This window comes from Salvia hispanica, chromosome 6 (assembly GCF_023119035.1).
Source record: "Salvia hispanica cultivar TCC Black 2014 chromosome 6, UniMelb_Shisp_WGS_1.0, whole genome shotgun sequence".
NCBI classification, from domain to species: Eukaryota; Viridiplantae; Streptophyta; class Magnoliopsida; order Lamiales; family Lamiaceae; genus Salvia; species Salvia hispanica.
The window spans coordinates 3,887,166-3,948,033 of record NC_062970.1 but is presented as its reverse complement, the minus strand read 5'-3'; the positions used below and the strand labels follow the sequence as shown (position 1 = coordinate 3,948,033).

General features: G+C 37.0%; 8 protein-coding genes and 1 long non-coding RNA gene across 11 annotated transcripts; 4 read left to right on the top strand and 5 right to left on the bottom strand.

Annotated features, from left to right (window-relative positions):
- Positions 1-11,628: 11,628 nt before the first annotated feature.
- Positions 11,629-12,596, top strand: LOC125197149 (tubulin gamma chain-like). The gene is made up of 2 exons (XM_048095859.1): positions 11,629-11,849; positions 12,257-12,596. Exons 1-2 carry the CDS (start codon positions 11,751-11,753, stop codon positions 12,479-12,481), a joined length of 324 nt encoding a protein of 107 aa, XP_047951816.1. The 5' UTR covers positions 11,629-11,750; the 3' UTR covers positions 12,482-12,596.
- Positions 12,597-14,460: 1,864 nt separating this feature from the next.
- On the top strand, positions 14,461-15,695 carry LOC125197150. 2 transcript variants are annotated; one of them, XR_007172001.1, is made up of 3 exons: positions 14,461-14,503; positions 14,702-14,968; positions 15,054-15,695. It is a non-coding gene; the product is annotated as an uncharacterized LOC125197150 (long non-coding RNA). The 2 variants fall into 2 exon arrangements; XR_007172000.1 differs by having other exon boundaries at positions 14,465-14,968.
- A 730-nt stretch (positions 15,696-16,425) lies between these two features.
- Positions 16,426-19,562, top strand: LOC125195840 (chaperone protein dnaJ 49-like). Of its 2 annotated transcripts, XR_007171789.1 has the most exons (3): positions 16,426-17,748; positions 18,695-18,970; positions 19,281-19,562. XR_007171789.1 is itself a non-coding variant. In XM_048094097.1 (2 exons), exon 1 carries the CDS (start codon positions 16,612-16,614, stop codon positions 17,707-17,709), a length of 1,098 nt encoding a protein of 365 aa, XP_047950054.1. In that variant the 5' UTR covers positions 16,427-16,611; the 3' UTR covers positions 17,710-17,748; positions 19,281-19,562. The 2 variants fall into 2 exon arrangements, 1 of the variants encoding a protein (XP_047950054.1); XM_048094097.1 differs by lacking the exon at positions 18,695-18,970 and having other exon boundaries at positions 16,427-17,748.
- A 1,145-nt stretch (positions 19,563-20,707) lies between these two features.
- Positions 20,708-23,737, bottom strand: LOC125193764 (receptor-like protein EIX2). The gene has a single exon (XM_048091636.1). It carries the CDS (start codon positions 23,735-23,737, stop codon positions 20,708-20,710), a length of 3,030 nt encoding a protein of 1,009 aa, XP_047947593.1.
- A 3,360-nt stretch (positions 23,738-27,097) lies between these two features.
- LOC125192533 (signal peptidase complex catalytic subunit SEC11A-like) lies at positions 27,098-31,393 on the bottom strand. Its single transcript, XM_048090137.1, has 8 exons — positions 31,202-31,393; positions 30,434-30,546; positions 29,833-29,904; positions 29,382-29,417; positions 28,711-28,756; positions 28,370-28,457; positions 27,503-27,560; positions 27,098-27,360 (listed from the first exon to the last, which is right to left on the bottom strand). The coding sequence occupies exons 1-8, from the start codon at positions 31,278-31,280 to the stop codon at positions 27,310-27,312; spliced, it is 543 nt and encodes a 180-aa protein (XP_047946094.1). The 5' UTR covers positions 31,281-31,393; the 3' UTR covers positions 27,098-27,309.
- A 4,826-nt stretch (positions 31,394-36,219) lies between these two features.
- Positions 36,220-37,397, top strand: LOC125193761 (putative late blight resistance protein homolog R1A-10). Its single transcript, XM_048091632.1, has 2 exons — positions 36,220-36,990; positions 37,032-37,397. Exons 1-2 carry the CDS (start codon positions 36,220-36,222, stop codon positions 37,395-37,397), a joined length of 1,137 nt encoding a protein of 378 aa, XP_047947589.1.
- Positions 37,398-37,962: 565 nt separating this feature from the next.
- Positions 37,963-39,997, bottom strand: LOC125193580 (pentatricopeptide repeat-containing protein At4g14050, mitochondrial). The gene has a single exon (XM_048091406.1). The coding sequence runs from the start codon at positions 39,950-39,952 to the stop codon at positions 38,114-38,116; it is 1,839 nt and encodes a 612-aa protein (XP_047947363.1). The 5' UTR covers positions 39,953-39,997; the 3' UTR covers positions 37,963-38,113.
- A 653-nt stretch (positions 39,998-40,650) lies between these two features.
- LOC125192203 (protein S-acyltransferase 11-like) lies at positions 40,651-44,464 on the bottom strand. The gene is made up of 5 exons (XM_048089716.1): positions 44,284-44,464; positions 43,158-43,407; positions 42,230-42,528; positions 41,273-41,767; positions 40,651-41,101 (listed from the first exon to the last, which is right to left on the bottom strand). The coding sequence occupies exons 1-4, from the start codon at positions 44,299-44,301 to the stop codon at positions 41,282-41,284; spliced, it is 1,053 nt and encodes a 350-aa protein (XP_047945673.1). The 5' UTR covers positions 44,302-44,464; the 3' UTR covers positions 40,651-41,101; positions 41,273-41,281.
- A 1,108-nt stretch (positions 44,465-45,572) lies between these two features.
- LOC125196167 (probable acyl-activating enzyme 16, chloroplastic) lies at positions 45,573-59,171 on the bottom strand. Its single transcript, XM_048094566.1, has 18 exons — positions 58,860-59,171; positions 57,113-57,304; positions 55,682-55,796; positions 55,296-55,383; positions 52,720-52,931; positions 51,954-52,072; positions 50,709-50,858; positions 50,516-50,583; positions 49,913-50,018; positions 48,730-48,888; positions 48,577-48,630; positions 48,417-48,497; positions 47,838-47,975; positions 47,246-47,405; positions 46,825-46,904; positions 46,516-46,661; positions 46,025-46,082; positions 45,573-45,940 (listed from the first exon to the last, which is right to left on the bottom strand). Exons 1-18 carry the CDS (start codon positions 59,016-59,018, stop codon positions 45,839-45,841), a joined length of 2,187 nt encoding a protein of 728 aa, XP_047950523.1. The 5' UTR covers positions 59,019-59,171; the 3' UTR covers positions 45,573-45,838.
- Between the last annotated feature and the right edge of the window lie 1,697 nt (positions 59,172-60,868).

The following is a 60,868-nucleotide window of genomic DNA, read 5'->3' as shown; positions in this document are numbered from 1 at the left end:
TCGAAAATTTTAGCAAATAAAATTGTGTTATTTCTGTCTCCTTTATTCTCCTATTTATATTAAGTTCCTTTTGGGCCCAGACAGGGATCTATGGAAGGTTTTGGATATGGGCTCATCCAATTTACTTTTTACTAATTAAATTGAACCCACAATTTAATATAAGTTATAATTGGAATATTACGAGCAGCCACTACAGAAGTAATATTGAACTCTCCCCATCCAAATCCGAAATTACAAGTAATCCGGGTTTCCGTTTAACTTTCATTTCCCGTGCTTAAGATTAAAATGTCCATTAATTAATTAATGTCTGCTATTGACTTAATTAATTAACTTCTTATTAATTCCAAGAGTGGACTTAGCATGAAACGCTTATTTATTATTCATAGAGTAATCACACTCCAACTAGCTAGGTTCCGAATAATAAAACCTTGTTTCGCGCTCCTCTTGAGGACATTATCAAACGAGACTCAGCTCGCGCACGATTCAATATAATAGCAATCCTAGCACCGCTAGATATCGATCACCACTACCCAATATATCAGGATAATTGGGTTACGAAAAACCCGCACCATTTGATAAGTCAAAGTAGTGCATAATCAATACCGTATGCTCAATGCTAACCTACATTGATTAAGAAATAAATATTTATCAAGACCTCGCCTTTCAGTAGATAGCCTAAGGCAAGTCTTGCTGTTAGATCCGTTCAGTGCTATACCACACCAATGTCATCTTATTTCAGTAAGGCTTAGAAATATGCGGACTGACATTGCAACCTTTCTCGATGGATAGTCAAATTCCATCTAGGTTGTGAAATTCATCTTTTTCTTTGTTTAGAACTGACCGTATTACCTTAAAGTGGACGACGCCCACAACCGGTCTACTAAAACAAAGACTTAGACTTTGTTAAGTTAACTTATACATTTAAACATGCATTAACATCCATTAAATGTAAAACATAACAACATTATGACAAAAATAATCTGTTTTATTTATTGGAAAATAAAATAAGAGTTTTACAGTATTCAATCACTCGAAACGTGATTTCTAGTATACAAACTCTAACAATCTCCCACTTATACTCAAAACACTTTCGAGTATACAAAAAAAATGTGCTAACGTCTAAATCTCCCACTTATACTGAAAGCGGATTGAGGTCTTGAATTAGTCGAACTCCCATTCCTTCAACATGGCTTTCATACGGCTTTACCGCTAATGCCTTCGTGAAAGGATCTGCCAGGTTGTTCTCTGACTCAATCTTGACCACTTGTATGTCTCCTCTCTGCACTATATCTCGAATGATATGATACTTCCTCTCTATGTGCTTGCTCGCCTTATGAGCCCGTGGTTCCCTCGAATTTGCCACAGCACCAGAATTATCACAATAAATGGTGATGCTCTTGGGCATATTCGTAACCACACCTAAGTCCAGAAGGAAGTTCTTAAGCCATACAGCCTCTTTTGCAGCCTCCGAAGCGGCCACATATTCGGCTTCCATGGTAGAGTCTGCAATGCATTTCTGCTTTACACTCTTCCAAATTACGGCTCCACCTCCTAAGGTAAACACATATCCGGAAGTTGATTTCCTCGAATCTACATCAGATTGAAAATCTGAATCTGTATATCCTAAAGGACAGAGCTCGGCTGCATTGTAAACTAGAACATAGTCCTTAGTCCGATTAAGGTACTTGAGTATGTTCTTTACGGCAGTCCAATGTCCTTGGCCGGGATTTGATTGATATCTTGCTACCATGCCAACAGCAAAGCAGATATCGGGTCTAGTACAAAGCATAGCATACATGAGACTACCAACTGCCGAGGCATATGGTATTCTTCTCATCTCTGCTATCTCAGATGCTGTCTTAGGACACATCTCTTGAGATAAATGGATGCCATGTCTAAAAGGTAGAAAACCTTTCTTGGCATCTTGCATGCTAAAGCGTCTAAGTACTGTTTCGATGTAAGATTCTTGGGATAAGCACAACATTCTCTTACCTCGGTTCCTAAGAACCTTGATACCGAGAATGTGTCCCGCATCACCCATATCTTTCATCTCGAACTGGCTGGACAACCAAGTTCGCACTGATGACAACATCTTTTTATTGTTTCCAATTAGAAGAATGTCATCTACATACAAAACTAAGAACACAACATTTCCTTTTTCAACCTTCTTATACACACAGCTTTCATTAGGGCATTTTTCGAATCCAAACTTTTGAACAGTTTGATCGAAACACTGGTTCCATGATCTAGATGCTTGCTTGAGGCCATAAATGGCCTTCTTAAGCTTCCAAACCATGTGTTCCTTGCCCTTTACCACATAGCCTTCGGGTTGTTCCATGTAGATGGTCTCCTCAAGACTCCCGTTTAAAAACGCAGTCTTAACGTCCATCTGCCATACTTCCCAATCCATGTAAGCTGCTATAGACAAAAGTATACGGATCGATTTGAGCATGGCCACTGGGGAGAAGGTCTCATCGTAATCGATGCCTTCCTTTTGGGTATACCCCTTAGCCACTAGTCTTGCCTTGAAGACTTTAACTCGTCCATCGGGTCCACGTTTACGTTTGTATATCCACTTGCTCCCAATGGCAGTACAGCCTTCGGGTAGGACAGACAAATCGTAGACGTCTTTGTCTACCATTGATTGTAGTTCCGAATCCATTGCTTTCACCCATTCGCAATGATCGACATCTGCCTGCGCCTCTGCAAAATTCCAGGGATCAAGTACATTGCTGTCCGAGGAGTGATCCATGCACTCACCCAAACCAATGTATCTATCGGGCTCATGAGAGACCCTCCCACTGCGGCGCGGCACTACAATATCTGGAGTATTAGTTGAAATTTCTGGAATTGTTGTTACACTAGGTGATTGTTCTTGGTTAATGGAAGTTGTGACTTGAGTTAGCTCTTCAAGAGCTATCTCACTGCTGGACTTATGATTCATTACATAGTCTTCCTCTAAGAATGTGGCATGAGTGCTCACAATCACTTTCTGATCTCTGAGACTATAGAATTCATAAGCTTTCGTTCCTCTAGGGTATCCTATAAACACACAAACCTCAGTCCTAGATTCCAGCTTAGTTGGATCCTTTTCCAATACATGAGCCGGACACCCCCATACTCTGAGATGTTCTAGATTGGGCTTACGCCCATTCCACAACTCATATGGGGTAGTAGGAACTGATTTAGAAGGTAAGTTGTCTAAGAGATAGTTTGCTGAAAGCAAAGCATGACCCCAAAACGAAACAGGTAACCGTGCATAACTCATCATCGATCGGACCATATTCAATAAGGTCCTATTCCTTCTTTCAGCCACGCCATTCTGCTGGGGTGTGCCCGGCGCAGTCGTTTGGGATTCAATCCCAGCTACCGATAAATAGTCCAAAAACTCGGCACTTAGGTATTCGCCTCCGCGATCAGATCGCAGGCATTTGATACTCTTACCATGATGCGTCTCTACTTTAGACTTAAACTCCTTGAACTTGTCAAAAGTTTCAGACTTGTAGCGCATCAAATAGATGTATCCGATTTTCGAGTAGTCATCTGTAAAGGTGACGAAATATCGAAAACCGCCCCTTGCCTCGGTTGACATTGGTCCACACACATCAGTATGAATGAGCTCAAGTACTTCCTTGGCCCTATTCCCCTTTGACCTAAAAGGTCTCTTAGTCATCTTGCCTTCGAGACAGGACTCACACTTCGAAAACGGTTCCTTCTCAAGACCTTTAATAAGATCTTGATCAACCATCGCATGAATCCTTCTTTCGTTGGCATGACCAAGTCTAAGGTGCCATAAGTACGTTTCATTCATTGAAGTTGAAGGTTCTTTTCTTTTCTTAGAAATTTTCGATGTAGCATTGAGTTCTGATTTACGTTGATTAAATTGTGTAGAAGTGATTGTGTACAGATTGTTTTCCATGATACCACGACAGATATAAGAACCATCTTTCTTAATAACGCAATTGTCATTAAAAGAAATCGAATATCCATCAAAAGACAATTTAGAAACTGAAATTAAATTTCTTCTAAAAGAAGGTATCAACAAAACATTCTTCAAAATCAAAAATCTATCACTAGAAAAACGTAAATAAACGTCTCCCACTGCAACGGCCGCCACTTTCGTAGCGTCGCCCAGCTGGACTTCGATCTCACGATCATGTAGCCGTCTTGTCACCTGCATTAAGTCAGGATCAAAACATATATGATCAGTTGCTCCAGTATCAATAACCCAAGTATGAGTAGATGTCGAAGCCAAACATGACTCGACTACTAGAGCATGGTGCATACCTGTAGCCTTGCCCTTTTTAGGACAATCTGGCTTCCAATGACCTTTCTCTCCACACTTGAAGCATTTTCCAGTTTGCTTCTTGTCACCCCGCTGTTTCTTCTTTCCCTTAGCATTCTTAGCTGCCACTGGGTTCGGTGCCTTTTTCTTTCCTCTTCTAGCCTTAGAGCCAGAGGAATTAGGCGCCAAACTCAACATAGCTACCTTAGCTTGAACCATAAGGTCCTCCGCCGACTGAAGTTCAGTCAGCAGCTCTGCCAAAGTGTAATTCCGCTTGTTCATCTCAAAGTTGAGCTTGAACTGCTGGAAGCTAGGGGGAAGACTCTGAAGGATTATAGTAACCTGGGACTCGGGATCGATCGTCCCTCCCAATACCTCAATCTGGTTGAGGTGACTCATCATCTCGAGGACGTGTTGCCTCACAGACGAGCCTTCCTTCATAGACTTCGTCATGATACTCCGAAAGGCTTGAGACTTAGCCGTTCGATTCTGAGTACCAAAAAGATTTGCGAGATTTGTCATGATCTCGGCGGCAGTTTCCATGGCAGAATGCTGATGCTTGAGTACTGATGACATAGAAGCCAACATATAGCACTTAGCCATCTCATTCGCCTTATGCCACCGTCTATGCGCATCTCGCAATGCTTGCGCGGCATTAGCTGCCGGCACAGCTGGGCGTGGAGTAGTGAGCACAAACTTGTACTCTTCGGCTGTGAGAACGATATCCAAGTTTTGTTTCCATTCGATGTAATTTTGGCCTTCGAGTTTGTTTTCTTTGAGAATGGCAGAAAGAGGATTAAAAGACATCTTGACGGATTTTATTGCACTGCAAACAGAAGATTTTACTATTTGTCATAAACTTATGTAAGGAAATTGAGTAGATTAACCATAAAACTTTTCAAAATCTTACAACAGCAAAATTAATAAATTGTATCCTCCTCTGGAGGTTAATACGCATTAAAATTTTGACAATTTACTGGTCACAACACCGACATATCAATAGCTTCCTCCTCTGGAGGTCGACATATCTAATGCTGCCTAAGCACGACCATCAGGTTTAGCATTACAGAATTTTATTTCTACAACACACTCCCATAACAATGTTCATGTGTTGATAACAAAACCAAGCTATCTCATAAATTCTGATTGAACCCTGAAACTCGCAGTTCCTTAGGATTATTGTCCCTACTCTGTAGGTGGCGATAATATTAGGAACCACTTTCTAGTTCATTCTATTTATTATTTGAGAAGTCCGCCCTTATGAACTTACTGTTTTCGTAGGATTATTGTCCCTACTCTGTAGGTGGCGATAATATTAGAAAATCAGCTTCACAAAATTTGGCAGTCCAACCGATGGAGACCATATATAAACTATTAGTTCATAATTATCGCTTAGATATTTGGGTTATGGTTTTAATTAATTATCCTTTAGCCTTAAGGCAGATTAAGACTAATTAAATTCTGTTGGTATTTAATTTACTGGATAATTAAATCTTTTATAATCTTTAAAGTCTTAGTATAGAAATTATTAATCTAGAATTTAATTCTTATTCATGTCATACTATAAGATATATCTAAAATAAAGTACATTATTTATAATCTTAATTAGACATGAAAAATTAAATTCATATAATTTCCAAGTTCAAGATTAGGAAGAATATTAATTATATTATTTAATGTAATCTTACATATATCTTATCTTATTATAGATTCTAGATATATTATATTTAGGAAACTATTAAATTATTCTTATCTATATCATCTAGGATATAAAATATTCATAGATATAGAAAATAATCCAAATATTCCTAAAATCTAGGGAAATCTTCCCAAAATATTTTATTTCATTAAATAATATTATTTTTAATGATATCTATTAATTTAGGAATTAAATAATCATCAAAATAATCTTCAGACAGGGATCTATGGAAGGTTTTGGATATGGGCTCATCCAATTTACTTTTTACTAATTAAATTGAACACACAATTTAATATAAGTTATAATTGGAATATTACGAGCAGCCACTACAGAAGTAATATTGAACTCTCCCCATCCAAATCCGAAATTACAAGTAATCCGGGTTTCCGTTTAACTTTCATTTCCCGTGCTTAAGATTAAAATGTCCATTAATTAATTAATGTCTGCTATTGACTTAATTAATTAACTTCTTATTAATTTCAAGAGTGGACTTAGCATGAAACGCTTATTTATTATTCATAGAGTAATCACACTCCAACTAGCTAGGTTCCGAATAATAAAACCTTGTTTCGCGCTCCTCTTGAGGACATTATCAAACGAGATTCAGCTCGCGCACGATTCAATATTATAGTGATGAGTCTCGTTCTAAGCCTTGGTTACTGGTCAGTATAACATGCTTTATTGGATAATATCTGCAAAATAGTTGTTAAAGTGTGCAGGTTGAGGTACTAAATCAGGAGGAAAGGATCGGAAGAAATTCGAGTGAAAAAGCAGCAAAAAGTGCAAACTGGCAATTATGGGCAGAAAAGGTGCAAACTGGCCAGGATGGATGCTACGGAACTGGACACGAGAAGGAAGGACTTGCTTGGAACAATCAACTACTAAAGAGGGGCAAAATTGTCATTTCGCATGAAGAGGCAGCCCTAGAAATTAGGGCAAACCACCCTATAAATAGGAGTTGAACATAAGGAGGAATCACTTTTTGACTCATCACTTTATGATCACTTGGGACTTATCACTTATCACTTTGAGAACACTTTTTGGGAGAATAGCTCCACTAGCTCTAAGTTCCACTCTCTAAATCCAGCAGCCTGCCATGAAGATTCCGGCCACCAGCCGGCGGGGAGTCATCATGCCTGAATCATTCCAGCCGCCGTAGTCCAGTTCCAGTTTCAGAAGAAGCCATCAGCCATTTACATGCTTTCTTTTAATGCTTTCTTAGTTTAAGAACTTATTTTACTTGCATTTGTCTCGGATTTCAGTAGTTAATCTGTTTAAAGCATCTTTTGGTTTGAATGTGTGAATGAAGTTAAGTTTTTATGGTTTTATTTGAGTTTCAGCTTTGTTATTGCTTTAAATCTCTCTAGTTAGCTAAATCTGATAGTTTTATGTTGTTTAAGTGCTTGAATCTGCCTACCTTAGTTAGATCTAATCTTTCCTTATTGTGTTTACATGTTTTAATCGGTTTAAGTTTCTAAAAAATGCATGGAATTCGTTTCTGTTTGTTTCTGTCACTCTGTCCTGTTGACCAGTATGCGTAAATCTCAGGTTTTCTTGCTTTCGTTCTCAATTTCAAGTTAAATATTGCATTTACGAATTTTTGAGCTTGAGCATTCATCAATGGAGTTTGTTAGATCTGGTTAGTTTAGCTTGGTGAAGAAGAAAATGTCACAATCAAAGATATGTTGCTTTTGTTACTTTTTGCTTTTGTACTTGCACTTTTTTCAGCTTTTCTACAAACCCAGCAGCCAGTCTGCCAGCATATCCTTTGATTCCCTTTACCTTTTGTCTAGGCATTTTTAGTAAGTTTCGTCTAGTAGCTTCTCATATGCATAACTAGGTGTCCAACTTTCACATTCACGTACACATCCAGTAGCATTAAACATTTAGTTACTTACTGGTCAGTATAGGTAGAGTCTCATTTTAATTTTACGCCTAAGTAGAACTCAACCCCAAAAGCGTGGTAGCAAACCAACCCTTCCGAAATGTCTTTGCAATTGCACTTCGCCTACATCCATCTCTTTGGGATCGATCCTTACTCCATTATACTAGCCAGTAGAAGTGGGTTGAGGTATTTTTGTTGACAAGAGGTTTTAGGCACAGACCCAACGACACAGCTAGGTCTAGGCACCCTCCTGGCTAGTTGACACGCACACACAAGAGTCGCCGCCCCTAATAAAAACCTCGTCTTGTCAAATAGCAATCCTAGCACCGCTAGATACCGATCACCACTACCCAATATATCGGGATAATTGGGTTACGAAAAACCCGCACCATTTGATAAGTCAAAGCAAGTGCATAATCAATACCGTATGCTCAATGCTAACCTACATTGATTAAGAAATAAATATTTATCAAGATCTCGCCTTTCAGTAGATAGCCTAAGGCAAGTCTTGCTGTTAGATCCGTTCAGTGCTATACCACACCAATGTCATCTTATTTCAGTAAGGCTTAGAAATATGCGGACTGACATTGCAACCTTTCTCGTTGGATAGTCAAGTTCCAACTAGGTTGTGAAATTCATCTTTTTCTTTGTTTAGAACTGACCGTATTACCTTAAAGTGGACGACGCCCACAACCGGTCTACTAAAGCAAAGACTTAGACTTTGTTAAGTTAACTTATACATTTAAACATGAATTAACATCCATTAAATGTAAAACATAACAACATTATGACAAAAAATAATCTGTTTTATTTATTGGAAAATAAAATAAGAGTTTTACAGTATTCAATCACTCGAAACGTGATTTCTAGTATACAAACTCTAACACTACTCATATTCCTCTAAACAGAGGACTGACCCCGATATTAGGGTGTAAGTTGCCACGGCGGGGATGTCGGCGCCCACGATTGGGATGGAGGGGGAGTGGGGCTCGATCTCAACGGCTGGGTAGGAGGATAGTTGCCGTAGCCCGAGTCTCCGGTGTTGGGGGAATTACTATCTCCACCGTGCATATTAACTGAAAATTATAGTGAAATATAGAGAGTGAAAAAGGGATAGAGTGTGAAATTGGGGGAAAATGAAGTGGGAGGGAGTATTTATTAAAAACAAACGAAAATAAAAAAAATAAAAAATAAATTAGAAGTGGGCGGGCGCCGCGGCGCCCCGCCTCTGCAATAGCCCATCGTGGGCACCGCCGCGGCTCTCCTCACACGCCGCATCCAGGCCGACTAGTCGTCCGCCTCCTGTCCGCCACCCCCCACCGTTTTTCAAGTGGCCTTCACTATAGGGAGGCGCTGTGCCGCCGCGGAGTCGGCGGCCGCCGTGTCCTCCCTATTGTGGTTACTCTTATGCTACTCTCATTTCATCGGAAATATATTTCTGCACTTTTGATCCTTTATGTTTGCAAAACATTCTTTGACTCCTGAAATTTATATATAGAATTCTTCAATGATGAATTTGCTACAATTATTTTAAAGGAGTTATGTTAGGGCATCCACAATGGGACGCCCTATGCGACGCCCTATGGACCGCCACGTCAGCATTTTATCCTCCTCCTATTCCACCTGCAGTGGGGCGGACTATAGCCCGCCCTAAGCGACGCCCTAAGCATTTTACTTCTATTTTGTATTTATATTTTTATGTTTGCAAATGTAAATAAAAATAAACAAATAAAAACAACACAATTAAAGGGAAATTCTAAATTTACTTAATTAAAAAAAAAGTTACAAAATAAGAAATAAAAAAAAAGCACTAAATACAAAAAAAGGAGACTAGTCTAGAGAAGTCCCAACTTGCGGCTAAGGCCATCAATCATCCGCTGAATGCCCTCGATTTGAGCCGGGTTGGTCGCCTGCATGAGGGCGGTGTGCGCGTCCAACAACGTCCGGTAGTCGGAGGAGGCCGCCAAATCCGCGTACGCATGGGCCGCAGTCGAAGTCGCGGACGGCGTCGAACTCGGGGTCGGCGACGGGGCCTGGTCAGGCGGCGCGGCGGAGGAGGATGTGGCCTTGCCCTTGCCCTTGGCAGCCTTGACGCCAGGGGGACGCCGGGAGGACATCGGTGTGCCGGAACTCTCATCCTCGAACACCGGACTGTTGAGGTCCATCGGAGACGCGCCGCTATCGCTACTTGTATAATCACACCACCAACGAACTTCTGCTTGTCCCTCAAGAGCGCCCAGGGACTGGTAGTGCTTGAAATCGCCATACAATGAAATGTACGACTGCATCGCTTTGTCCCGCACATCCGCGAGACTCTCGCCACTGGCCTGCTCCCTCTCGCACTTCTCGTACTCCCCCGCGAACAAATTTACCTGCTTCTTTATTTGATCCCAGTGCTTGGGGAGCTACTCCCTGTGGCGCTTGTACGTGTACGCCGGCTTGGCCGCGTTGTATTTCTCGGCGATGCGCTCCCAATACGCAGTTGTTGGCGTACACCGGATCCTCCGAAACATCAATCCAACATCTCGTCAAGACAATGGATTCGGGGTCGGAGTAGTCCGTCCTTCCCGGGGTGAACTCTTCGCACACCTCCGTTGTAGGCAACTTCTGGGCTCGTGCCTTGGTCCGCTTCTTCTTGGTGGCGGACCCAGAAGCGGCGGCGGCGGCGGAGGGGCGGTGGGGAGAAGGTTCCATGTCGGACAGCCCGTATGAGTCGGTGGAAAACTCGGGATCGTACTCGGCGTTGGTGTCGAATGGCCGGTATTCGTCGGGTTCTGTACCCGGCCATCGTGCACCACCGAACATCGGACTATTCGGATAATCTCCGGAATCCATTTTGCTTGAAAATGTAGTGAATTTGAGAGTGAAGTGAGAAAAATGAAGTGAAAAATGAAGTGAAAATGAGAGGAATATATAGGTTTTGAAAATTTAATAATAAAAAAAAAAACGGAACCGCGTCGCATCGTCCGTGACCCATCGTCCACGTCGTCCACAGTGGCGGACGACGCGACGGACGATGGGTATCCTCCGCGCATCGTCCGTGGACGATGGATTACCCATCGTCCGCGATACTGCAGTGTCGAACCGTCGCATCGTCCGCCCCATTGCGGATGGCCTTGCTACTTAATTATTTGCTCTGTACAAGAAAATTAAGTTGGCACTATTTGATTATGTATAAACACCTATGCACTAGTGGTACGATTATTTTTTAATATATTTGTTTAATTTTGAGTTGATATTTATGTGGAATAGAATATAAAAGATGGTATCTATCTATTGTGAACATTGAATTGATTTAATGGTAATCTAAGCCATTTTATTGATATTCGTTGAATGATCAATGATGTGATGATTTTTATTTTGATTTCAAGTATTATGAAGGGTAATATGCAATATAGCCCGACTAGGTGCACGGGAAGTACAATATGCAATGCTATTTTTTACTATACCCCAATGTCGATTTAATATTGTGTTGATATGCATGTAGTAGAAGACATTAGTTGCAATAAAGGGAATAGCCATAACTTATTTTGTAGTGGTATTAGATACTAGTACTAAAATGTCATTTTAAGTTAAAATTAGCTGCATAAAATTAGTCATATTAAGTTTATATTTTAGGAATAATAATTAAATTATTAATTTTATACTACGTTATAGCACAGATTATTCTTCTTTTTTCCTTACACTAGATAGCATAATTAGTCCATTCCCATTTAACTCAACCAGGGATCTGATGGAGAAAGAGGAGTTGAGAAGGTTCCCGCCATTCTACCAAAACCCAATTCCAAAATCTCCAATCTTTCTCATCTCTACTCTTCTCTGTTCATTTCAAAAATCGCAAAAACCCTACTCTCATTTCGATTTCTAAGTGAGAACCAGAAATGCCTCGCGAAATCATCACGTTGCAGGACGGCCAATTCGGCAACCAGATCGGGCACGGCATCAGCAAGGACGGCATTCTCGAAGATTTTGCAACCCAGGTTTCTGAATCCCTGCTTTTCCACTTCTACCACGCTTTGTTTTTCGCATAAATGCTGAATTCTCTCTCGGGGTCTGGATTTTGGGAGTGGTGTGTGTGTGTGTAGTTAATACTCGTTTTCTTTTGGTGTACTTCGTGCCACTTGTGTAGATGTAGAAGACCCTTAATTGCCACACTTACTGTTTTCGGCCCAAATTAGTTCCCCCCCTTTATAGAGCTAAAATTCGAGCGAGATTATGAATTACATTGATATTTTACATGCTGTCCACGATTTCTTTTGCAATGGAAGTAAGATAGGTGGCTGTTTGATTCTATCTCAGTTCAAAGTGTTGGAAATTGTCTAATGTACAGTTTTTTTGGGAGATTGTATTCACTAAATTATCTGCATGATGAATGTGCATTGTGCAGGGAGGTGACCGTAAGGATGTGTTTTTCTATCAAGCAGATGATCAGCATTATATACCACATGCGTTGCTTATGGATTTGGAGCCTCGGGTGATTAATAGCATACAAAATGGTGAATACAGGAATCTGTACAATCATGAGAATGTATTCATCGCAGATCATGGAGGAGGTGCTGGGAATAAATGGGCAAGTGGATACCAATACCATCAGGCACAGCTGCTTATTTAACTACTCAAGTTCTTGGGGTTTCTTATGGAAGTATTTTGTTTCCCTTGTTTTTTGTTCTTCTTTTATTTTCAATAAAACAAAACACTCTATCATTACGGCATGCTTAATGCCTATAGCCCACCACAGTGTAACTTGCTAAAACTATTTTGCAAAAAAACAAACATTAAACATTTCTCTCCCCCCTCCCTCCATTTTGTTTTGGCTTTATCACTTTGACATCATGGGCTAGATTAATAACTCCTATAGCACATTCTTAAGCTCCATTAGTGCTGAGAACCCTAGTTTTTTATTCTTATATGTTCACACTTTGATTTTCCGCCCTAAACAAAGTTGTGTGAGACGTGAAAGCACAGATTATCATTATTAACTGAAAGAGTTGTACATGTTGAGAATTGAGCTTCTTATGAAGTTTATTAGTATTTGACAATAAATGTCTAATTGGAAAAATCATTATAGCTTATTGCTGCCCGCTAATTACCGCTAATCATGATTTTTCTTTTTGTTTTTGAGTTAACTTTTCTGCTCTGTGTGTATTGTTGCTTCGTGATAAAGTGTAGTTCTTTGAATTCGTAAGTTAGTGATCTAATGCAGATGCTCCTGTTGGCATTCTAATGTAATTAGGAAAACAACCGTACTTGATGTGATGAGAAGACTTCTTCAGGCAAGAGAGAAATCTCTCCATTTTTCTCAATTCACTTTTGAAAATTTCTCTCATAACATTCTTTTTTGCAGACAAAAGATATTATGGTTTCATCTTGTCCACGAACAAAAGAGGCTAGTCAGGCAAAATATATATCAATTTTTAACATTATTCAAGGAGAAGTGGATCCTACCCAGGTATTTATCCTAAATGCTCATTCAAATTAGGATATGGTTCCTTGGTACTGTTTGTTACTTGGAAGTTACTACATTTTAATTTTATTTCAATCATGTTTATGGCACTGGAAGAGAATCTGCAGTTTAACTGCTAAGGGTATTTAATGACTGTTAGGCCTCTATTTCCGCATTGGACCGCGTGAATCTTTTCCGGTATAACTAAATTTTCGTGCTAATGAAGTATGTAGCCATTAATTTGGCACGGATGATGCTATTTGTATAAATCTGAAGAGGTCTGGGCCGTATTCTAAACTATGCCCTTGATATGATTTGGCATGGTAGATCATTGGATTACTATGGAGATAGTATGGTGTTGTCTTCTAATTCTTGGTATCAAGTTTTTAACATTGCAATTATTTTAATAGTAAAGTAAATCTGATTCTGCAAACTTCATCATTGTACTAACAAGACTAAAGTAGAATACAAGACTTAGATGAGCTTGTCTATAAATGATTTTGCAAAGAAATGTACCATGAGCTATAGTTTTGCAAGTTCAGCTGCTATTATTGCTGTACAACATTAGTTCAGACATATTATTGAATGTTGCTGGAGCTTAACAACGAATGTAAAGGATGAATGGTTGCAAATAGGTGTTTCATCAAACTGCGATGACTGGCATCTTATGAGAGCTATGAAGTACAAAATTCAGATGAATTTACAGCTTTTTATTCCAATGTAGGCTCAACTGAAAATCCAATATGTGAGACTATAGTTCATGGGATTGTTGAATTATGGTCACCTATGTCATTAGCCTAATCTCTGAGATGCTTCTATGCTTGTAAATGTTATATCAATCTTTATCTACACTCCATGAAAAAAGTTTGGCTTGCCTATGATTTTGATCTGAAATTACCTACTACATGCTCTGGTTTGAAGATTTTCTTTCTTTTTGAAATATCGCTTGTGTGTTATATCTGTAATCCTGACTCCACTTGTCGTAAAATCAGGTCCATTATAGTTTACAGAGAACACATGAAAGAAAACTTGTTAATTTTATTGAATGGGGCCCAGCTAGCAACCAGGCATGCTTAGATCTTATTTCCCTTTTCATTTTGGTCATCAGACCAGGTTTTTATCTGAAGCTATTTTGCAATTTTGACAGGTGCTCTGTCTAGGAAGTCTCCTTACGTGCAAACAGCTCACCGTGTAAGATTTTACTTGGTTAGCTGATTAGGTCCATTGATAAGAGTCTTCGTTCAGGAATTTGGAACATGCTAATATGTCCCGTTTACTGAACTGGCTTGCTTTTCATGATAGTTCATCCATAAACAAATTAGCTCATAGTTGGTTCCCATCTTTTGAAATTTGAAAGATCCTGATCATATGTTTCTCTGTATCTATTAGGTGAGTCAACTCATGTTAGCCAGTCTTACCGGCATCCACCACTTATTCTCCAAGTGCTTGTCTGCTGCTTTCTTTTGTTTGAGTATGGACATCTAATTAGGTTTTCCACAGTTCTAAGTTATCAGAACTCTCAGACTGAACCAGAATATTGAAACATGTTCAGGACAACGATCTTTCAGAATTTGATGGATCCGGATATATGATTGAGAGTCTTGTCGATGAGTACAAGGCTTGTGAGTCCCCAGATTACATCAAGTGGGGAATAAGGTGACCAGATGCTAGACTGGTGTATTTATGTGTATTTTACACACCGAGTCAGTGAAACTAATACTGTCATTGTTACTTGTCACAGGATCCTGACCATCTCATGTCTGGAGAAGGTTCATATCTGATATAAATGAGTTATATTGGGTGCATTTGATCTGAGTGACTACTTCTACAATGTAACTAGTGAATTTTCTAACTAAATATACGGTTGAGCCTTGCTAACCCTGCATCAAATATGTTGGTGTGTATCATCAGTAAAAAAAATACTTTTGCCACACAGCTCGACATTGGAGTTTTCGAGTTATTGGTGTTCATATTTTTCAAATCGGTGATTAAACTTGTTTGGATTTATAACTCACTAATTTAACCAATTTGTTTATGCATTAAGACCACATTTTCTGTAAGACTACCTTTTGTTGCCTCTCGTCTCGCTTACAGATTACTGGGCGGCTTCATTGGACTTGCAGTATTCTTACCATTCTGTTGTGTTGTATATACTGTCTGTAGATGTGCCACTTAGCCTCCGGGTTTTGTTTTGACAGGGAACTGTGCGTTAAAGCCAAGTAGGAAAGGTGAATAGTGAATTTGAGTTCCAGTTATGCTTGTTCATCGTCCCCATATTCATAGCACATTTGAAGTTTGAGAATATTTTGTTCCCTTTTTTCGGTGTTTCCTTTTGTAGTTACAAACATAAGTTTGTGTATGGAAATCAATCAGTTCATCGCGTGATTTTTGTTATATCATTAGATCATTGTGAGTCAAATATTCGATACTTTCAGTTTTGCTCGTGTTTACTACTTTTCAAATTAAACTTATACTCCCTCCGTCCCACGTTACTTGAGTCACTTCTTTTTTGTACTCGTTTTGCAAAAATAATAATAAATAGTTAAAGTGGAGAGAAAATAAAGTAAAAAAGAGAATACTATAGTTAAGATTCTTCTTTACATTATTTTCTCTCTTACTTTTCTTTTTCTCCACTTTAACTATTTATTGTTATTTTTTTAAAACGAGTGCAAAAAAGAAATGACTCAAGTAACGTGGGACAGACCGAGTAATAAGCTTTCAGATACAAATGTTGGAATTGGTTGTATTAATCTTATAATACATCACATCTTTTCTGGCACAATTTGTTAATTGCAATTAGATTTTTATTTGAGCATTGTAATGACTTTGTACACTATCTCATTTGATTCCATTTGAAATGTGAAATGCATATTTACATTGCATCGCCACCTAATAAGATTAGAAATACTAAATGACATAGCTCAAAAACGATTATTTTTAATATTTAAAAAATGATGAGTTACGTTGAGATTTCAGAAGGCTATTTTTAATTCAAAGTTGATCGATTAAAATTTAATTGAAACATTTTTTTATAATGTGGAGTAGAATTTAAAGTGATATTCATAAAATAAATCTACATACACAATTTTTACTATTACTGGTAGTATTTGATATTTTCCTGCTAAATACACTTGACTTTGATCGGTATCTGAATTGCGGAATCTCGCACAGAGCAAAACCCCTCTTTGTTCATCGCCCAAATCCCCCAATTCAATCCAAATCAATTTCTTCTGCAACTTCACCTTCCGATTCTCGGCATACACCTTTGCTCTCCGCACAGAATCTATTGCAGGAAAAGTATGGATGGCAACAAAGATGAAGCATTGAAGTGTTTGAACATCGCCAAGAACTCAATTCAATCCGGCGACAGAGATCGCGCCCTAAAATTCCTCAATAAAGCCCGTAGGCTTGATCCGTCTATCCAAATCGACGAATTTCTCTCCAATCTCAGCGATTCACCGCCGGAGGAGAAAAGCCCTAATTCACCCACCGACGAAAGCCCTCCCGATCCATCGAAAACTGGCCCCCGCCGTAGGGCTCCGGCCGCCGCGCGATCGACGTCGTCTTCTTCCACCGCATCGGCGACCTATACGGAGGAGCAGGTGACAATTGTCAGAGATATTAAGAGGAAGAAGGATTACTACGAGATTTTAGGGGTGGAGAAAAGTTGCTCTGGTGAGGATGTTCGGAAGGCGTATAGGAAGCTCTCTTTGAAGGTCCATCCTGATAAGAACACGGCGCCAGGGGCGGAGGAGGCGTTCAAGATGGTTTCCAAGGCATTTCAGTGCTTGAGCGATGAGGAGAGCCGTAAGAAATATGACGTCTTGGGGTCGGATGAGCCGGTCTACGTGAGGAGAGGCGGAGGGGGTGGTCAAGGGATGCGTGGCTTTAACGGGTTTTATGAAGCGGACGTTGATGCGGATGAGATTTTTAGGAATTTCTTCTTCGGGGGAATGCATCCTGCAACGACTGGGAATTTCGGGGGATTTGCGTTTGGACCAGGTGTGAGAGTGAGAACTGGTGGAGCTGGAGTTGGAGTTGATCATAGCCCTAATTGGGTGAGAACTGTGGGGCAGTTGCTGCCGGTGATACTCATATTGTTAGTGAACTTCATGCCTTCATCGGAGCCGGTTTACTCCCTCTCTCGGACTAACTACCATGATGTTAGGTTCACTACACCGAAGGGGGTGAACTATTTTGCCAACTCTGGGAAGTTCGAGCAGCAGTATCCGGCTAATAGTCACGAACGCGTTGCAATTGAGCAACGTGTGGAGGATGATTACCATAATTCCTTAGTGCATAACTGCAGGGTTGAGTGGCAGCAACTTCATTGGGGATATAGGCGGGAGACGCCGAATTGTGATGCATTGAGGCGCTTTGAGGCTATGGCTCAGTGAAGCATTGAGGCGGATGTCGCCACGGTGACATGATTAAAGGTTTATTTATTTTTGATTTGGCCGGATATTCTTTTCGTGTTTTGTTTGCTGCTATGGTTGGATGTGTTATCCTATTTGACTTGGTCGTTGATTGCTTTTTTTTCTTGTTTCTACTATTAATGTTTTCTGGTGATGGAATCTTGAGATGTGTGAGGCTGCAATATGTCTGGGAGTGACCAACTTGATTAGGGACTTTTGTTGTTGGTAGTGGGACGAATAGATGCATGTTTATTCATATAGGAAACTGCTTGTATGTACCATTAAAACGACTAGGCATGGTGACAGTGAGAGCAAATTTTGGTGTCCTTGGGAATAAAGCTGATGGTTTTGTCAAGCTTGAGAAGATGTACTAGTCAAATTTAATTGCTTAGTATAATAGTCAGTTATTGGTTATTGTTTTATGTGTAACACATACTAGTGTAGGAATTACCCGAGTGTGCTATCTTGAGTATTTGTTTTGAATATATATATGTCTGATAGATAAGATTATATCTGCTCACCTAACAATTGAATATCCTCATTCATTATGGTGAATATGACACTTATGAGGTCTGGATGATCCTATGCTCACTTTAGCCAGAACTAGATGTTGGGTGTTAAATTGAGCCATTATTTGATCAATACATTTAAGGAAGTAGGAAGTTGTGTAGTAAATGAGTAGCAGTATCAATGGTTCTGTTGTCTAAGGATCAGCTTAACTTTTTCTAAAGTTTATTCTTTCTGAACATTCACTGGTATGGCTGTATAGAGTTTCTTTTGTGATCTCTGTTGGACTGATTTATACTCATGAATGCAATATTCTATTTTCCCTTTTGGGGTTTGAATTCAATATTATAGTTTCGATTAATTCATATGCAAGACTAGTTGATAGATTTGCTCATTTTAATTTAAGCAACCTGCGTAATAATTTTTTCCAAAAAATTGTCTAATAAATTTACTGATGCAGTTTACAAATCTACTCAAAGCTAAGACATGCCAGGGTATTAGTTGAGTGCTGTAATCTGAGTAATGTGTCTGTACCTAGTCAACTAAAATCCTGTCCGTAGGGGAAAATAGAGGCAGATTACTCTGTGCAGGGAATTACTCTCTTCACCCCGACCAACAATTGATGCATTCTTTTCGGAGCTTGTGTCTGGCTTCAATGTGTGTTTGCTCCATCTCTATTATTTTATAGAGATATTGGAAAGAGGGAATGAGACAATTCGATGATATGTACGGACATGTAAGATACCAAACATGAATAATTGTCCTCAAGTGGAAATATTGAATGAATTTATTGTTAACTCTGAGATTTTACTACCTTGTTCTTTTTTTACTTTTGATGCTTTTCATCATGTTCTATTAATCACTTTTGAATGGTGTGCATGTAATGAAGCATGCAGTTGAAATGGTGTGCTCTTTTTGTCTTTCTGAATAATTCCATCATATATAGTGTAACTTATAACCTAAATCATGAATCAATTTGTCCCAAATTCATTTTTGCTCGTCTTCAAGATGATTTCACATTCTTTTTGTTTTTGTTGTTGTTGCAGATTAACAAGAATCGGTATAATTTGGGTGTATTCGTGATTAATTAGTGGAACCAGGAGAGATTCATATGAAGCCTTTATCCTACATAACAGAGGAGGATGCTCCAACTCCAACACCATATATTTTTTTGCCATTCGACATTTTAATCTTACTATATTATACCAAATGTCAATTGAACTTTTGTGTAGTTGATACCTGTTAGTATTATATTCCCTGCTTTCAGCCTGTGTATTCTTTCACATATAAACATGGTTTTGCAATCTGATTCCTTTCTTTGCGTGCGAGTCATGTGATTCCCTTAGTTGGGTTAAATTTTAAAAATAGTGAGTTTTAAATCTTTCAAATTGTGACTCTGTGGTGACTTTTCCCAAACATACAATTACTATGAATATCGATACTTAATTCCTCGTTCGCTTAGTACTCAATAGTTTGAGTCACAATGGAGATAAGTGTAAACATTTTATGTTCAAACTATAAAGCTACCATGAGCTTAAAATTTGATTTACAATCAAATAACACCAGTTAAACGTACATTACTAATCCACCATATTAGAAAAAATTGAACGATATTATTCTTGTTTTATCAGACAATCCTTGGCGTGGGGTGCTGGATGCGGTGAACTTACTATTCTGCAAAAATAAAGTATAGATAATTTTTTTGCATCAACAAGCCTTAACTGTGATATACCTTTTCTATGTATGTGCGTTGGCCTATTTGCTTGTTTGTGTGCTAAAATTCAAAGGAACCTATGCACATCGATTCATCCACCAAAGGAAAACAAAATAAAGGACAAGAAACTCATAAACAACAAGACGTGTATAGTCAAGGAAACACCAAATATACAGATTTCTCTTCAACAATCCTATTTCTTTCTATAACATCTCCAATGACAAAGTTGGGACATGCCTCACTCTTCCATTCTCTTACAGTAATGCCATGTTGGGGGACATCTTGGCTTCATCAGAGCCAGTTTACTCCCTCACTAGAACTCACCACCATGATGCTAAGTTTACTACGGCAAAGGGGGTGAACTATTATGCCAACTCTCATAAATTCGAGCAGCACCATCCGACTAATAGCCACGAGCGCATTGCAGTTGAGAATCAGGTTGAGAAAGAGTACCATGGAATCGTAGTGCAAAACTGCAGGACTGAGCAGCAGTTGCTCCACTGGGGATACAGCCATCAGACGCATCATTGTGATGCGTTAAGTTGATTTTTGGGAACGGTTGATCCAATCATGTCCCCGACTTTGAGTGCTTTCTAACTTGAGTATGTTTGGATTACCATTTGTACAGAATAAATTATTGATAAGAGTACGTAAACACCACTCATGTATAGTGCTCGTATGTAGCATATAATTTCTCATATATATACAAATAAGTGATGTTAAAGAATAACTTGACTTACTTGAACTACTACTCCCTAACTATCCACCTAATGCTACTTTGAGCCTCACCCATTTAATGGTGGAATAAACACAAATCTTGTGCCAGACTCTCTCCGCCCACATAAAATAGCCTTGTCTCCAAGATTTGTTCAACACCAATACACTACCCGCACCTACAAATCCAACAGCATATCCTGACGACACCAACACATAAAACCAATCTATCTCGCCCTCATCACCATCCTCATCCTCATCCTCCTCCTCTTCTTCACGAGTATTGGTGCAGTTGCGTGGAAACGGAGGCCCACAAAGACGGTTCCCGACAAAGCTAGAAGCATCCATGCCAAGAATTTGAGTACTTTCTGGAATCTTCCCCTCCAACAAATTATAAGACAAGTCGAAGTGGCTCAGAAAGGAGAGTACTGTGACGCTAACGGGAATCTCACCAACCAAGGAGTTTCTTGACAGATCAAGAGACTCCAATTGCTTCATATCTCCAACTCTACGGGGGATTAGCCCTGTCAAGTGATTCCTCGACAGATTCAAGAATTTGAGCTCGACCAAGCTTGTCACTCCTTCCGGGATCTCCCCGGAGAGATTGTTATCAGAGAGGTTAATGCTTGTCACCAATACAAGAATGGTAACATACTGAAGCACTGATCCCTTTGTATCTATTGAGACACTCTCCATAAATGTATCAAACACTTGAGAATATTGTATCCCTCCACCATCATATTCTTCAAAACTTCTACTTGTAGCCATTGCAGTGAGATTATGTACACAAGAAGGTATCACCCCAGAGAGATCATTACTTGAGATATCCAAGATTTGGAGAGTGTGTAAGTGACATATACTAGAAGGAATTTCACCACTAAATCTGTTGGATCTCAATACAAGAAACATCAAATTGGACAAGCTTGTCCCAATCCATGTAGGTATTTTCCCAATAAGATCATTCCCACCAACATCAAGCTTCACTAACTTGGCGCAGTTTTGTATTGACAAAGGTATCTCTCCAGAAAATTTGTTTCCATCTAGATTCAAGGATAACAAATTAGCCAATAACCCTATAGAATTAGGTATTCTTCCAAACATCAAATTGTTCCCTAGATTGATATACTCCAAAGAAGACCATTTCATCCAACAATTTGGAATTTTCCCACTTATCAAATTGTTTCCCAAATGGAGAATCTTCAATACATAAGTATCATATGTGGCATCACAAAGAAAGTGAGATAAACTTCCTGACAATGAATTGTTGGAAAGATCCAACTCGATCATATCGTTTGATACCCGAGGCAATGAGCCACTAAATCGATTTGAACTCAAATACATACGTCGATAATATGGAAAAGCGAGGCGGTTTTCCCATGGTTTAAAATCAGGTATTTCTCCATGAAAATGGTTGTGAGAGAGGTTGAGTTTACTTACACCCCAAACCCATGTTGGAACTTCACCAGATAGGCCAGTATCAGACAAATCAAGAACTGATAAATTCTTATACAATCCATGAATCCATGAGGGTATCTCAGAACCTGTCCCCAGATTCCAAGATCCAATGCCAAGCTCCTCCAGAAGTGGGAAAGGTGGAATCCAATCAGGGCTCACTTTCAAACTCAAGTTATTTCCAGATGCAAACAAGTACTTCAATTTTGTGAGTTTTTCAAAGTGAGTCTCATTCACAATACCTTCCAACATATTCCTCCCAAAAGTAAGACTTTCCAAGTTAGAAAGCTGCCCTATACTCATTGGCAATTCTCCACTCAGTTTGTTGAATCCAAGCCATAATCTCCTTAGACTCGATGATTCACCTAAACTGTGTGGGATCACTCCGGATATCGAGTTCTTGGTGAGATCAAGAAACGTCAGTTTCTTGAACTCGCCAAACTTGTCTGTCAAGTGACCAGACAGTTTATTTTCCCTCATGCGCCATGTTACGACCCCTTCCAAGAAGCAATGGGACATATTTGCAAATAAATCAGATATATTCCCTTCTAGATTGTTACCAGAAAAGTCCAATATTCGTATCGCGCACAAACTAGTGACCTCACTCGGTATCTCCCCAGAAATTTGGTTATAGCTTAAACTAAAAGTGTCAAGAGATGTTAGATTCGCTACCCTTTTGGAGATGGTACCTTCCAAGAAATTGTTGCCCAAATACACAAACTTCAAATCTTGGCATGAGTAAATCCAATCTGGGATTACTGAGCTGAGTTTATTCCAAGAGAGATCACCGTGTTGCAGTTTCGTTGTATTGCTTGTAGATGGAATATGGCCTTCGATATAGTTTCGACTCATATCAAGAAACCTGAGGTTACCTTGTCTGAAAATCCACCCTGCAACAGAGAAAGAGGCAAGCCCGTTTCTAGAGAGATCAAGAAATGTTAGAGAAGTGGCATTAACATGATCAAGTGTAGAGAGAGGTGACAGAAGGTTGCAGCCACTAAGATGCAGCTCAGCCAAACGAGGAAGAGCGTTGATGATTGCCAACCAATTGGTTTCGCTTCTGAGGTCGATGAAGTTCATGTTGAGATGCTTCAAACGGACTAAACCAGACAGCCATCCAAGCCCATGCACTCTCTGACCAGAGCCTTCTAGAACCAAAGTGCGTAGGCTCGAAAGATTCCCTATCGACCGAGGAATCTCTCCCTGGAATCCGGCGTTGGATAGATTCAGATACTCGAGATTTTTTAGCATCGCTATGGATGGAGGGATTGCACCTTGGAATTGGTTGTGGCTCAGATCAAGATAAGTGAGATGCTTGAGGCCGAGGAGAGTGGACAGATTGATCTTTCCATGTAAGGAGTGAGAACTGAGATGGAGGCGGTGGACGTGGCTGGTTGGAACGCTGCAAACGACGCCGTTCCATGTGCAGCAGTTGGAGTTGGTGGTGTTCCATGAGGAGAGGGTGGAGTTGTTTAAGTTTAAGGATTGCTTCAAGGTTAGGAGGGCTTGTTTTTCGATTTTGTGGCAGAAAGTGGTGTTGCCATGGGTTGATGTGAAGGAATTGGAATTGAAGAAGATGGTGCTGAGGAAGAAGAAGAAAGTTCTGTGTTTAGAGGTAATCATCATTTCATTTGACTGAATTTTGACGAATGTGGCATGTGATTAAGTAATGTCTGAATTTGAACAGCATTTCTTCACGTTGCAGAAAATTATAGGCTCTCAAATATGGGTTGGAATCATCCCAACATTAATCTAGTTTATGCGACACACTGTTTATTTTTTTAAATAAAATAAATATTACTAATTAGGCCATTGGCAAGAAAGTATCAGGCCATTGGCATATATGACCATCTCTTCAAAGCTCATCTAATGAAATAGTGTTCACCCTCTCAAAAAAATAATTAGGCCATTGGCAAGAAAGTAAAATTGTAAGGGAAAATGGTTCATGGGATTATAATTTCTTGAATTTATTACTGAAAATATGATTACTATATTTGGAATATGTTAGGATTTTAAAAATATAATTTTCATTCTCTTAAAATAATCTAATATATTGAAAAACATAATAAAATACATAGTAAAACATTATACACAGATTATTATCTGTATTAAATTAGGGGGAAAAAAACAAATATGAAAATAAGTTTGAAATGATCTATGTAGTTAACAACAACACGAAATTAAGAAAAAAGTATATTTTGACTAAAACTATTAAACTAATTTATCCTTAGTGACTCTAACTATAAAAAAAGTTATCTCTTACGTGAAGACAGAAGAAAATAATCCTATAAATTAGGTTGTAATCTTCAAAAATCTTCCTTTTTAACGACTTTGCTAGCAGCCTCAACGAAATTTCGCCACATAAATCCGATTTTTAGTAGAAACCGTGCAAGTTGAAATACCTCAAAATCAAGCTAATAAGAATTTTAATTCTCTTTGGAGCTGAACTTACACAGTCAAGAGATCATACAGATCAGTCTAAGTTGTTGATATTTCTCTTCAATATTCCTGTCCTTTTTCCTGTAATCTCTCCAGTGTCAAAGTTGGCACAGAACTCACCCCTCTATTCTAAAACCTGTTTACACAAAACCAAAATCATTTTTTTTTCAAATTTTGTGAGTGAAGTTGGAAGGTGTATATAATTCATGTCCAATCACAATTAGTTTGAGGCATTTTGGGAGTGATCCAAAAACAAATCTGTGAAGGCTTGACCCAAAACGGACAATATCAAACTGTTGTTGCAGTCGACAATCTGACCATTACTTTATTCGCCCCAACCAACAGATTGTTGCGTTCTTTTCAGAGCCTGTGTCTGGCTTCAATATATGTGCTTGCTCCATCTCAATTATTTTGTAGGGAGACCGGAAAGAGGGAATGGGACAGCTCATTAATATGTATGGACATGTAATTGTAAGATACAAGACACGAATAATTGTCCTCTGAAAATGGAAATATTGAAGGAATTTATGTAATAATGTATCTCTGAGATTTTACTACCTTGTTATTTTTCCTTTCGATACCTTTCACCATATGATTATCCAACTCTTAAAATAGACCCCAGCTTATATCTTACTTATTTGAGTCTCATGCCATCTCTCTCTATAATGATTCGTTAACAGTTAACACTTATTTGTGTGGATATAATGAATCATGCAGTTGAAATGGTGTGCTCTTGATGTCATTCTGAATCATGAATCCATTTCTCCTAGATTCGTTTTTGCTTATCTTTAAGATGTTAGTATTTCACATCCTTTGATTTTCATTTTTTTTTGTTTTTTGCAGATTAACTACTCGGCTTAATTTGCGTGTATTCGAACCAGAGAATCAGAAGTTTGCAGTGGCCAACAGAGATTCATAAGTGAATACCAGAGGAGGATGATCAAACTCCAAAACCATAATATTCTTTTATTTGCATGCGACCAATGTGATTCCGTAGTTGGGTTAAATTTTAAATTATTTACTAGTTTTCAATATTTTAAATTGTGACCCTCGGATGATTTATCGCGAACATACTATATTTTACGTATATTCCTCGTTCGATCAATACTCAGTAGTTCGATTCACAATGGAGATAAACGTATTATAATTGTAAACATTCTAGGTTCGAACTAAAAAGCGTTAAAATTTGATTTACAATCTAAAAATACCCGGTATAAATAATATGGGTAGTCCACAATAATAAAAAAAAAATGAACAATTTAAGGCTTATTTTCAGACAATTCTTGGCGTGGGCAGCTGCTGGATGCGATGAACTTCTAATGGAGAAGTTGTATGTAGTACACATTATTACCATTCTGCCAAAATTAAGTATCCACAATATTTATGCGCCAACAAGCTACTGTGATCTACTTTATCTATGCATATGCATGTCCTTAACTAAGTCTACTTGTTTATTTATTCACATCGATCCATCTACCAAAGGAAAACAAAACAAAATTTATAAAAACAAAATAAAGGCCAAGAAACAACATAAACAACAATTAAGACATAGAGTGAAGCTCAAGGAAACACCAAATGTACTTGGTGTGATGCAATGAGGCGCTTTAAGGTAAAACAAAACAGATAGCGAGCATAGGTTGATGTGAAGGAAATGGAATTGTGGAAGATGGTGATGAGGAGGAAGAAGAAAGCTCTGTGTTTAGAGGTAATCATCATTTCACTTGGCTGAATTTTTTGACGAGCATTGCTCACGTTTCTACAAATTCTAGGTCGTCTCTCAAATATGGGTTGGAGTCTTCCCAACATTAATGAAGTTTTTCACACTTATAACTACTTAATACTCCCTAAGTACCAATCTTTCAACCTTTACATTTACTGGAGTACAATTCTTTAACTACTTTTTCAATTATATTCGGTTTCCAGTATTATCTCCACAGATATGATTCTCTTTAAAAAGCTTCAACTAAATCAGGTAGTGTTCGCCCTCTCATAAAAATAACTAGGCCATTTGGACAAGAAAGTATAATTGTAAGTAATTTTTTTTTTTTATGGAAATATGTTAGGATTCTAAAACTATAATTTTCCTATACTTGAAATTATATAAAATACATAATAAACATTATAAATTGATTATATATTTTTTAAATTTAGGGGAAAAATTACAAATATATAATTAGGCATTAAATAATCTATGTAGCTCATAACACGAAATAAAGAAAATGACCTTACAAATTAGGTTGCTGTCATCGTCACGAGTTCCTTCATTTTCACGACATTGCTTAGTAGCTCCACGAAATTTCGCCACATGAAAATCCTACTTTTTTCAAGTGTTTAAAGACTAAAATCCTACTTTTTCAAGGGTCCAAAGACTGCCAACCTTATTTTCTTTTTTCTTCAACGATCAGTTGTTTGGTATTTAATTCAATTTCAAAATTGTTATTCGTTAACTAAGTCCAAGATGCACGATTTATAACCCATATTAGAATAAACTCGTATCGATCCATCTACCAAATGAAACAAGCAATCGAGGCTGAGAAAGCAGAATACGTGCAAGTTGAAAGCTCAGCATAAACAAGAAACCATAATGCTCAAGGAAACACCTCAAAATCAAGCTAATAAGAATTTTAATTCCCTTTGGAGCTGAACTTACACAGTCAAGAGATACAGATCAGTCTATGTTGTTGATATTTCTCTTCGATATTCCTATCCCTTCCTGTAATCTCTCCAATGTCAAAGTTGGCACCGACCTCGCCCCTCTATTCTTTTGAAGTAATGACCAGCAACCCCAAGGCGCCTATCAATATATACTGCACCAAGCCAAATCAAATACAAACTTGCCTTTAGATAATGCAATGACAAGCAACGTCATGACATAATATCCAAGGAAATAAACAATAAGCATGAAAGAGTTCATTTGGTATTTCAAGAACACAAGGTTTGAGAGCTAACCTTGATGATCGGTTTCTCAGTCATGATAATCGTAACCCAGCCTACATATGGCAAGAATCTGCAAAAAGCAGTATTGTAAGTGTCGATGCTCTCATCAAATCTCAGAACATACAGTGTTGTTGGTAATCGGAATACAATGGGACAAAATAAGTAAATTTGGTTAAGAAAGTAACAAGAAGTCGCAGTAATTGAAGAGCGTCAAAGCAAATACCATATAACATGCCATTAACATGTAATAGTATTGACCGAAGGTCATAAATGTAAAGTGCTAGTAGTGTTCCACGGGATTGTGAAGGGGGAGATGAATAATTGGGAGAATATAATGAGTATGTGTTTATCGATGAAAGAAAAATATGACAAAAAACGACGACTGGTTTATGCTGCTAAGAATAATGCGAAATATAATTGAGCATTTAAGAAGTTACTCCAAAATGCACAAACATCATTAGAAATTTAGCTGCAGAGTCCAAGAGGTCTAGAATTCTCGAACTTCATACAAGGGACAAAGAAAGAAAGAAAGTGTGCAACAAAGTTAGGAATAGTAATTTATACATTTGTACAGCCCAAGAGTTCAACATGCACCCAGTCAAAGGAATTAGCGGACCTAATTCATGAAGGTCAAATAAGGCTCCTAAAGCCAGTATAATAGAAGAAATTGAAGCTAAGGAATCTCAGAATTGATTATATAGATTTAAATCTAATTCAGCCAACAATTTTTGCAGATTCTCAATCCTTGAATTCAGAGAAGAACAAGGTAAATAAAGCTGTCCTTAATCAGACATATAATAACTCTAATACGCGAGCCATGCCAAGCGTATCACAAGTTATATAAATAATTCTGGAATTTAATTTTAACTAGGAACTCACCCAACAGCTCTTCCCATAATATGGTGCCTCTGCAACCAGAGCTGACCCTGAGCATAGAGAAGTCTGTCGTCTCCGAAATTGTTATCTCCTGGAAAACAAAGAGCAGACTAACATGAATACCAACATCATTTTCTTGAGAAATATTGGATCGTGTCTGTTTCTAGAAGAAGATAAGAGTCATAAAATTATTTATAACGCCTGCTTAATCCCAATCATAAACATTTAGCAGATGCTTCAAAACTCAAACGTACTATAACACACTAACATTTCAACTCAGTACTTACATTTCAGTGCATATATTATTTTTATTATGACAAATAATAATAGTTCAAACAACATACCTTTCGTAAGGACGTCAACTTCCCCAGTATCTTCACGTTCATGAACCTAAATAGCAACCACTGGTTAATATGAGAGCACAAGGAACAAGAGCATATAAAGATGAGGTTTTGTTATAAAGCAAGCACAACTGCACACACATCGTATGGACTTAGTTCTTTGGGTGCATGTACTACTTATACTAAAGCACGGAGTAGGATGATATTTCCCAATACAAGAACTTTTTTAAGCTTGACAGGGACATGCAACTGTTTTTGAGCTACAGTAAAACGTACATGCAATTGTTTTTGAGCTTTAAGGGGCAGTAAAACGTACATGCATCTCCCAAGCTTAATCACAATAATTATTTCTATAGATCCTACAGAAGACAATAAATCCTCCTATGCTGTACGAGGTAAAATAAGTACATAACACAGATATCTTGTTCCTGTTTAAATATATTCATGGTATTACATGATTTTGACTTTCCATCCTATCAATGCTCCCACTCCTACCTGAATTTTCAAGGTTCTCAGCTACCCAATGACTTGACAATTTTCACCTTTTTTTTTTCTATTTTCTCCAATGTCCCAATGACAACAGGAATACTACTTTCTTATTGATCTAGTTCCTCAGACCTCAGCTACTATGTAAGCGGGGTACTTAAGATGAAAACAAGTATCAACTTTCATACCTTAATAACTCGGTGGACTATAGGAATTTCACGCCCCTGTCAGAAAGTAAAGGAAGTTAGTGAGCTTGGGACAAAATTACAATAATTTAATTTATATGCAAAGCCTATGGCCCATACACCAAATTTGGAGACAAGACATGCTTCTCATTTTAGAAGCAAGAGCATGTCTCAAAATTCAAGAAATATATAAGTAATGAAATGAACATCTGCAATGTCTTTCCTTCATTGGGTTTTTATAGATCTCAATGATCATGTACTACATTCCCCATGAATCAATACAAATGCAAAGAAGATGACATCTTTAAATGATCACATATCTAAGAGGACATGCAAACTCTTTGGGGTTGGATTTTAGTTAACACTGGTCAGGATAAAAATTTAGTTTCGTGGACCAAAGACAAGCAAGGACAGCAACAATACTGAAATAACACATAATACTGATACCACGTACATCAACATTAAAGACAACAATTTCTCCAGCACGAATAGGATCCTTGCTCATATGCAAGAACAATATGTCCCCCTGAAAAAGGTAAATGAACAAGTTAAAATCAAGGAAAATGGGAAGTAGAAAAGTACTATATTGATACGCTAGACATAATAACAACACAGATATCAGGTTTGAGTAGCTCTCTGTGAACCAGACATGTAATAAGATATGATTTGTGCCAACCATCGAAAAAATTACTAAAGTTTATCAGACAGCTCAAGTGTAATTCAATGTAACTAGTAGGATACGTGAAACAGATAAAGGAAAGGTTGCAGCACTACTATTTGTGAGCATTCTAAAGTCTTAATATCTATGCCCCTCCCTTGCTGAACCTTGAAGCCCCCGGAGCTTGAATAAAGAGGTGTTTGGCAGCAAGGCAGAGTTGATAAAGGACCAAGAATTGGCTTAAGTGATACACACAATTTTAAACACCCTTTATTAGCAAGCTATAATACTTTTGCACAAGAAGAAAATCCCATGGCCATGACACTAAGTAATGACATGGCGGATTCATCAATAATGTTGGTATTAACAACTGATGTAATGTAATCAAAGCACTCACCCTTTTAAAACCAGGCTCCATACTTCCAGAAAGCACAACAACTACCGGCGATTCACTGCCAGTAACACACATTAACCCTTTCCATATAATGAGTGCTGATGTGACGATCATACCTGGACCAATTGGTTAAAATGAAAAACCAAATCAGACAAATTGCCCTTTAAAAACAAGAGAGAATAAAAATAAGGACACAAATAACAAAAGCCTAGCAACATTAGTATCAAACAATCTTCATATGAGCGAATCATTAAATGTCATAATGTCCAGATTTGGTACTCAAGCATAGAACCTATATTACAAGGCCAGAGCTAGTTTTCAATATGAACAGACAGCATAATCACATAAACTTCATGTAACCAAGGAGAATAATCAGAGAACAAAAGAGGTAATAAATAGATAATCACATCTACAAATCAATTTGCATAAAATGCAAACTTTAAATGAAGAAATTCCTCATTTTAAGGTATCAAAATTACATCTTAGTTGATACAGTAATTCAGCTTTCATTCACTTTCTACAAGAATTATTCAATTAAATGAAGTGCACGATGACTAATAAACCAAAAATCACATCGAAATATACTCCGAATCTGAAGGGAAAGTTAACTAAAACCAGAGCACAGACAGTCGCACATGAATTCACATATTCAAAAAAAGACAAAACACACAATCGAAAGCAACCGAAAAACCTCTTATCATCATTCAGAAAATCACGAAGCAATTGTGCAATTATAAAAACTAAATAAAAAAGCAAGTCTATTGCTCGAACCTAGGCTGACGGCTTGAGTGAGAACTTGTCTGAAATTCAAGGATTTGATAGAATCAATCTGCTCTCCGATCCACCCCATCTTCGCCGCTGTGTGTGTGTTAGCAAATTAGCAATACAGCACTAAAAGGTTCGGAGTCGAAACGCTCAATTTACTGAGAATTGGTAATGAAGGTCAAAGGGAAGTAACAGCAAAAGGGGAAAATGAATTTGCCTCAACAATAAATACAAATACTCCCAAATATTATCCTTTAATTCAAATAATTTGTGAGTATTAGAATTAAATAAACATAATAAAGACCACTGTAATTCTGGAAAATGAAAATAAATAAATTAGAGAAATTATTAAAAAATCTACTCTCTCGATTCGAAACTGAAAAGTAAAATTTAGGAATTAGGATATACTATGTAATTTGAGAATAGTTATAGAAACACTTCGACGATTAGAATAGCTATAATATACTATTAACCATTATATTCTTAATATTCAAATTATTTAGGGTTAGACGAATCAAGCATCTTCACCTAAAAATTGCCTCAACGATTCATCGAATGATTCAAACCTAGTATGATTTTTATTTCAGCTACCCGAATACCTGATGTTCGTATCCTTAGATTAATTCCTATAATCTTTTAATATTTTAATTTTGATAAAAAAATTACTTTTAAATTTTTAAATAAAGATAATTATTAAGCCTTAAACCTGGGTAGGCTGGAATAGATGATAAAATAAAATAAAGGTTAAATGTCAAATTATTTAAGCTCATAACTAAAAAATTTGATTTACCTGGATCAAGAGTAGCCAAAGATCAATAAAACTAGCTCCAAAATCAAGATGGTCGGCCAAATTAACTTTCCTTATTAATTGGCAAACATGTTTAGTTTGCTATATCTATCCAAAATCTAAAGAACCTCTTTCCAATACTCTTCTCATTGTTTAACCAAAAGGATAAGCTTATTGTAGACATGGGAATATGAGAAGGAAAATGGGAATGGCAGCTGAAGTGGAGAAGAAAACTCTTTATCCGGGAAGATGAGCTCCTTGGGAATCTTTAACTTGCCGTGAATCGAATTGAGCTGAGGGAAAACACAAGAATGAGAGAGTGTGGTCGTTCCACAATTCTTTGGGTTTCTCTGTTTCTAACTTTGTCTTACAGGTCAACCGAAATTTGAAGGATGCGGAGCCTAGAACATCGCAAGGGCGCCTCGCGTTGGAGTAATCTCGTGCCACCAAAGTTCAACTACATGTTTGGTTCGTTTTGCAAGGAAAGCTAAACACAAAAGAGAGACTGTTCACACATGGCATAGCAGGAATTGAGGATGATCCATGCATCTTTTGCAATGAGGAGTCAGAATCTTTGGAACATATCATTTTCAGCTGTAGATTTTCAAGCCAATTGTGGTACTATTGTTGTGATAGATGGAACATATCCCATATGCCTACCTAAGGACCCGATGGCGTGTTTCCTCTCTTGGATGGGCACCCCTCTCCAAAAGGGTGATAAGAAAACATGGATCTCTATGTTTTATATCATATCTTGGTCGATATGGAACATATGGAATAAAATGATTTTCCAAAAGTTTAAACCAAACTGGGAGGCCGAAAAGAGAAGATCATTTTTGCAACTTACGTTATGGAATATGAGTGGCTGTCCATACCTCCCCCACAACACAGATGTCGATCGATCAAGTGCAAGACTTCAGGTTTTGGAGTGAAGATTGTTACCAGGTTTGTGTTGTTGCTCTTGTTGTTTCTTTGGCTCTTTGGGAGTTTTGCATTTTAGCAGGTTTGGTGGTGTTAGACTGAGATATCATTGTACTTTTCTGTTTTTGTTTTTTGCGGTTTGGCTTTGAGCCGCTTGTCTTGAACCTTTGCTCGCTGCTGGCCGGCTCGAGCCATTTCCGTCTATAAAAAAAAAATCTTTCCAAAATCTATTAAATTATTTTCTTGCTTGAAAAAATATACTTATATTAATCAATTACTATTACTACTATATGGTACATGTGTATCGACTCATTATCTCACGATATATCTACCTGAATTTAAAATGGAACGAACTTATTCTTCGAACATAATTTTAAATAGTCCGATAGATTTCCAATTTGCTAGTTAGGCAAAACGAACTTAATTTTTCTAGCTAGGGCTAGGACATTATTATGAAGTTCATGTAAAAGGTTAGAGATACGATCGAATACAAATGTAAATATACGCAAACGTGAGAGAGTTAAATGGCTAAATATAGAATCACCTATAATTTAATTATTTCAAATGAATATTGAGAAAATTTAAACCGAATTAAATTGTTCTAACTTTTGTAGTTTGTAGCTTGGGGCAAACTGTCCAACCAGCTCTAAACTAAAATCACCTTTAATTCAATCCTTTTTAATGGACATTAAGTAGATTTAAACCGCATCAAATTGTTCTTGGTAATAGTAATATAGGCGTGCCCGTGGCTAGTTGGCTATGGGCAAAAATGTTCTACACAAGGCATCCACAATCGTGTGCTTAAAATGAATGTGCACTTAGATGCTAAGCACGTAACACCCCACGTATATGCATTCACGCAGTTTCATTAGCCATTGGGTTCCCAACACATAGCCACCCACTTTCGTTTAAATCTTTTTTAGGTTTTACCACAGATGTTTCAAACCCGCCTAACCATCCGTAGATGTCACTTTTGTTCATAGAATTTCATCCCTGGATGAGTTTTCAATCCTATCAAATATGACTATTCAATTACTTTCTCAATATAGACAAGTAGTCATAACAGAAATAAAGGAAGCGTGTTCCTAGCCCGTCTACTCTTTTTAAAATAAACATGTTTAATTAATTTTACCCCTATGAAAATCATACTTATAAATTAAGAAGTCTTTTTTTAATGCTTTGTGCCATTCAACATAATTTCTATAATGGCTTGGACGCAAAACAAGTGTTGTAAATTTTACTATTTGTTGTTAATCCTGCAGAATCTTGTGAGTTTTGAAACCATAGTATTTGCAAAACCACAACAATTTCCATGTGTCTTCGTTTTGGGAGACTCGTTAGTAGACAATGGAAACAACAACTATCTGAATACCAAATTCAGAGTTGATTACTTACCCTATGGTTTCGACTTTCCATCTGGCCCAACTGGGAGATTTTCCAATGGTCGCAATATTGCAGATTTTATTGGTACACTTTTTTTTTCGTTATTTGGATTAGTATAATTCAGACATATTGTTGCTTTCATAGCTTCCATATTTTTTTATACTGTATTTGTCAAAGAAAGTATTTTTGAAGAAGTTTTAACTCATCAAACTAAATCAAAGCACAGACTAAATCAAATAGTAATATTTTTTTTGCATGCTTTGGTTATAACTCCATATTTAATACACTGTACATAAATTTTGTTTTTGCCATCTTCCTTTCAGCAAAAATGTTGGGCTTTGAACATTCCATCCCTCCATTTGCCAATGGTACGACTGATGATATCCTTGGCGGGCTCAACTATGCCTCCGGTGGAGCTGGAATTCTCAATCAAACTGGAACTCAATCTGTAAAATCTCTCTCTCACTCAACAAGAGAATTCGAGAAAATTATGTAGCTTGGATTTATTTGCATACAATTGATAAAAATGTATCGTCTATTCATATAAAAACGGCATCGTTTGGTTGAAAATACTCCCCCGTCCCATCAAATACTATGAAAAATTTACTTTTCGGCAAGAGATTTTTATGTAATGAAGTTAATGAAAAGAGAATAAAATAAAATAGATGAAAAAAATAGAAATAGTAGTGTTTCCCTTTTAGGAAACATTTCATTTTTAATTTGAATCCAAAAAGGAAAACGTTTTAGTTTTTATGGAACAACTGAGTGCTATCGAATTTTTTGGTGTGGGATAACTGCGAACAAATCCAAACTTCATGGTTTTCTAGTAATATGCCTGATTTTAAACATGAAATTTCTACATTGCAGGGGGATGTATACAGTATGAGCATGCAAATATCAAATCACGAAATCACAATTTCCAGAATCCAGAAATTACTACAAGGACATAAAGCAGCAAAAAGACACCTGCGTTCATGTTTATACTATGTTGGATTTGGCAGCAACGACTACCTATTAAACTATGTGCCTCAGTTCTATTCCTCAGCCACAAATCATACCCCAAATCACTTTGCCACACTTCTCATTCAGCAGTATGCAAACCAGTTTCAAGTAAGAAATTTTCAGTCTTTCTTCTTTTACGTTTTATACTTGCATTCCAATATTCATCTTCATCACCAGAGATTGTACAAGAACGGAGCAAGAAAAGTAGCTGTTGTAGGATTGGACAAAATAGGATGTACACCATTTCTCATCAGCGCCTACGGCTCCCCTAATTTCTCATCCTGCGTCGAAACCATCAACGACATTGTCCAAATTTTCAACCAACAACTCGACCTTCTCGTCAACAAACTCAATCATGACTATCCAAAAGCAAAATTTGTGTACACCAGATACACAGCTCTATCTGCATCAAATGGTACTCCTCATCATAATTTCAAAAAAAAAAAAAAACTAAAAATCACTACAGCAATTAACTTGTGTACGACGATGACAATGATCTGATTTTCAGGTAATATAAAACATGGTCGTGTGGCATGTTGCAAGGTGGGGAGGGAAGGGTTGTGCAGTGAGGGAAGTGTTCCATGCAGCAAGAGAGATGAATACAGGTTCTGGGATGAACTCCACCCCACGGAGGCGGCGGTGGCAGCCACTGTCGATACTACATATACCGACATTTCTCCTTTGTTCAGTCATAATCCCATTTATCTATGGGATTCTGTAGTGTTTCCTTCTTAGAGCAAGTAATATGTTGGAACCTGAATAAATTTTACCCTTACTGAAACAGAGGCTTAGTCCTTACCATCATATGTTCGATGTGTGGAATCATCTGAAATTCTACTTCCCTAATACCAACGAGAGTGAGAGTAGAATAATTTTTACAACTAGGCATTCAAATTTGGATTTTCTCCCTACCAAATCTCATACCATTGAGATGCATTTCCTAGATAGGCTTAATAGCTGGAATTTATTGTGTGAAATTGTGTTTGGAGAAGAAGCTTGTTGTCCACAAGAATTGATCGAGACCGGGAGGAGAATTGCAGAAAACTGCAAAGGTCTTCCTCTATCTATTACTGTGATTGGAGGGCTCCTAGCAAAGTCGAGACAAACAGCAAGATATTGGCAAGATGTAGCAGAAAATTTTGATTCTATTGTTAACTTAGAGAACAGTGAATATTGCTTGCGAATATTGTACATGAGTTATGATAGTTTGCCCGTTCATCTGAAGCCATGTTTTCTGTATACGGGAATCTTCGGAGAAAATACCCACATTCACGTCTCCAACCTAATCAAACTCTGGGACGCAGAGGGATTTCTAAAACCGGATCCAGGTAGAAGCCTTGAAGAGGTAGCAGACAAGTATTTGGGAGAACTTGTTGACAGAAATCTCATTTTAGTTGAAAAACGCAACTATAATGGTAAACTAATATCTTGCAGGATCCACAATCTTTTGAGGGACCTCTGCTTGAGAGAAGCTCGTAAGCAAAAGTTCTTCTTCATTGCAGGTGTGCACAGTCTCCAAATCCCACGAGATATACTGTCTGAACGCTGCATCTGTATTCAAGAGAGAAGAAGCATTGACCTGGCTGATAACTTTGATGAATTGAGATCTTCAGCAGTTGCTCGTTCCTTGATGTGGGAACATGAGCAACCTAATTTACCAACTGTTTTTAGATTGCTGCGTGTGTATGCAGCTGATGCTACAGTTGGAAATCATATTCTCCCACTTGTTTTATGACGAATAAGATAGGTTCCTTGCCTCTTCTTGAGATTCTCAAGCTCAAATATGATTCCTTCATTGGGTCTGAGTGGAAAACCGTTGAAGGGCAGTTCCTTAGTCTTAAACTGTTGGTGATCGAAAGGTGTCATGAACTAGAAACATGGATTACAGAGAAAACACATTTTCCGCGCCTTAAGCACCTTGTTCTTCGAGGATTACAAGAGCTGAAGGAGATCCCATCGGATATTGGAAACATAGACACACTCAAGTCAATTGAGTTGGTGGATTGCAGCGATTCTTCTGTTAATTCTGCTGAAGAGATACGAGATGAGCAAGAGTCATATGGAAATGAGGATCTTCAAGTTCACATTCCCTCTGAAAAAGAGGTTTGACTTGGATAACTCAAATTCTTCTTCTTTGCTAATGTTACCAAGTTTTCTTTTGCTTGCCTTGACTTTATGTACTCAGTCTATTCTCAATGTTAATCTTTGTTGGGTTATAAGGGATTGTTCCACGTTCTTTGATATGTTGAGTAATTGAGTCAATCAATTTTAGATGATTGAGGATACTTGAAGCTTTTGTTGGGCTTTTTTTGGGTTATAGTAGTGGTAGCCTTCCATATTCACGGAGAAAGTTTAAGGCGGTCATATTTAGGAATGTGGACAAAGATAGAACTAAAATTTGAGGTTGGATGATATTCAGGTATGTTACTAAAGTTAGGAAAGATATTTTAAGTAAAAGAACTTTTGTGGAAGACAATTTATGATACTTCAAAAATATTTCCTCAAAAGTTTTAAGATAAAAAATTAACCAAGTTCCCTAAATTAACCCTAACTCCTTACGAATACCACCATATTTGAAGCTTTATCATTGGTGTGATTACTTCAAAGTTTAGAAGAAACCAATTTTCGAAAAACAGTGAGTCAGATGAGATACATTTGGAGGAATATAGAGATAATCAAGCATCAGCTATAATCTTCTTGAATTTATATTACCTAACAAAAATCTCTAAATATGGAACCTAACAAAAATCTTCTTGAATTAAGCAACCACAATTCTCGCTCATATTGAACCACAAGCTTAGTCCTTACCTTCATACGTCAGGTGATCACCAGAAGTCTCGACAAGAGCATTCCCCATCCTTAAAATGATGGAACCTATTGACATCTCTTACAATGAGTTCCCTACCAACAATATTGCTGATGAGTTTGAAGACAGTGTGGCAATTGCCACAAACACGAAGGTTCTTCATAATCCGTATGGATGCCCCAGGAGCTGATTTCAGCAGCCCGTAAGCAAGAGCCGATCTCTCACTATGCCAAAACAGCTGCCTTTCCTTCTCTTGGTGTTGCAAGTCGTGCAATACCAAGGAAGTGTCGGGTACATAGCCTCTCTTCCTAATCTCCGCATCCAACTCCTTCATAAGGGCAAAAATCTCATCCCTCATCGGATGTTCCGTCTCACCAGCATAGAATACTTGGATCTCCTTCCCGAGATCCACACAGCTATAACCAGGTTTCTTTCTCCACTCCATTGAATACATCAGTTTTCTCACTCTCGACACTTTCTCCCACATAGCAGCACGTGCATAGACGTTAGACAGAAGTATGCACGTGGATGTATCCTCTGGCCCCAACTCGAGTAAATGATCAGCAATCCGAACACCTATCTCCTTCTTCCCACCTTGACAACACGAGCTCAACAGAGAAGCCCAAGCAGCTTCATCGGGTGTGAATGGCATGGTATCGAGTATATCCTTAGCTTCTTCAATCAATCCAGAACGGGCATAGAGATCCACCAAGCACGTATAATGGTGCAACGAAGGTCTCAATCCATGGTCCGCAACCATAGAATTGAAAAGATGACGGCCTTTCTCAACCAAGCCAGCATGACTACAAGCATAGATGATCCCGGTGAATGTCACCCCATTCGGCTTCACACCAGCCAAAGCCATCTTCTCATACAGCGACAGAGCCTCAAATGCTCGCCCGTGCTGCGCCATTCCAACTATAATTGAGGTCCAAGAAACAACATCCCTCTTACCCATGTTGCCAAAAATCATCCCCGCCGCTGAAACATCACTGCATTTAGCATACATATCAATCAATGCATTGCTAACATACAAATTAGATTCATACCCGAATCCAATGACTAAGCGATGAACTTGCTTCCCGAGCTCCAACATAGCCAAAGTAGCCGAGCCAACAATCAAACTCGACAAAATAAATGGTTCATCTACATTAGCTCCCTCCAACCTCAACTCTTTGAAAATCTTGAACGAGTCAAGACACAGTCCTCCCTGCATCAACCCCGATATCAAAGCTGTCCAGGTTTGCAAATTTTTACAAGGCGTATCGCTTAAAAGAGCAACCGCTTCGCTCTTCCTTCCCGCCTTTGCATAGCCGTATATCAAGCTAGTCCAACAAACCACATTCTTCAACACAATTGAATTGAAAACACTGCGAGCTCTATCAGGGAGCCCGCATTTCGCGTAGAAATCAACCAGGCTCGACTTACCAACATCGTTATCCGCAAAACTCGACGCAATAAACTGCGCGTGCAATTGCTCGCCGACTTTCAAAGCATTACAGCCAGCGCAAGCGTTAAACAAGGTGGCGTAGATGAAATCGTCGGGCTGGAGATTTCCCTTAGAGGCGGCGGCGGAATACAAGAAGAGAGTTTTTTGGGGGAGATTGGCGTGGTTGTGTGAGGTGAAAATGGAGGCCCAAGAAGCTAGGTCTCTGTGGGGCATTTCGTCGAACAGCTGGAGGGCATCTTTTAACAAGCCGCATTTGCCATACATGTAGAGTAGAGTATTGGAGAAGAGAGGGCCGTGAAGGTCGAAGCCGGATTTGACGACGTGGGCGTGGAGTTTCTTGCCCTCCAGTGGGAGACGGAGCTTTATGCATTGCTTTATCTGATGCAAAATCTCAAAGTGATGATTCATTCATTCCTCGCCGTTTTCAGGCAGTTCTATATATGAACAACGATTATTTTCTGCTGCTTTTCTTTAAATTGGTAGAAGAAATATGGCTTTTTATACAAACTAGACAAAATCGTTCTACTAATATTATTTCTTTTTGTTTTAATTCATTGATTTCACATTTTTTGTCATAAGATACAATTTCACTGCTAATTTCGTATTTAAACTTTTTAACACAGTTTTTTAAATTTAATTCAGCAATTAAAATCTATGAATATGGTTAGTTAAATTGAATTCGTAGAAACTATTGTGATATGAATACTGATTCACAACAAAGCACAACACTGGCCTTGTCAGTTTGAAAAGATTAGGCTCCTAAAAAGTAATCTGATTTCTGATAATGAAATTTGTTTTCTAATTTAATCATAAATTTTTTTTGAATATATACTGATTTCCAATTATTAGGTGTAAATGTGTGTCATCATACCTAAAGGCTAAAGAGAGAAAAAATAAGAGCTATAAAATTCGAGAATTCTTTTTCTCGTATCCAATGTAGGATTTCCGCTCAATTGTTGTCATCTCGATACAGGGTTTTTATTTTATTCATTGAATTTATTTTCACTGATAATTTGGAGAATTTTGGCCATTCTCGTCTCATGATGGGGATATGATAATATGTAAGGCTATTTGAAACAAAATTTTACTGAGCATAAAACAGAAACTTGTAAACAATCCAATACTATAAAGAACCGCAAGGAAGAAACTGAGACACAAGTTTGCTTTCCTGCCTAACAAATAGGGGTGTATGGTGGAATTACAGTTAACATAAGCTGAAACACAAGTTTGCTCAACCATTTAGTACATTGTTTTGCAATGAGCTCTGTAGTATCTTATCACAAAACAGACAGACAGACAGACACACACAGAGAGATGGAAGCCTTCATACCGAAATGAAGTAGTATGCAGTCAGGATTTTGTCTCAGCTGTTGATCACCGAACACAGAAGAAGTAATGAAGCACGCGTTTGAAGAGAGCACAAGAGATGTTTTGTTCTCGTCGCCCAAACTCAGTTGCAATTATTGAGTTTGAGAGTTGGACATATACTGATTAAATTAATCTTGGGTGTGGAGAGCAGAATGAGATATAGAGAGTTACCAACACTTTTTCTCCAACCTATAAAAAAATACCAGAAACTAAATAAGCAGCAGAAAGGACTTCAAGCAATATGTAAATGATCTTCAATCAGATTAAGCACAAAAAATATAATCATTTTCATGCATAATCAAAGTAAAGGAAACTGAGTTGAAAATTCAAGAATATTAATGTAAAGGAAAACTAGCCTACCTCTCAGCTTCACTTCGTATGAGCTTTCCGTGACTTCCAATAACTTGGCAAATATGCTGTTGTCGTAGATGGGCAGCCAAAAAATCTTGCAAGATTTTGGCAATCTCTTTCCATCACTTCTTCACTGTCTACTGCTCTTAGATGACTCAAGTAAGTCTTTCCAACATATATGTAACTAAGCTGCTGCCACAACAGCACACTCAAACCAATGCTCACTGACAAACTAGAAAGAAATAGATAAACTAGAACAAGTCCTCTCACAGGCAGAAACACTGCTGCACTCAAGAAGGCCAAAATTGTCTTTTTCCAAACTCCAAACATTAACTCGGGGTTAGCATATCCACTCAACCGGATCACAGGTTCATTCTCCGGATGCGGCCAGATTTGAAGTGCAGAATAGGAAGTCATAATAGTAACATAAAATGTACTTATGACTGTTGATAAAAGAAAGAGGATAAAACACCGATGATTTGCAGCACCAACACAGTTCCCAATCTGCATAAAGTCGACGAAATTGTTGATTATGCATATAAATAAATAAAAAATCATAAAAAGAAAAAAAAATGTATCTGTGAAGCTCATTTCCAAAATAATTTCACTAAAGTATCCCAGGCAGAGGAGCAATACATCGTATTGCATTATATGTAAACTTCAAAATTTGCTCAATGAACAGATGGTCACATAACTTCAAAGTTTAAATAGATTACAACAGATATGTCCTGTGGCATCCCAAGATGTTTGGTTTATTCTCAATGTCTTCAGACAATCAGACCAAATCCAAACTTCATACACGAAAATGATATTATGAGCAGGAGTAAAAGCAATCAGTTAACACTTCTTAAGTTGGAGTTCTCTTGACAGTTGCCACTCAATATATGAAACTGATTACGGAAAACATATGTTGTTGCAGCATGAGATCCAAATGATACTAATCCTGTAACCCATGCAAGAACTTACAAAAGGGCAATGATGATCCATGTCCAATACACACGTCCCACACGAACGGCAATGGTGCGCCATAGGTGATTTTGGCTTTGAGCAATAATGGCAGAAGGTATAATTGTCTAGTCCACCTTGCCCCACTGCTGGAAAGCTACCCCAGATTATCAGTGGTGGAATACCAGCAGGTTGAAATGCCGAGAGGCAAAATGACGATAAAGTACATATAGACAATATCGCTATAATGGCCAAGTGAAACACACCACGGAAGTAACTAACAGAGAAGATGATAGGATAAACAGCCCAAACACCAGCACCTGTATCACCAATATCATTAAATACAGAATTACAATCCAAAAATCAAGAACAAAAAACTTGTTCACAGCCTAAAATAGATTATATAGTCAGCATTAGATGCATGAAACAATCAATTCATCAGACAAAACACTAACTTATGATTGAGACTTTATTACTTCTTTCTGTCTGAAAATCATACTCTTAAATAAAATTAATCTCAGCTAATAGTCAAAACTTCAAGAGACATCCAAAAATGGAAAATATTATGTTCCAAATGAAACAATGCACATACAGTTGCACGGGTGCAACATCAGGAAATGCTTCCAAGTAATAAAGTTTTCAAGGTAACATCCATGCCGTTTATTAAGGAGTCATGTGCCAGATTGTCGACATGCGTAAATACGGAAAACAGCTAATTAGATAGCTTCAAACTGTCCACAATACCAGCTAGGGCATGCAATTAAATTTTCACTTGTTGTGTGGGGCAACAGATAAATAATGCATAGGATGTTAACGTCCGTGATAGTGGATAAATTGTTCAGCAACTCTAAATACAGTAACCAATATATAAGACTTAAGAGCATTTAGCAACTTGGGGTGGGAAGGTTGAAGGCTTTAATGATATTAATCAAGATATATCCATGCTTACATATAAAGAATAGCATGAATGAAATGACAATGGTAACAAAAAAACGGTCGAGGCAGCGTCTCAATCGGATGTTATCACTTTTCACCACATGTTCCTTAGTTATAGCTCCACACCAGCCGCATTTGAAAGCTGATGCATAAGCAGCAACGCTAACACGAAGCCCACAACCCCAACAATTTGTTTCACGGTCCTCATTGGCAGATGTGGATTGATCACGGTCCTCATTAGTAGATGTGGGTTGATCTTCCTCCTGCATTTCAGCACTAGCAACCGTGAGTCTAGGCGGGAGGATATCTAGTATTTGAGGGTGCTGACAGTTGTGTATCTTGAGTAAATGATATGACAAGTCACAATAATGCCCTAGAATATCCAAAAAACTTTAGAGCAGACTTTAATTCATTTGCTCAAACGAAACAAAAATAAAAATACAATTTGAAGCCCAATCGTCTATAAAACAGAATTTTCTTTTTTTCCATCAACAAAAGCATTGTTGGATTGGGGAATCAACACAACATATAAACTAAAGTACTCAAATTTTCTTTCTCATTCTTCTTCAATTAGCATGAGAAAAGAGGCCTGTAATGGTTAAGCAAGCACGTTACATGACATAACATGAGAAAGCTACTATATATCCTCATATTTATTCCCCTATGAAAGACTAAATTGCGTAACAGTAAAACTAACCAGCAGATAAGTGATATACATCAAAATCCAGAAATGAATTATCATGAACTAAACATAAAAGCAAAACCAAAATATTAAGTCAACACGTAAATATACTGCAAATCCGTTATATTTTCGAAGCACGAAAAAAGGGAACTCTAATAAGAATTAGAATTCAATTCAAACGATTAAGCATATTAACATCCTAAAACGATCACGAATAACCAGGCATGAAGATTGCTAGATGTTATTCATAACGAAGATTTCAATTAGGGACAGCATTAGCCCCTCAGCGAAAATCACTTCTTTCGGAACAATATATACATGACAAATTTCCGATTCAGATTGAAAATTTACGCATTTCAAATTGAAACATAACTTAATTTCATCAGGCACTGGCAATACAGAAATAAATAGCTCTTCGTAACCATGAAAATGATCAATTCGTGAAAATTGGACGGACCTTCGAAGAAGATATCATCAGTTGCGACGTCTTATTCCGTGGGATCAAAGCTCGAGGCAGCCAAAATCCGCAGCGATAGACGTGAAGGGTTTGATTACGAATTCGGGAGAGAGCTCCGACGACTTTTAGTCTGTTGAGGATTCAAAGTTCAAACAATAGTGAAAATTAAGGGTGTTTGAATTTTTAATTTTGTGACTGAAATACAAATTGTAAATTGTGCAGGTCATGATAAATACAATTGGCATTTTGAATATATTATTGGAATGTTTGTTCTTAAGAAAAATAGTACTCCCTTCGTCCCAGTTTTAAAGTCGTATTTTGCCATAAAAGTCTGTCCCAGTTTCAGAATCACATTTAGAATTTTCCATATTTGATCATATAATATTACCCTTTTGTTCATCAAAATTACATCAAAATGTCATTATCTATATTAAAATAAGTCAAAAAAAAAACTAAAAAGTCAAAAAGGGATCTACTTTCAACTATCTCATTTCATTTATTACACACTCCACCATCTCACTTCATTTATTAAACACTCCACCATCTCACTTCATTAATTATACACTCCACAAATTCCTTAAAACCCGTGTCATAATTAAATGTGACTCTAAATGTGGGATGGAGGGAGTAATATTTTGAAGATTATGATTCTTTATAAAATAGTACTTAAAATTTTAATAGGTTAATAAGACTAATCGTCATATGTTTAAAATAATCAAAAAAATCAACTAAGTTCAGTCAACTACTAACATAAAAACTGGATTAAATAATAGACATAATAGTTAAATAAAGATTTTTAATTATTGAAATATTAAAGTATTTATAATTAATAATTTAAAATTACATGGAGCTTTAGTAGTCTTCAGTTTTATGGAGCTTCTTACATGAGATATCAATTTGGCTATACGATTCATTAGTAATAATAATAAAAATAGTAATACTTAAAACAACATCATTCGTAGAAGGATGATTTATACAACCAATTTATAAAAACAACATAAAACTCATATGCATGCTAAATATTATAGAGTACTATAGTAGGAGTGATATAAAAGCAAAGTAATATTCCTACCAAGTAAAAGAGATGAATTAAATGGGGAGATAATAAAGTAGGGGAAAGAATAAAGTAGGAGAAATTATAAAGTAGAGAGGTGGAAAAATAATAAAGTTGAAGAAAATAATAAAGTAGAGAGACTAAATGTTGTAATGGGATGGAGGGGAGTATTATTTAGTTTATGACTAGGTCTTGTGTCTCAAAATTACATAAGTATGTATCAGAGTCGAAAATATTGCAGCAGATGCATCACAACATTTTATTAGCAACTCCAGTTATTTTGGAGAATGTTCTTAACTATGACAAACTCACAACATACTTTGTCAGTTTGAAGCAGAAGCATATATTTTATTTGTTACAAATTTCTCTGATCATGGCTGTAAGCTTCTTCCCTCTTAGACCAGTCCAGAAGGCTGAAGAAGTCTCTGTCTCTCTCACTCTATCACACATACACACACACACACACACACAGCTATAAGTATATAGCAAAATCCAATTCTTTTAGGCAATTCCTTTGTACAAGTTGTCTATCTGCTCTTGGTACAAAGACACTACTCGATCTCTTCGAATTTTCATCGTAGGAGTCATTAAACCACTATCAATCTGCAATGGAGCCAGAAGTAACAAGCTATGATCAATAATGCATTCAACGGTAGATTTAAATCTTGATACTGATGCAAGTTTTACCGTGAACGGATCATCAACCACCAGGATTGGTCCAACTTGGAACGAACAGTCCAAGGTCCTGCAAGAAAAGCAACATTACATACTTGCATGATTCAATTTCACACTATTAGGGGGTGTTTTACTTAGACAGTTTAGATAGACAAAACAATGTAGCCTAATCCACTCCATATTTGATAGAACGAACAATTATGGACTGCTTGATCATGTAATCCTTCATAGAATCCATCAAGTGTGTTCTAATCTATCCTCCAAAGTTAGGGCCATACAAGCAACCCTTTCAGTTGTGTGGAAAAGTGAAACTGTAGATAACTATTTTCTTTTAAATTATAGTTTAAACAGAGTCCAAGGCTGTTTGAGCAGAAAATATTACTTTTACAAAATACGAAAAAATATCTTATACTTTGGATATAGAGATGTGATCAAAAGAGAATCATTCTAAAAAAACTGGTACCCAAAATGAAATAAAAACTTTGCTGAATCAATTTTCTCACCATTTTCTCAACTCCTCGTGCAGTAGATTAATCTGTTGCATCTTGCTAAGCTCTACTGCATCAGCTTCTACTATAGCCAGCTTTTTAGCTTGTGATAGGGTTTCTTCTTTGTTAGGGACAATGATAGCTCCAAGTCGTCGTCGATCCTACACAACATCGATACCATATGAAGTTCTTGAATACAAATCCTATTTGTTTGCCGAGTTATAATGTTCTTAGATACAAATCCCATTTGCACGATTATTTATGTTTGATCAAGAGGGAATGAATGGATTAGATATCCTATCTGTATGAAATTATTGTTGTCACCTGGCCAATGACGACAATCTGTTGAATAAGGTTACTTCTCATAGCAGCTTCCTCAATCTCCGACGGCTCCACATTCTCACCTGCCACAACCACTACTTATGAGTTTGAATGAATATGAAGTTATGAACTATGTAAGTGTTAAACGATTAGAATGTTCAGAAGGAATAGTGAAGAGTTTCAATTCTGATGTAAGATCAGTGAAAATTAAGGCTGTGCAAACTGACACATAACTAGCACATACGTTTTGGAAACAAGGAAGGGTTGGATTTTTATCTAATTACTCCTACAAGTCAAACTTGTTTGAGCAATGTTTCTTCCTGTTTTCTGGATATGGTATACTTCATTTCACTGCAGTTTAATTTCAATGAAGCACGTCGACTGAAGGCAAAACAGATTCAACCTTCAAAATTTTACTGTTTACCTGTCAAAAGGACTATTGTATCTTTTGCACGTCCTTCTAGAACAATAACACCACTAGATCGACGACTCCGACCTATAGAATGAGGAGGACAAATCCAGCCAATATCCCCAGTATTAAGCCAGCCGTCGTCGTCTATAGCTTGTTTTGTCGCTGAGGGATTCTGATATCGAACATCAAAGAAATTCACTAGTTAAACTAATATTCTATTTCACTCAAGTATTAGACAACGAACTGAATAACACTAAAATCTGTAGATATATCTTATATACTCCCTCCGTCCCAATAAATATGAAATACTATTTGGTTTTCGTCGTGAGATTTTATGTGCTGTTGTTTTGTTAGTTAATGATAAGAGAGTAAAGTAAGATAGAGGAAAAGTAGAGATGGTGTTGTTTCCCTTTTAGGAAACGTTTCACTTTTAACAAGACAACCCAAAAAGAAAAATGTTTCATTTTTAATGGGACAGAGGGAGTATATGTTTAAGACAAAAGATCTGCTCGTTTCAGCCTTTGTCAAAACTCAAAACCTATTTACTGACCACATTATTGGGAGGTTAAGCTTAAATTGTTCGAGAGCAGACATTGACATGTACCTTATAATAACCCTTCATCACTTGCGGGCCCCTTACTTTGACAATGCCTTTTGATCCATTAGGGAGAATGACATCCGTTTCAGGATCAAAAACTTCTATTTCTGTTTGTTTAAGAGGATGTCCGATTGATCCTAGAACCTTTAAACATTAAGGCTGTGACATTGTCAAGAAATATGCCATGCAAGAAAATATATAAGCATATTGTAAAAATGTAGAAAATTGAATTATACTACTGCAAATCCAAGAGAGAACAAATATGGTAGTTCAAAACTAAATCAACAAGAGTCTTAACAGTTCATTTGTTTATACAGTAAATCAGGGGAAAGAGTAGGGTCAAAGGATGAGAAACATATATGGTGTCACACAGGAAGAAGTAATACAGAGTACTAAATAATGAAATAAAAAAGGTTTGGTCACAGAAAGAAGTATACTAAATGGAACGGCCTCCACTCCAGTGGCAACCTTATTTTAAATCACTTCACAGAATAATGAAACAAAAAAGGTTGAACTTCATCATTTTATAATGATTTAGCAATTCTAAATTCCACCTGCTTCTAGTGCAAGAATCATGTTGCTTACGTTACAGTTTGGTCTTCGAGCTGCTACAACAGGTGATGCTTCTGTTAGGCCATATCCATTTTGAACTGTTACTCCAATTGCCTGGCTCAATAAAACTAAGCGAATTTAAAATCTGATCCAGATCCATGGTATCGTTGACTAAACAACAAACACATCTCACCTCAAAGAACTTGTCAACATGTGGGGGCAAGCTGCCGCCTCCACTTATGCCAGCCTGCCAATGTTGAAGTTCTTATAAAAATGGAATTTGATGGTATCCTTTTTGATGACATGTTAGAGAAAAGGTCTACAAAGTCATATATGAAACACAAACCTTTGAAATTCCAATCGCGGAATGAATCTTACTGTAGACAATTTTCTTTGCTAATGTATGTAGTGGCCACAATATTAAAGCAATGATCCTTGCCCATAACCAGTCAAACACTGCAGAAACGTGGGAAGGTTGTTCAAGATTTCTGGTCAGACATTTCCCCTAGGAACAGACAACAAACAAAATAGTGCAGAACTGATAATCAGAATGCAGCACTACAAATCAGAAAATTATTCAACATACTTTATCAAGTAACAGAACCCCTGACAACTCCAAAACAAAAAAAGAAACAGAATCTCTCAGAACATTTGTAACAGCACAAAATACAAATCGAGTAACAACAATAGCAATAGAACAATTTCAATGAATAAACACATTTTGCAGAACAATAAGGGATTTTATTGGGGTAGTGATTTGATAAGAAGTTATCAGCTGGAATTAAGTAATATGGAGGAAATGGACATGAAAATAAACCATCATAGAGTATTCCCTTCATCCAAGCTAACATTACTTTTTTGAGCAGGTATCATAGGAAAGTGAAAGACCAGTATATCAGCATTAGAAGCCTATATGTTTTAAAGCATTATATCACCCACTTATAAGGCACATAATACATGCTTAATTTGCGCTGAAAACAGATATTGCAGATTAACTTGAGAAAAAAGAGGTACGTGGAGATTAAATAAAAAATTAATAGCGGTCGAAAACACAAGCTTAAACAACTAATGTTTAAATCAGAAAACAAATCATATGTTTGGTCATATCTTAAGCTAAATGATGGAAGACGCATATGAGAACATTGCGAAGATAGCAAAAACTTCAGTTTAAGATCTTTTGCTTCAACAGAACATAGCTACTATCAATTTGTATGTCAGCTATCAGACAATATTGCAGTTTCAGATGTAGACCTTAAGGTGGGGAAAGAATAAGAATCTGAAAACAAGTAGTTATCATATTTGATAATCACATTAATCTTATAAGATCTAATATGCACATTAACAATTCTAAGAAAAATTTAAACAAAAGTAAGCAATACACATCACACATGATTTGTAGCAACACAGTCGGCTGAATTAAGAATATCAGATCGAGCAGCTGAAATAGATTCCCAAATTATGTGTACCAAAATGAGTTATCATTGACATACTTGCAACAAGTTATGAAAAGTAATACCAGTTTAAGATACCTCATAAATTCTTCTTGCCTCCATGTATGTGAAACTGATCTTCAGGAATAAAAGAGCAACAACTTTACGTACAACAGAACTTGTTCTGATCTGCTTCTGGATTGCACTGCAGTATATGAAAGCAAAGATTGATCATCTATGTAAAAGAGTGGGATTCATTGGCAGACGGTTGGAAAAATGCAGCATTATTATAGAAAAATTGGTTAATAGTCCTAGTTTAACCTGAACATTTTCAGATTTCCCCTCATTTATGCTTACCAGAATCTTATTTGGTAGTGAAAAATATTATGCAACAAGTACCAAGTTGAATAGGAAATTCCAAATTAGCTAATGATTATTCATCAGGATCACAAACCAAAGTGAAAACATCTACTTAGGAGTTAAGACAGATATCAACAGAGGATACTGACAAAAACAAGACATGGAGGCAAATCCATATCACCATTTTTAGTAGATTTTCTCAAAGTCAAATGCTTCAAGAAACTCAGAATGTACATCTTCAATTATGACAACTTGGATTTAGCATGGGCTTATGACAACTTGAATAAGTAAAATACTAGATAAACTCATCGGAAAAGAAAAAAATTGTGTGGTAGGATTCACCTGTAAAGTGTTTCATATACCAAGGGAACAGAAATTACATAATGAGGTTGATAACGGTACAAATCGTCCTGCAAAAAATAAAATATCAAATTATTCGCTTAAGAAAATAGATGTATAGTTAACCTGACGTAATCAGCAAATGGCCACATGATATTTCTATAGCATTTGGTGAAATGAAGGGTAAATTACATACCTTTAGGTTCTTGACTGTAGTATATACTTGTTCAATTCCAAGAGTAAATATGAAATACTCAGCAGCTCGTTCATATGCATGCCAAGGTGGCAGCATGCTCAGAAATCTATCCCCAGGAACAGCTGGCAGAATGTCCCAGAAGCTTCCAATCTATGTAGCACAATCAAATATCTCATCAGATGGTATGATTTGGGAAAAAAAACTCCGGAATCTTAGTAAGAACCAGATACAGAAAATGAGAACATCAAACTGAACGACAAAACATCCGAAACCTGAAATCATTTAGTTTGTATGATATATTACTTGATGTCATATCCTCTAGTTCACTCTATATACCACAATTGTGATGAAGCAGAAAAATAACAAAAGTGCGATCAACAAGTTTTTCAAAGACTTAGAGCTTATGTCCATCAATGTCAAGGTACAAGGTGTACAATAATCACATGTAAAAATAATTAATTCTAATTGAGAAATGGAACTCTACATATGCCAACTAACAAGGCACTGCCACATAGTAGAGCGGAAATATTAATGTGCCCATTTCAAGATAGATGATCATCACCGGAATTACATTAAAATCATGGTTTATTGCTCAAATAAACTCAATAACTGTAACCTTATTTACATCTTGCAATAATATTATCATCCTTCAACCTGTAGTAAAATAGACATCCAAAAAATTTCAACTGAACAAGTGACCTGGGCACGCTTTTTCCATGTTGCCAAGATATATGTTTGAGAAACTAGGGAATTGTCAAAAAAATACACATCATTTATGGGTTCTTTTTTAGGAATCAACCCTAAAATTTATTACTGCTAAACCGACTTGATTTTGTTATTAGGAAACGGAGTGGGGCATATTTGACTAGAGAAAACTGTGTTATAATACATAAGAACGAATAACATTATGGTCTGTCTCTAATCTGTTTGCTGTTCCCAAGTAGCAGAAATAGTTTTCTCCAATTTAATAGAAGCCTGTTTAGCAGAACGGTAACTAACATATTTCTTTATTGGTGATTGACATGGCTAATTCCTGATTCACTATGAATATACTAAACCCATCTTTGGCTGAACTTAAGTTCCGAAACAGTTTTGACTTTGAAATTTACTTGCATGGTCTGTTGAAGCATACTGGGTCCAGTTTATGGCACCTTTCATGAAACTAGAAGGATAACCAGAAATACTTTAACCACATAAAGATATCTATTAGCTGACAGAAAGTTAATAGACAACAAAGCAGCCTACCTGGTGCAACAGATTATTGTGCGTAAGCATAACACCTTTAGGATTCCCAGTTGTCCCACTTGTATATATAAGTGTAGCAATATCATCAGACCTTATAGTTTCATAAGTAAATTTTATCCCTGAAACCAATGGTCCCAAATCAGCAACTATATTTGGGTAGTGTAAATCAAAACTCAGGACAGTAGAAGTAAGCAATAAATTCACATACTAAATCCTGAATCAACTTCTTCCAATCTCATGACATCCCCTGGCCTTCACAAACAGGGGAAGTACAAACATTTCTTTTTGGGATACAAAGATAGATAATTGAAGACCAACGTAGCATTGGTTTGTAGATTATATTTTTGTATCTAGGTTTCCTTGTGTATCTGTTGTTATTTTAGGTTTGGAACTTTAGATTAACCTAGTTGTAACCCTCGTTTTCTACTCCCCATGGAATATACTGTATACTTTTCCATACTTGTCTCTATACTTTTCTGCATTACACAATAATTTATTTGTACAAATTTGATGTACCGTATGGTTAATTTATGTTTACATGTAAAAAGGAACTATTTCCCGCGTCAAGAACAGTTGTATATAAATGCAGACCAATTTAATCCATGTTGACATAGCTTATTTGCAGAACAATGAAAAAGAAAATTTATCACATATTAATGCTTTTCATAAAACAGTAAACTTAACTTCTGGTTACATTCTACCAAGGAAATATCAGGGAAAATATAAATTAATTAGGATTATGTAATGGCAGATAAAACAGGCTTACTAGCATCTCCAGAATGGCGTAAAGCTTCACGACTTTGACAACCCTTATCTATTATCTCCTGATAAGTATATATAGGAACATCCGGTGCAGCTTCACTGATTATGTTTGTCTTCTCTCCCCAAAGCAAAATGATAAACCTTAAAGTGGCTCGGGAGTGGAAGGCCTCTGAAATCCGTTTATACATTTCAGGATTATCCACCACAAGAGCAACACTGCATTTAACAAACAAAAGGCCAGAGTTTAACTCAAGAAAAGACGTCATGTCCAATGGATAGTGATGTAACATCTACTAATACGTGATACCAGACAAATTAAAGCAAAAGTAATTTTTGGCATATGATATTAGAGACGTATCATTTCCAAATGAATATAGCCATTTGAAAACCAGAATGCACACCAAGCAGAGCCCCGTCCAAAATTATTGTTGTTACTTTGATAAGAACCAAAGAAACATCATTAATGATATTAGAACTGAACAATGTTATGAGTGGTCCCAGAAGGAATAAGTCATAATACAGCACAATGATTTAACTTTAACATATTCGAATATAAGGAAGCTTCAGTTATTTTAAAGACTAAAGTTCAAAAGTGGTCCTCTGCATTTGCTCCCTAAAATTTTTTTGGTCCTCCATCTTCAGTGTGATAGCCTCCTGTTTGGGACCAGAAGCTATCACACTTAATGTGTAGGATCAAAAAGTTTTTCCGGGCAGATGTAGAGGACCAATTTTGGATTATAGCCTTTTTAAAAATAAGCTACCAGCACATTGCTTAACGAATAAATTCCATAATAAAACTTGACCATTTTTGCTTATACAGCTACTAGCTCAAATTAAAGGAAAAAAACAAGCAGAGGATGGCTTGAATCATAATAATCAGGATTCATTTAGCATCCTATACCATAAATTAAACTAAAAGGGGCACTGCAAATGATGAGGTCCAAGTCTTCTGCACCACAGCTGCACCATATACACCAATTTTGGGCACAACAGAGTGTTCGGGAAGCGGGGAGTTTAACCTAAAACCATCAACAATAAAAACAACCGAGCCTTCCTATGCTAGGGGCTTTCCAAACATCTTTAAACAATGGGAAGGAAATTTGGATCCCTAAGGGTAAAAAAAATGTAAACTAGCTTGACAAGAAAACACCTCACCCTAAACACACCTTTTAACATCCTCAAGTCTTGCCTCAATCTAACTCCTCCACCTGACCTAGTACAGAGAAAAACCACTAATTTTGGATTCTCTAAAATTTCATAAAATTGCAAGTCCAATTAAAAAGACTAAAGAGGACTCACGTGAAGGTTTGGAATTGGAATAGCCAAAAAATCATAGGATCATTATGAAGATGAAATCCCCCAATATGAACAGATATGAGATTTTACAGAAAAACAGTTCCCAACCCAAATATTTTTTCAAAATCCCCACATCACTCCCTCCTCTATTGAAGAAAGAAAATCAGGTAAAATCATGTGATAAATTTCCAAGGGATTTCAAATAGTACTATCATTTCATTTCAAGTACTACCACAGTACACAAAAAGTAGTCTTGGTTGTGGACAGCATGGGTTTAATGTAAAACTGATAAAAGTAAGAGAGAGACAGAAAGCAAAAGTAGTTTTGTGTGGCGTCACGGGTTTTAATGCAAATTTGATAGAGTAAGAGAGAAATAGAAAGAAAAAGTAGTTGAAGTACTATTAGTGGAAAATGGGACCCACATCAGAGAGAAAACAATGACTAGAAATAAATAGAGACTAATTTGGTAGACGGCCCAAAATGGAAAAACAAGATTATTTTCCGTTGGACGGATGTAGTATTAAAATCTAGAGACCTCCATCGACAAAATTGATATACAAAATAGTCATTTTCCATGTTTTGCCTGGGTTGCTGACAACTACCATATGATTTGAATTTGCCTTAATTGTTTTTGTCAAATTCATTATTTGTGAAAGCATCTGAGGTGGTCAGTCACCCCTACAATTGGTATTTTTTCAGATTTTTTCATCAGGCAGTCCCTCTCTTTTCTATGATTAATGAGCTGTATTAAATAACTGAGTTTTATAATAACTATATCAACCAAATAACTAAATATACCAAAATAGAAGATAAAAAGAAATTGATGCATGTGTGAGCCCTCTTGTGATAAAGATGAAGACTTGCAGTAGGAGTTTATCTTTTAGTTGTTTTCTAGTTTTGAATTTAATGTTAATTACTTTTTGTTCGTGTCAAGTTCTATCCCCTTAAAAGAGATTGAATTTATTTGCATTCGTTTCCAAATAGGATTAGAAGTTGAGTTTATCTTCTCGTTTCCAATTAGTATTAGGATTTTTTGTTGCCTATATTGAAGGCTTTATTTTTAGTGTTAATGGTAGGTTAATGGAAAATTTAATAAACAAGAGTTAGAAACTTGAGTTTCTCTATCGGTTGGTTTCGTTTCACTCATATGTTTTGGTCATTCTCAAGAGCGATTCGGCATCAGAAAAAAAAGATCTCCCAATTATACAGTTCAATTAAAGTCTTTTTGGCTAGTTTAGATGTCATGGAAAATAGAAGATCAAATCCTTTAAATGATTTTTTCACCTATCAGAGTGGTTGTATATCTGCAAAAGCTCTTCAACGGATGACCTTGTACCTCTGACAACATTGATTGCTCCAGTGGCCATAATACCTGAGGTTAACTTAACATATTACAAAAAGAGTGATTGAGTCAAGAAGTATAAGATTATGCCATGAGATGAAATATGCTGCAATGCATTGAAATATGAAGTGAAATACACAGCCAGTAGTCTTGATCTGATTTACAATTTTACATAGAGAAAAAATTGTTTGCTGTCATCTTTAATGGAAGCACAATCAGATTGTCATGCAAAATTAGAACTGGAGTTCTTAATCATTGCATGCTTGATTATGAAAAATCCAGCATTCTTCAGGTCATCACATCCAAATGGAGTTTCTCAACAGCATACCTTGGTCTGAAACAAGCCACCGGCATGAATTATCAGCAAAAAGGGCGAGCTTTTCCTCTGCTTTCAATCCAATGACCCTTAAGCCTTCACAGAAATTCAAAATTTCTTGCTCTAGCTGATATATATCAAGGAAATACTTCAGAAGAAGTTGGTCCAAAAAAGCACGAAGAAACCAGATTTCCTCACATTATAATTAGATCTCATAGGCATCATGTTAATTTGTTCGCAGCACAAAAGAGGTAAAACATCTAGCACCTTTCTCATACTCTTACATCTGTCCCTACTAAACAACAAAAATCAAATTCAATTTAGACAATTCCTATTTAAGTGTTCTACAAGTTCACAGCATCATAGCTGTTATATACAGATTACCAAATTTTACCCTACGATTGGTTGACGGAGGACGAAGATGAAGACGACGATAGAATACTGCAGGAGAGAGAAAATGGAGAAATTACTATTAAGCTGAATCAACACAATCAACGTCGATGTCAATGCCTCTCAAAGGCATTAAATCAAACATCATCGGTGCATTCTTTCAAACCTCGCCGTCGGCGAGGAGTAAGCAGGATCTGGTCCTATTTGAGGCATTGCCTCCGGAATTGCAAACTCCAGGTAATTAAACTGAAAATTCTTTTCTACACTAAAAGTGTTCCTTTTCCGTCAATCCATCCTTTTTTCTGCATGATTCCTTATTATAAATGTCTTTAGTTCATTTTGAAATCAAGATTGTTACAATTGTATCATCAATGTCATCGAAAATTTGATGAATTTTTGGTTTCGAATCCAGTCATTTTTTAAATTATAGGTGTTTTTTCTGTCCTTAGCACTGACTAAATTGATCTTTTTGGTCCTCAACATATGAATAAATTGAAATGGGAAAAAATGGCCCGAATCATGTTGTACAAGACCCGAGCGACACGAACATATTGTTTAGAATTTAAATAGAAAAATGGTCATATGTAGAGGACCAAAAATGAACTTTAGACTTTTCTTAGTAGTACAACATGCACATGTCTACTTCAAGACAAAGCTAAGTTACATTCGTAGCGCAAATATGCATTTCGAACAAAGAAGTCTTAACAGCTGTCAGCTGCACCACCTTATTATTTACGATTTGCTCAGCATACAATTAAAGAACAGCCTGTTTGATGAATTAAAACTTAAATCAGTAATAAAAGTAGCTGGGGAACAATCTTAATGTCCGATGCATAAATGTAGATGCAGTTCAATTAATAGATTGATGGTGAAGTACATCACGGTAAAGGCTAATGGCTCGAATCCAGCACTTCAGTGATATAATGGAAAAGTTAGAAGCACTACAAGGAAGTTCGTTTCATAGTTATTCAAGGAGCACATGATACATGTAATTACATAAACCTGAAATATCGAAAGAGAAAAAACAATTAAGAAATAAGGACCCAAACTAACCTGTTTATAAGTCATATTTGTTGGAGGGTCATGATAGTGATCCACCAGTGCTGCACGATCACCAAATTTTTCAGCACACGTCCTCCAAATATCAGGAACTGTTTTCCACTCATTAGATTGTAAGATCCCATTTCCTGATGCTATTTCACGTTCCAAAACAGGAGCAAACTTTCTGATCCGCACATCATTTATCTTCAAAATCATTGAAAAGGAATCAAGATGTTAAAATATTTTTTCTCGGTCTTCCGTGGAAATTTCCACTTTGAGACATCATGGTGATTGAAGAAAAATAGCCTGATAAACTGTGATAAGCTCCACTGCATCTTATTTAACACATATTTTTTAAACACATAAGTGGAAATGACTAGCAGCAGCAAGCACATAAAATTCTCATATTATTCTGCATTTATCAAATCAAAAATCTTTTCTTGATAGTACTTTGCAAGTTTGTAAGACAGCTTTAGACAAAACAATACACCAAGGTTAATGTCTTCTAGAAAGACTTTATAAGTCATGCAGCTATTTACTATCGACAGGCTAATACCCGCCAACAACCAGCTTTGAATGTGAATTTATAAGTAAGTCATCATAAAGGTAAGAGAAAGATGCAGATATAAGTCCTTGATCAAAGAAGCTTATCTGAACCATGCAATACATCTTTTCAGAGGCATGATATTATAGTTTTCACTACAATGTTTTTTGGTGTGATATGATAGATTATGTGAACTCATCGCTTCGATTTCTATATCAAAAGGCATGCGCTACCATTTGTTGCTTTTGTAACTAACAACTTGAAATCACAATACTCTTGTGAGGTTACTTTTAGCACAGATCTTGTAACACCTTGGTCGAGCCCATATATTTTCTCTATATTACCACAAGTCTGACAATGAACCTCAAGAGTACTTTAACAGAGTGTTGCGCAACAAATACTTAAGAAGTAAGAAATTTTCAGCTGAGCCATCCATACAGCTCCACTTAAACTAGTTGAACATATATAATGGACATATCTCCTACTCTAACCCCCCCCCCCCCACCTTGCAATATGATAATCAATTTACAATTTTATCATAGAGAAATTTCTAGGGATTGTGTATGCCATGCCACTGACACCCTATTCATTTACAGAAGCTAATTTTGATAGTCAATTTGAAAAGTTATATTACAATGCAAGAGATGCTTCTTTTAGATCTTCTACCCTCTTCCATTATCCTCTATTAAATTGTAAATCACATTGATAAATACATTCCTTGTTGTAATTCACTCCATTGCTACATACTCATCACAAAGTGATGAAATTCATCTCTGTACTTTTTGTATCTCTTGTCAGATCAACACCAATCTTATATGCCCTAAATCCAAGCAGCCATGATCCATCAACTTCAATCTATATGTTCTCAGCTCCGAGCATCCATGAACAATCAACCAAATTCAGTTTTACTCAAATCAACTTGATTCGACATTATACATTTCTTCACTGGAACAATAGAAACTCTTCCATACGTGAAACAAAATGCACAGAAACTGCTATCTATCAGCCAATTCTGAAATAGAAGATACTGATAATGAAATTGACAAAAAGAGGAACTACAATCATCAGTTCCAAAACCAATAGCAAAAAGTTCCAATTAAGCAGACTGATCACTTGAACAGAAACTAAACAACATCAACCAAACAAGTAAATAGGAGTACAATTCTTAACTAGTGCAGGAAAATCGCGACACGCACACACACGCATGAAAAATACCTGAGACCCGCAGTAAACTCGTTGACTTCTGCTAACGAATCTACCACCTCTCTCGAAGAAAAACCGGCAGCTGATCAACCTATGCTGGTTAAATTGCGAGTAACTCGAAGCTAGCCTTAAATTGCAGGAAATTGGTGCGGAGAAAGAGCTCGCAATCATCTTCAAAGTTCAAAGTAGAGAACCAGATTTCTTAGTATGTCTCGCTGAGAATTTTCAGCATTGGAGAAGTAAGAGAAACGACATTGAAATTTCCGGTTAATTAATCATTCCAATTTTTGACGATTAAATTATGCAGCATTGAAGAGTGTCTCCTGATTTGGTGGATACAATATTCCATTTTTTGACAATTATAATAGTTAATGACCGATTGTGGACACTTTTTTAAGTTCACTATTTATAGCGGTAGCTCAAATTCAATAGTCCATGTGATTAAGCGAGTATGTTTTGTCTTTTTGTTAAATAATGAATGCAACCCTTTAAAGAAGGCTTAATTAACGGATAGCATTTTGTAATTTGCGGTTTTAAAATACATTAATCCTTCTGTTTATTCATATCCCACTTTCCTTTTTAATTTATCCCATAAAAGATCTCACACTTCCTTTTTATAGAAAAAGGTTTATCTCACATTAATATAAATATAATAGTTTCTATTTCCATCTAACACACAAAACAAAATCTCCTAAAATCTCGTGTCATTCTTCAACTATACTATCTACTATGCAACGGAGCTATTCAAGTTTGAAGTAGTAGAATTTATACTCCATTAGTCCCAAAAAAATAGACTAATAATAGACTAATTCTATTATTTAGATTGTACCCTAAAATTAGACAAAGTCTAAATATGAAAAGTTTTTAAACATATACTCCCTCCGTCCCGCTTAAGATGAGGAAAAAAAGTAAAATAGATAATATTTTGTGAATGAATCGAAATGACAAAAATATGGACAACATTTGGTGGATGGACGGAGCAATAAAAGGTCCAAAATGACAAACATGATTGAGTAAAATTAGATGTTTACTTTTGAGAATGTGTCTAGGTAAATAAAAATTGTGTAGATACTTTTTCGTTGTTTGTTGTCATGGATTAGCATTTTAAGATATTTCGATGATTTTCGTAATTTTTACTATTTAATTTAAATGCAGCGACCCGTCCATCTAGGGTATAATAAATGCGGCGTTCCATCTGTTGGTATCAGAGCCAGGTTATAGTGGGGCGTTACATTCCACCACCCTTAAAAGAAATTTCGTCCCGAAATTTGGTACCTCATGGAAAAAGATCCGGGTACAGTTCCATCATCTTGTCTTCAAGCTCCCACGTGGCTTCTTCATATTCGTGGTTCCTCCATAGTACTTTCACGCTAGCAATGGATTTATTTCTCAAGTTCTGAACCTTTCGGTCCAAGATCATTTGGGGTTTCTCTTCGTAGCTCAAGTCGGAATTCAACGCGACTTCTTCGTAGTGAATCACGTGCTTCGGATCAAACACATATTTTCACAACTGCGATACGTGAAAGACGTTGTGCACGTTTCCAAGACTTGGCGGTAGCGCCAATCGATAGGCTACGGGTCCTATTCCTTCTAGAATTTCGTAAGGCCCAATAAAACGTGGTTTCAATTTTCCTTTAACGCCAAAACGTGTTATCCCTTTCGACGGGGACACTTTAAGAAAAACTTTATCACCGACTTGAAATTGTAAGTCAGTTCGTCGGACGTCAGCGTATGACTTTTGTCTGTCCTGGGCTTCCTTTATTCTCACACGAATTTGTCGAACGACTTCGACCATTTCTTCGACCGCATCCAGCTGTTAACAACCATGAATGCACTCGTAAGTGCTGATTTACATCACCCAAATTGCGGTGTTCCCTTTTAGGTCTTGGCAAGGCCGCCACAAAAATCCATGGCTATGCCTCATTTCACCGCATCTCTAATGGTTGTAATTTTCCATGTGGTCGTTGATGTAATGCCTTCACCGCTGGCAAAGCAAGAACGCTCTCTACAAATGCCGCGTA

Bases quoted from the DNA above. Each gene is read 5' to 3' on its own strand.
- LOC125197149 (XM_048095859.1), top strand. From the start codon at position 11,751: ATGCCTCGCGAAATCATCACGTTGCAGGACGGCCAATTCGGCAACCAG. The intron at 11,850-12,256 runs GTTTCTGAATCC...TGCATTGTGCAG, and splicing joins TCGAAGATTTTGCAACCCAG to GGAGGTGACCGTAAGGATGT.
- LOC125196167 (XM_048094566.1), bottom strand. From the start codon at position 59,018: ATGATTGCGAGCTCTTTCTCCGCACCAATTTCCTGCAATTTAAGGCTA. The intron at 57,305-58,859 runs GTATTTTTCATG...ATGATTTTGAAG, and splicing joins GAGTTTACTGCGGGTCTCAG to ATAAATGATGTGCGGATCAG. The intron at 47,406-47,837 runs GTACATGTCAAT...GTTCGATATCAG, and splicing joins TGATGAAGGGTTATTATAAG to AATCCCTCAGCGACAAAACA.
- LOC125193761 (XM_048091632.1), top strand. From the start codon at position 36,220: ATGCATTTCCTAGATAGGCTTAATAGCTGGAATTTATTGTGTGAAATT. The intron at 36,991-37,031 runs GTTGGAAATCAT...ATGACGAATAAG, and splicing joins TGTATGCAGCTGATGCTACA to ATAGGTTCCTTGCCTCTTCT.
- LOC125193580 (XM_048091406.1), bottom strand. From the start codon at position 39,952: ATGAATCATCACTTTGAGATTTTGCATCAGATAAAGCAATGCATAAAG.
- LOC125193764 (XM_048091636.1), bottom strand. From the start codon at position 23,737: ATGATTACCTCTAAACACAGAACTTTCTTCTTCTTCCTCAGCACCATC.
- LOC125192533 (XM_048090137.1), bottom strand. From the start codon at position 31,280: ATGGGGTGGATCGGAGAGCAGATTGATTCTATCAAATCCTTGAATTTC. The intron at 29,905-30,433 runs GTGAGTGCTTTG...TACCTTTTTCAG, and splicing joins TGGAGCCTGGTTTTAAAAGG to GGGGACATATTGTTCTTGCA. The intron at 27,361-27,502 runs GTTAGCTCTCAA...GGCTTGGTGCAG, and splicing joins CTGAGAAACCGATCATCAAG to TATATATTGATAGGCGCCTT.
- LOC125195840 (XM_048094097.1), top strand. From the start codon at position 16,612: ATGGATGGCAACAAAGATGAAGCATTGAAGTGTTTGAACATCGCCAAG.
- LOC125192203 (XM_048089716.1), bottom strand. The intron at 42,529-43,157 runs GTAAGCATGGAT...TTGGTGATACAG, and splicing joins ATTCATGCTATTCTTTATAT to GTGCTGGTGTTTGGGCTGTT. The intron at 41,768-42,229 runs GTAAGTTCTTGC...GACTTTATGCAG, and splicing joins TGGATCATCATTGCCCTTTT to ATTGGGAACTGTGTTGGTGC.